Source organism: Calliphora vicina, chromosome 2, assembly GCF_958450345.1.
Source record: "Calliphora vicina chromosome 2, idCalVici1.1, whole genome shotgun sequence".
NCBI classification, from domain to species: domain Eukaryota; kingdom Metazoa; phylum Arthropoda; class Insecta; order Diptera; family Calliphoridae; genus Calliphora; species Calliphora vicina.
In genome coordinates this window covers 93,497,693-93,569,781 of record NC_088781.1, presented here as the reverse complement: position 1 = coordinate 93,569,781, position 72,089 = coordinate 93,497,693, and the positions used below count along the sequence as shown (strand labels likewise).

Genomic DNA, 72,089 nt, shown 5'->3' with positions numbered 1-72,089 from the left:
CACGTTCGGCCAATTTATCCCACAAATGTTCTATGGAATTCATGTCAGGTGATTGCGGAGGTGTCGGGAGAATGTGGGGAACGTGAAGCACTATCCATATTCGGACGTCATGGGCTGTGTGTTTGGGGTCATTGTACTGTTGAAAGTAGCAATGTTCCCAAGCTTTAACTTTAGAGCCCATTGTAGTAGGTTTTCTTTTAAAATATTAAGGTACACTGTTTTGTCCATTGAACCGTCGATGAAAACTAAGTTTCCTACACCAGATGCAGCCATACAACCCCACAACATGACCCCTTATCCACCATGTTTGAAAGTGTTTACTACATTGTACTTTTCCAATTCAGTGTTTGGCCTTCACCAAACTCTTACTCTGTCGTCCGATTGAAAAATACTTACAAACAATCTTACAAAAATAAATCTGAAGATTTCTGGAACGTAATACCACAGAATATACAGAAGTGTCAAATTTGACTTTTAAAAAACGCCAAATCAGATGTTAGGGCAGTTCTCATAAAAAGATATAGCAATATATTTTGTACTACAATATCAGTGATGTGTTAAGCAAAACGCTATATACAACACGAATTTGGTAGACAAAGAAATGTGAACAAAACAAACAAACAAATTTGAAAGACAATTTTTTCGTAGTCTGTGGCACAAATTTTTTTAAAATGGAAAATTATAAAAATGTGTGTATTGTTTACGTGTAAATTTAAATGAAACAAAATTCTTGGTTGTTTTTTACATTTGCAAAATAAAACTCCACATGTACAATGGCAATTAAAAGTGAAATATTACAAAAATAAATGATTGCATCAAACTAAATCGGAAGGAAATTGAATTATTGCCACAGAAAATTAAGACTAAAACAAAATGAAAAGGGCAGTTACTAAAAATGAAACAAATATAGAGCTATATTATTTTCTGTCTCGTGACGCCTCTGTATACTTTGTGGTAATACTATTCTTAGATAATATTTTTTAATCGGCCGACAGAGTAAGAGTTTGGAGAAGGCCAAACACTGAATTGGAAAATAACAATGTAGTAAACACTGTCAAACATGGTGGATAAGGGGTCATGTTGTGGGGTTGTATGGCTGCATATGGTGTAGGAAACTTAGTTTTCATCGACGGTTCAATTGACAAAACAGTGTACCTTAATATTTTAAAAGAAAACCTACTACAATGCGCTCTAAAGTTAAAGCTTGGGAACGTTTCTATTTTCAACAGTACAATGACCCCAAACACACTGCCCATGACGTCCGAATATGAATAGTGCATCATGTTCCCCACATTCTCCCGACTGCTCCGCAATCACCTGACATGAATTCCATAGAACATTTGTGGGATAAATTGGCCGAACGTGTAGGAAAGCACCATATTATTAGTAAGACTCAACTTAAAGAAGTCGTGTTACAAAAATGGCAAAATATTGGAGCTGACGTCACCAAAAATTGGTCGATTCAATGCCAAGACGATTAAAAGAAGTCATTAAAAAGATAGGCTACTCCACAAAATATTAAACTATTAAAAAAAAACTATTTTCCTATTAAAAATTTGAAACTGTGTGAATATTTTTGTCCCCCTTAAAATCGAACTTCGAAACATTAGATAATTATTTTTCTGAAATGTGCCACCATATGTTTAGTTTTTCCATATATTTCCATAAGTTATATGTAAATAAATATTTTTGTTGAAATCCGTACGAATGTTGGGGCCTTCGTTTAAAAAATATGGACGATTAAATATAAATCTGTATGCTGTGTGAATATTTAAGTCCGGCACTGTATATACCTCCAACTACATCTATAGAGAGCCGTTATATACTATAACGGTATACTACACATACAACCACAATGACAACTGCCGCCATGCCGTCATTGCCAAATACATATAGCTCTGCCAGCAGCAACGCCATGCCATAGACGCAATCAGCACCTGCAGTCGATAATTTTAATATGTATTTGTCACCAAATATTTCCGTTGGGCCACCATCTTGTCAATCATTTTCTACACAGCCCCAGCCAGCAATGAATAATTTTTATAACCAAGGTTTGTTACAAAATAATTCGGGTGCTATGATGTATCCACACAAGCTTCAAGATTTGCCAGAATTTAGTGGGGCAGCGGTAGATTGTCCAATTAATTATTCAAATTTTGAAAATAATCAGCGCCTGCAAAAAAGCCTCAAAAGTGATGCTTGCGACTTAGTTAAGTCATTGTTAATTCACCCAAACAATGTTGGTGCTGTCATCGAACAGCTTCGTACTAGATTTGGTAGACCAGAACAGCTGATTCAAAGCCAGTTGCGACAAATAAGAGAAATCTATATATATAAAACAACAAAATTTAAATCGTATTCTTTACTTATCAAAAAATAAAAAACACAAGTTTGGTACTTTTTGGAAATTCGAAACCTTAAGGGATAAAAATTGTGTTTATTTTTGGTACTTTTTCATAAAATATGTTTTTCTATAATTTGACATAGACATACGAATATTTTATTATGAGCTCCCACCACGTTACAGAAATTTATTTGAATAAAATTGTACCACCTCAATGGGGATAAAAAAGGTACCAAAAAGGGGATAAAATCGGGAAAATACATTATATTTGAAATTATTAAGCCAATTTTGATAATTTTTTTAACGTTGGTTCCTGGATTCATACAAAAATTAACTAACAGGGTGTTATTTGGAACTCGAGTACCAAGGTGTATATTTGGCCAAATCTGGGTAAACAGTTTGTACACTTTTTTTAAAACATATTTATTCTTGGGCACATTATTATTATTATTATTATTATTATTATTATTATTATTATTATTATTATTATTATTATTATTATTATTATTATTATTATTATTATTATTATTATTATTATTATTATTATTATTATTATTATTATTATTATTATTATTATTATTATTATTATTATTATTATTATTATTATTATTATTATTATTATTATTATTATTATTATTATTATTATTATTATTATTATTATTATTATTATTATTATTATTATTATTATTATTATTATTATTATTATTATTATTATTATTATTATTATTATTATTATTATTATTATTATTATTATTATTATTATTATTATTATTATTATTATTATTATTATTATTATTATTATTATTATTATTATTATTATTATTATTATTATTATTATTATTATTATTATTATTATTATTATTATTATTATTATTATTATTATTATTATTATTATTATTATTATTATTATTATTATTATTATTATTATTATTATTATTATTATTATTATTATTATTATTATTATTATTATTATTATTATTATTATTATTATTATTATTATTATTATTATTATTATTATTATTATTATTATTATTATTATTATTATTATTATTATTATTATTATTATTATTATTATTATTATTATTATTATTATTATTATTATTATTATTATTATTATTATTATTATTATTATTATTATTATTATTATTATTATTATTATTATTATTATTATTATTATTATTATTATTATTATTATTATTATTATTATTATTATTATTATTATTATTATTATTATTATTATTATTATTATTATTATTATTATTATTATTATTATTATTATTATTATTATTATTATTATTATTATTATTATTATTATTATTATTATTATTATTATTATTATTATTATTATTATTATTATTATTATTATTATTATTATTATTATTATTATTATTATTATTATTATTATTATTATTATTATTATTATTATTATTATTATTATTATTATTATTATTATTATTATTATTATTATTATTATTATTATTATTATTATTATTATTATTATTATTATTATTATTATTATTATTATTATTATTATTATTATTATTATTATTATTATTATTATTATTATTATTATTATTATTATTATTATTATTATTATTATTATTATTATTATTATTATTATTATTATTATTATTATTATTATTATTATTATTATTATTATTATTATTATTATTATTATTATTATTATTATTATTATTATTATTATTATTATTATTATTATTATTATTATTATTATTATTATTATTATTATTATTATTATTATTATTATTATTATTATTATTATTATTATTATTATTATTATTATTATTATTATTATTATTATTATTATTATTATTATTATTATTATTATTATTATTATTATTATTATTATTATTATTATTATTATTATTATTATTATTATTATTATTATTATTATTATTATTATTATTATTATTATTATTATTATTATTATTATTATTATTATTATTATTATTATTATTATTATTATTATTATTATTATTATTATTATTATTATTATTATTATTATTATTATTATTATTATTATTATTATTATTATTATTATTATTATTATTATTATTATTATTATTATTATTATTATTATTATTATTATTATTATTATTATTATTATTATTATTATTATTATTATTATTATTATTATTATTATTATTATTATTATTATTATTATTATTATTATTATTATTATTATTATTATTATTATTATTATTATTATTATTATTATTATTATTATTATTATTATTATTATTATTATTATTATTATTATTATTATTATTATTATTATTATTATTATTATTATTATTATTATTATTATTATTATTATTATTATTATTATTATTATTATTATTATTATTATTATTATTATTATTATTATTATTATTATTATTATTATTATTATTATTATTATTATTATTATTATTATTATTATTATTATTATTATTATTATTATTATTATTATTATTATTATTATTATTATTATTATTATTATTATTATTATTATTATTATTATTATTATTATTATTATTATTATTATTATTATTATTATTATTATTATTATTATTATTATTATTATTATTATTATTATTATTATTATTATTATTATTATTATTATTATTATTATTATTATTATTATTATTATTATTATTATTATTATTATTATTATTATTATTATTATTATTATTATTATTATTATTATTATTATTATTATTATTATTATTATTATTATTATTATTATTATTATTATTATTATTATTATTATTATTATTATTATTATTATTATTATTATTATTATTATTATTATTATTATTATTATTATTATTATTATTATTATTATTATTATTATTATTATTATTATTATTATTATTATTATTATTATTATTATTATTATTATTATTATTATTATTATTATTATTATTATTATTATTATTATTATTATTATTATTATTATTATTATTATTATTATTATTATTATTATTATTATTATTATTATTATTATTATTATTATTATTATTATTATTATTATTATTATTATTATTATTATTATTATTATTATTATTATTATTATTATTATTATTATTATTATTATTATTATTATTATTATTATTATTATTATTATTATTATTATTATTATTATTATTATTATTATTATTATTATTATTATTATTATTATTATTATTATTATTATTATTATTATTATTATTATTATTATTATTATTATTATTATTATTATTATTATTATTATTATTATTATTATTATTATTATTATTATTATTATTATTATTATTATTATTATTATTATTATTATTATTATTATTATTATTATTATTATTATTATTATTATTATTATTATTATTATTATTATTATTATTATTATTATTATTATTATTATTATTATTATTATTATTATTATTATTATTATTATTATTATTATTATTATTATTATTATTATTATTATTATTATTATTATTATTATTATTATTATTATTATTATTATTATTATTATTATTATTATTATTATTATTATTATTATTATTATTATTATTATTATTATTATTATTATTATTATTATTATTATTATTATTATTATTATTATTATTATTATTATTATTATTATTATTATTATTATTATTATTATTATTATTATTATTATTATTATTATTATTATTATTATTATTATTATTATTATTATTATTATTATTATTATTATTATTATTATTATTATTATTATTATTATTATTATTATTATTATTATTATTATTATTATTATTATTATTATTATTATTATTATTATTATTATTATTATTATTATTATTATTATTATTATTATTATTATTATTATTATTATTATTATTATTATTATTATTATTATTATTATTATTATTATTATTATTATTATTATTATTATTATTATTATTATTATTATTATTATTATTATTATTATTATTATTATTATTATTATTATTATTATTATTATTATTATTATTATTATTATTATTATTATTATTATTATTATTATTATTATTATTATTATTATTATTATTATTATTATTATTATTATTATTATTATTATTATTATTATTATTATTATTATTATTATTATTATTATTATTATTATTATTATTATTATTATTATTATTATTATTATTATTATTATTATTATTATTATTATTATTATTATTATTATTATTATTATTATTATTATTATTATTATTATTATTATTATTATTATTATTATTATTATTATTATTATTATTATTATTATTATTATTATTATTATTATTATTATTATTATTATTATTATTATTATTATTATTATTATTATTATTATTATTATTATTATTATTATTATTATTATTATTATTATTATTATTATTATTATTATTATTATTATTATTATTATTATTATTATTATTATTATTATTATTATTATTATTATTATTATTATTATTATTATTATTATTATTATTATTATTATTATTATTATTATTATTATTATTATTATTATTATTATTATTATTATTATTATTATTATTATTATTATTATTATTATTATTATTATTATTATTATTATTATTATTATTATTATTATTATTATTATTATTATTATTATTATTATTATTATTATTATTATTATTATTATTATTATTATTATTATTATTATTATTATTATTATTATTATTATTATTATTATTATTATTATTATTATTATTATTATTATTATTATTATTATTATTATTATTATTATTATTATTATTATTATTATTATTATTATTATTATTATTATTATTATTATTATTATTATTATTATTATTATTATTATTATTATTATTATTATTATTATTATTATTATTATTATTATTATTATTATTATTATTATTATTATTATTATTATTATTATTATTATTATTATTATTATTATTATTATTATTATTATTATTATTATTATTATTATTATTATTATTATTATTATTATTATTATTATTATTATTATTATTATTAACGAGGCCTCAAGCACTACGACCCGTAGGATCTTTTGTGCAGCCTTAGAGTTTCATCATGTCAGATTTAGGCTGTGTATAAAGACAATTATCCTATTAGATGAGAGATCAATTACATCCACTGGGGCCATAAAGGCCCTTCCGAACCATCTTGTTCTGCGTATTGCCAGCATTGGGCAGTCGCATAGAATATGTTCAGAAGTTTCAGCTTGAATATATCATCTTCGGTCTTAATCCCCACGTTTTACCAAAAAGTCGCTGGCAGGCATATATTGCCCTAGTAGCTCTTTTGATAGTGTTGGATAAGTGCGAATTCCAATTGAGAGAACTATCAAGTGTGACCCCAAGATATTTCACCTCCTTAGAAAACCCTATAGATGAGCCATTCAGTGTAGGCTCTATGAGTCTGATAACTCTTCGTCTTGTAAATGGTACAAGAATTGTCTTAGATGGGTTGATGGTTAACCCCCTATCCAAGCACCACTTGGTGGTAATATTTAGAGCAGTCTGCATCCTATCCGATATCGTTACGTCATCCCACCCAATAACTGAAATTACTAAGTCGTCGGCGTAGCCATATGTACGGAAACCTAAGTTGTTAAGTTCCTCCAGTAGTTCATCTATAACCAGAGTCCATAATAGAGGCGATAGTACACCACCTTGTGGACATCCCCTGGTTGCCCGTATGGTTTTCGATGACCCTCCTAAGTCCAACTTAATAACCCTTGATGACAGCATCTCCAAAATCCATTTCCTTATAATTTGCGGAACCCCTTTTCTATACAGTGCTAAATCGCAGTTGCACTGAAAGGCAATGATCCTGGAAAGTGAGTATCCAGGAGAAGTTTACAGGTCACTCAGTGTACGTACCGGAGACTCAGTGTACGTACCATCTGGACGTTTCAGCATACAAAGACCATTGGTATGATCCCGAGATAAGGTCTTTTGTAGCCGAATGGTTTCCGGGAGATTATCAATTTTCTCGCAGTAGCTACGCCACGTTGATCTTTTTGATCTCCTGATTTCTGTATTGTATTCACTGAGAGCCGTTTTGTAGGTGATCCAGTCACCTGTGCGTTTGGCTCTGTTGAATAGACGTCTTGCCTTAGCCTTTAGTTTATCAAGACCATTGTGCCACCAGGGTACATCCCTTTTCGGCCTCCTTGACTTTAACTGAGAACTAGATTCGAAAGCAATACGAATGTTCGAACTTAATTCACTAGCCTCAAAATCAATATCCGTCTTACTAAACATTGAGTTCCTATTAGAATTCTCAGTGTTACCTAAGTGAAAGCGAAATAGTTCCCAGTTCGTATTTTTGGGATTACGAAATTTCGCTTCGTACGTCAAAGATCTTTCAATATCGAACATTATATATTGATGATCGGACATAGAAACATCATCAGAGACGTGCCAGTTCCTTATGGCATATGATAGGTTATTACTAGATAATGTGAGATCCAAAACCTCCTGTCTAATACTATTCCTAAAGGTGGGTTCATCGCCCTTGTTTGCTATATATATATTGTAATTGCAAATGAATTCTAATAATGACTCACCCCGTTTGTTGATATCACTGCTTCCCCAAACCGTATGATGAGCATTGTCATCGCAGCAAATAATCCATCCCAGATTTCTATTTTGGCAATACTCTACCAGTTTAGAGACCTCTGATGAAGGCGCTATTGTATCATCACCTGGCAAGTTGGCAGAGGCAATGACCACTTCGTGTTCGCCTGCTATCGATGGAATGTTTGCCCGTATCGCCACCAGATCCCCATGTAGGAATTCTGAAATAGTTAAAAACGTTAGATCCTTCCTGACAAGCATTGCCGCTCTGGGCCTTGTCGCATTTGAATCATAAATGAGCTTACCATGATCACAATGGAATCCCTTAATTACCCCTGAGTTGATCCATGGTTCCTGGATAAAGCTTATATCCAGAAGTTCATTGGTGAACTTACGGCATAGCAAATTAGACGCTGCCTTGGCGTGGTGTAAGTTCACCTGTAGGCACTTCAAGTGCCTCTTGGCTTTTTGTTTGCTAGCGGTCGGAAACATTAGTGTTTCCTGGACCGCGCTGCCATCTTTCTGCCGCGGTTTGTGCTGTTAAGAGCTGCTTCCTCTGCAGAGGCACTGGCGCCCTTTCGTGGTCTGTTTCCAGAGCTTCTCTTCGCTGAGTTGAATTTTGGCTTAGTCACAGAAGAAGTTATACCTTTCCTCGAACTGGTTGGTTCATCAGAGGACCTTTTGTGGGCAATATTGTCCTTTAGGTCATGACGAACCACTCCCGTTGAGTAGGGTACATCCTTCTTCAGCGTAGCAGGCTTGGTGATTGTACCAGAACAAGAAGGTTGGTCTAATTGCATTTTTGGGCACTTAATGTCCTTTACGCTAGACGCTAGCTGACTTGTTCTTTCACTCACTTTTGCCTTCATGGGTAAATCTTTCGCCACGTGCTGGCGATTAGTAGGCCTCAAGTGCACTGTACCATACCCATAGCCAATGTTGTATTCCTTTGCCTTTAGTTTGGAGGCTGATTTAGGGTCAATTGCAAATGTGATTTCAGCAATACTGCCCTTGCTGACCCGATTCAAGACCTTCCAATATTCTACCGTTAGGTCATCATTCTGGCCTTCGATAAGTGATAGAATTCTGTTGGTGGGTATATCAGGAGCTTCGGGAAAATATCCAACAAATTTCTCCGTCCGTGGAACATCATCCTCTGATACAACCTTTAGTACCGCTTCCTTCCAAGGTTTCAGTGTGGGAACATGATTCTTGATCCACTGTGCTGAATCGTTTCCCTTGCAGTTAAACACAAGCCAGCCTGGTTTAAACGTGCAGCCTGCAAATTGTGGTTTTATCGAGCCTTTTTTCAGCTCCACAATTTTGTCCAGGACTGCTGCTTGTATGAGCTTAAGCTTGTCATCAGACCAAATTGTTATCGGAAAATCTGATGGAATCACCCCTAACCGTACAATTTGAGCTACATCCTTGTACGAAGGTAGAGTAGAATTGGGCGTGTCTATGCTATTGGTAGCAGGTATACCATCTGCAGTAGCACTAGCTACTCTTTTAGGGGGGTTAGGTTTCTCAGGAGTGGACCCGTCTGACCTGCCTCTTTTCCTGGGGATTTTAAGGTCACGCAGCTCGCTACGAACCTCTTTCATCGGCTTTAGGCACAATATTCTAGCCTCCTCGATGTTCATGCCTTGCTCCACATAAAGCTTTAGACGTTTGCGTGCAGCCCCACATAGTTTTGGTCTATCGTTGACGCCTTTTGTCTGTTGCACCGTGGCAACTGTATTGGATGATGTAGAGGGTTGCGTGTTAGGCGTTAACTCCAATAACGCATCTTCTTCATCCGTTGGGATGGTTACCACAGTAGATTCGGGACATAAGTCCCCCAACACTAAGGTATCATCCAATTCTTCGATCTTCGAGTTAGGCACGGTAGAGCCTTCAACAGATTCAGTAAGGTCCATAGCGACCTGTTCTGATTTGGTTTCTTTAGTATTCATGTTTAATTGCTTGTCCATCTGTAATTAAAGATATATATTATTAATGGGGAGAACAAAGAACATCATGCAACAGAGCCCCTTGTCGCAGATGGGCATAAAATACAACCGGACAATGCCCTTGTCCGGAGGCCACCGTTTGAAGACACACTAACGTAGTGCCATTCATTCCATGGACACGGTGCGGATAACATCCGGAATTACGGGTTTTTATCGAGCGTCCGCTCTAGATCCGCCATGTTCAGCTATAACAACAGAGACACCTCATGTAGGGTGCGGTTCTACACCGCGCATGGACGGTCATTGGATACCGAACATTAACACATTAACACAGATTTTAATATTTTCAGACATGCATAAACAATTTTGGCAAAATGGAATATTTTTAAATTTCAAACTTGAGGGGTGTTCAAGGAAGAAAGGGAAATTGGTACTTTTCTCCTAATGGTACTTTTTTAACATTTTAAAATAATTCAGTTATCGACATTAAAGTTAGCTGCTATGTATCTGAGTGAAGTTAGTGTTAGGAATAGGGGATAATATTTAGGTACCAAAATGTGTGAACTCTAATGGTACTTTTTTGAAATTTCTATAACAATGGACTTAGAAACCTGAAATTAAACATATATGGTCCTAAGTGAGTGAGAATTCTAGGGGGAGACTTTTTGGTACTTTTTCTTTATTGGAATGGTACTTTTTGTAATTTCTTCACCAATGAACCTAGAAACATGAAATAAAGCTCATATTGAGTTCAGTTCTAGTTCAGTTCGGACGTGTTTATTTTTACTCCGAGTTAACTCGTTATTTTAATGTATCTATCGGAAAATAAATATAAATATCACCTGTTTATTATTTATACGAAAGGACGCTTTTTTTAATAATATTGTTAAATAAAAAAATCAAAACAACAACTAAAAGACAAATAAGTAAAAAAAATTCTTTATATTTTTTGAACCTTTTTTGTGCATTGACTATTAAATAAAGATCAAGAGTGTTAACGAAAGTAATTACAAATACTCTTAAATGAGTCTCTTCAACGAAAACAGTGAGCGAAGGTTAAGTGTAAACGGCAGAAATGCATACGTTACAGTTAATGTAGACGAAAAAAATATAAACAAAACAAACAGAAGAATAGATGACAACTTGTTTTTAACCGCCAAACCTGTTAACCGCGCTCGTTCTTGTTCCCCCGCATTGTCAACAACTAATGATTGTCAAACAAAAGAAAATTCAACTCAATCAGAAAATAAAAATATTTTATCTATGCCTGAAAGTATGCTAGCTATATCAGCTTCAGATACGAAATCCACCATACTAACTACAAATAAAATTAACCCATTAAGCGGCGCTGTACCCAAGATTAGTCAACCATTAAATAATGATAATAAATCCCAAATACAGGTTGAAATAGATCGGTATATTACAGTATTAAAACGGGCACGAAGTCCCAAGTCCTCGAAAGCGGCACCCTTGGCCAAATTATATAAGGATAGTGAACCTCATAGACTAAACAATGAAAATCGTTTTTCTATTCTGGAATGTGAAACTAATGAACCAGTAAATAAAATCCATTCTACAAAACCACCCCCCATTTACTTGAGAGAAAATAATTCGAATCCACTGGTTCAGAGCCTGATCTCATTAATATTATTAATAAATCCCAAATACAGGTTGAAATAGATCGGTATATTACAGTATTAAAACGGGCACGAAGTCCCAAGTCCTCGAAAGCGGCACCCTTGGCCAAATTATATAAGGATAGTGAACCTCATAGACTAAACAATGAAAATCGTTTTTCTATTCTGGAATGTGAAACTAATGAACCAGTAAATAAAATCCATTCTACAAAACCACCCCCCATTTACTTGAGAGAAAATAATTCGAATCCACTGGTTCAGAGCCTGATCTCATTAATAGGAGAGAACTCTTTTTACGTAATCCCAATCAAGAAAGGCACGATTCATGAAACTAAAATACAGGTCAATAGTGAAAACGATTATAGAAAGGTTGTAACATATTTTGAAACTCAAAAGAAAAGTTTTTACACTTATCAGCTGAAAGGAAGCAAGGGTCTACAAGTTGTAATAAAGGGTATTGACTGTAATGTTGAACCACTCGAAATAAAGCAAAGCTTAGAAGATAAAGGCTATAAGACAAAAAATGTGATAAATATTAGAAATCGCGAAAAAATACCCCAACCACTCTTCCGTGTTGAACTTGAACCCGGTGACATAAACCTGAAAAAAATGAAACACATCCCATATATAACTTGAAGTACTTATTGCATCGTAAAATTACGGTAGAAGAACCACACAAACGATTTGGCCCCGTTCAATGTATGAATTGCCAAGAATATGGACACCCCAAGGCATATTGCAAATTGCCACCAGTATGTGTCATTTGCGGGGAGTTGCATAACACATCCCAATGTAACAAATCTAAAGATGATCCTAAAATAAAAAAATGCAGCAATTGCGGAGGTAACCACACAGCAAACTACAGGGGTTGTCCTGTCTACTCAATTGTTAAAAAATCACAAAGCCAGAAACCAAAGATTTTCCCCGCTCAGCCATTAAATAACATCAATTTGAACTACCCCCCGTTGCAACAGACATATGACAACAAAGTAACATATGCAAATGTACTTAGAAACAACCAAACTCAGCCGCAAGTCCGTCAACTCCAAAACGAAAATATGAACCCAGAGGTAAGAGAGCAAACGCCAATTTTCAATTTTACCCGACTAGAATCTACAATAGAAACTCTTGTGCAATCGGTAAATAACTTTACAAACTCAATGAGTAACATGATGTAAGAAATGCTTAAGATGCAATCAATGTTATTGCAGGCTGTGCTTAACATACCATGAACTGCCTAAGAATATGTTTTTGGAATGCAAACGGCATACGCCAACACAAAAACGAACTCGAATATTTTTTAAGAAACCAACAAATTGATGTAATGCTGGTTTCTGAAACTCATTTGACGTCCAGAAGTTCCTTTCGAATAAATGGATATGTAATATATGACACCAAAGATCCCAGAGGTAGAGCATGCGGAGGCTCGGCAATAAAAGCTCGAATAAAACACTACTTAATGTGTGATTTTTGAGAAGATTATCTTCAAGCTACTACAATCTGTCTTGAAGATTTTCATCGAAACTTAGTGATTTCATCGATATACTCACCCCCAAGATTCTCAATTACAGAAAGTCAATATAATAGATTTTTTAAATCACTAGGCCCCCGTTTCCTGGCTGCTGGCGATTATAATGCTAAGCACACATTCTGGGGATCACGACTGATTACCCCTAAAGGTCGTGTTTTGTTCGACTCAATTTCTAAAATGGGTTTGCATGTGCTTTCGAGCGGCCAACCTACTTACTGGCCTACTGACCCACGAAAAATACCGGATGTTATTGATTTTAGCGTGATGAAAAATATCCCTAGAGAAATGATTCAAATTGAATCCTCGCTGGAACTATCTTCAGATCACTCACCCACTATTATTACTTTATTGAGCCCCCTAGAAATTGTATCCCCGACTGGTAATTTAGCGATGGCAGGCACAAGAATAAATTGGCTCAAATATAAAAAATACCTCAGTACACATTGCTCGGAAAACATACCGCTAAGAACACCAGAAAACATCGATCACTCTCTTATCAATTTCGATAAAAATCTCAGAATGGCTGCTCAACATGCTACCCAAACACCCCGACAACTCAGATATAATAGAATTAATTCTGCAGATGTCGAACGGCTCTTAAATGAAAAAAGAAGATTTCGAAGAGAGTGGCAATTGCACAGATCCCCCCAACTAAAATCGAAGCTTAAATATTGTATAAAAAGACTTAAAAAGCTCTTGGAATTTCGAAAAATGGAATCATTGAATAAATATTTAGAAAGCCTGGACGCAACCCCGCAATCGGATTACTCATTATGGCGAGCAACAAAAAATCTTAAAAGACCCGTTATATGTAAGTCCCCCTTGCGAAATTCAAGTGGTGGTTGGGCAAGAAATGATACTGAAAAAGGGAATCTGTTTGTTAATCATTTAAAAAAAGTATTTACACCGAACACATCAAACGAAGCAATTGAGTTGCCACCTGTTGCACCCTATTTTGGAGCAGCCGTACCCCTACGTTTTGAGATTCGAGAGATCGAAAATGCTATTGCTGATTTAAATCCCAAGAAAGCGCCTGGTATGGATAAGATAAGCAACAAGATGCTTATGGAGCTACCCCGGATAGCAATAAAAATAATTCTTTTTATTTTTAATGCTATATTACGACTTGAATATTATCCTCCAGAATGGAAGGTTTCACTGGTTACCATGATACCCAAGCCGGGAAAAGATCACACAAAAGTAGAATCATACAGACCCATCAGCCTATTGTCTAATATATCAAAGCTATTTGAGAAGATACTTATGAACAAGTTGTACCCGATGTTAACTGAAAACAATTGTATTCCGAATCATCAATTTGGATTTAGAAGAAAACACAGTACTATCGAACAAACCCATAGACTTGTAAATATGGTGAGAAAAGCGTTTGAAGAAAAGAAATACTGTTCTGCACTCTTCATCGACATCTCTCAAGCGTTTGATAAGGTATGGCATGCTGGATTAATATACAAATTGAGTCAAAATTTACCGGCAAACACACATAAGCTGTTGGAAACCTATTTAACTGGTCGAACATTTAAGGTTAAAGAGGGAAACTTTTTAAGTACTGCACAACCCATTGAAGCTGGAGTCCCCCAAGGCAGTATCCTGGGACCTTTTTTATATTTGATGTATTCGTCTGACATGCCAACTATCAATCGGACTCATACATCGACATTTGCTGATGATACTGCTATTCTAAGCATTCATGAAAACCCTCAAGAAGCGTCTCGTTACTTACAAAACCACATATTTGAATTAGAAAAATGGTTAAAACAATGGAAAATTAAAGTCAACGAGCAAAAATGTACACACATTACATTTACATTGCGTAGAGAATCATGCCCCCCTATTCATATCAATAACCAAACAATAATTCAACAATCGGAAGTGAAATACCTCGGAATACATCTCGATCGTCGCCTTACATGGAAAAGTCATATAGATGCAAAGTTGACTCAAATGAAATTGAAATCAATTCAAATTAATTGGCTTATTGGCAGAAACTCCACGCTTAGTTTAGATTGTAAACTTCTACTGTATAACATGATCATAAAACCGATATGGTGTTATTGCATACAGTTATGGGGCACGGCCTCAGCGTCAAATGTAGAAAAGATCCAAAGACGCCAAAACAAGTTTCTAAGAATGATCACAGTTGCCCCCTGGTATATCAAAAACGCGAATATACACAAAGATCTAAACGTGATCATTGTAAAAACTGAAATCTCGAAAAACGTACAAAAATATTTAAAAAAACTTGAAGTTCACCCAAACCCGCTGGCCCGCAACATATTAGATAACCGTGGCCACACTCGATTAAGAAGGAGGGACACAGCAGACCTAATCTAGAAGGAAGAATGCCAATTTAACCAAAACAACCATGAACACAAAATTTTTTCGTCCGGCACTGGCTGGACTAATTAAATAATTAGATATAAGATTTGAACCACTTATTGTTAGTTCATTAAATAATGAAGATACAATAAATAAATGATGAAAAAAAAAAAATATGGAACCGAGTGAGTGGGAAACCACAAGTGTGGGCTTTTTGGTACTTTTTTTTAATTTTCTTTAACAATGGACTTAGAGACATGAAATTAAGCATATAGGTCCTAAGTGAGTGAGAATTCTAGGGGGAGACTTTTTGGTACTTCTTCTTTATTCGAATGGTAATTTTTGTAATTTCTTCACCAATGAACCTAAAGCCATGAAATTAAACTTATATGGACCCGAGTGGGTGGGAAACCACAAGTGGGGGATTTTTGGTACTTTTTATATATTCTAATGGTACTTTTTTGAATTTCCTATAATAATGGACCTAGAGTTTCCAAAAAATCGAAGAATTTCAAAACCGCGGTTTCGGTTTTAAAAAATTAAAAACCGATCGGTTTCGGTTTTGTGATAATTTATTAAATATTAAGTATTATAGAAACAAAATTAGTTGATAATATAGGAAATGATATACAAATATAAAATTCAAACTTGACGGTTATGGTTTAGTGAATGCGAATTTAAAAGTGATATCAATGGTAACTATTTCCTTATTGCAATGGTACTTTTTGAATATTTTATAATAATAAACCTAAAAATTTAAAATTAGGAACAAATTTTGCATTTTCTATAATAATGGACCCAGAAATATGAAATTAGACATTTACAATTAGATTCACAAAGTGAGACTTGATAGTACTATGTCTTTCTTCTAATTGGGGTGGCGAAGCGCACCGGGTCAGCTAGTTCCACATATTTCGGAAAATAATTTATCAAAATTAATACCCTTTGCTACAAAGGTAAGAAATTTTACTGTTTTTCTTCAGTCCGTAGAAGGTCACCAACATATTGCCAACCCGACGTTATTAGATGAATTAATTTTAAAGCTGCCAATGAGCAAAAAATTAGATTGGGCTAGAGTTGCTGCTACTATCAAACCATATCCTACTCTTCTTAATTTTAGTGATTTTATGGATGAGATGGCCATCCTAATTTGTTCAATACAGGACGCCGACAACAAGGAACCAAAACGTCGCGTCCTACTTCACACTACGGAAAGGCAGCCACAATGTTCTTTATGCAAAGGTCAACATAAACTTTATGATTGTCGCAGTTTCCTAGACTCAACTGTTAACAAACGTTGGTCAGACGTTAAGAAGATTCGTACCTGTTTTTCATGCCTTAATGTTGGCCATTCAACCCGCGATTGTCGTCGTAAAAAAATGTGTTTACAAGATGGTTGTCAACGAAAACACCACAAATTGCTCCATGAAGTTGCCAACGTTGCAGTACCACCTGTCATCCCTAATGAAGTGAGTGAGCCACAACAAAGCGTACTCAGCTGTACTAGAGCTGCAGGCAGCAGTACTTGGAACCCGATTAATGCAAACAATTTTAGATGGTCACGGATTTACACCTGAAAAATGTGTTTTATGGAGTGATTCCAAAACAGTTTTAAAATGGATTGGTAGTAGTCATCGTCGATACAAACCATATGTAGCACATCGTATTGCTGAAATTTTGGCATCCACCGAAACTGATAGCTGGAAGTGGGTTTCAACCCATGATAACGTAGCTGACGATGCAACGAGAACGTATAACAATGTTGACTTTTCCTCCTCTACACGTTGGCTTACTGGGCCGGAGTTCCTTTTGCGTAACGAAAATGAATGGTTAAGCAATTATACAGCTGATGTTTCAAATAATGAAGACGAGGAAGAGTTTCGCCCTAAAATCTCTTTATTGGTTGTAGGTAATACGTTTATAAATTTTAATCGTTATTCATCTTTCTGTAGAGTAAAGAGAACAACCGCATGGGCCTTACGTTTTATAAATCGATGTCGTAAAAAAGAGAGCGATGTACAATATTATGGTTTAACAGCTAGTGAATTGAGTCAGCTGAGCAATTGCTATGTTTACAGTGTATTAAAAATAATCAACCCCTTCCTAAAAACAGTAATTTAGTGCAGTTAACGCCTTATATGGACGAAAATGGTCTGCTGCGTCTATATGGTAGAATTGATGCAGCCAGCTTTTTGCCTTATAGTTCAAGTGATATTACCATATGATCATGCCTATACAAATCTCGTAGTTCATCACTATCACTGCCAAATGAAACATCAAAATCACGAGGCTACAATATGTGAACTATGTAAAAAGTACTGGATTCCTCAAGTTAGACGACTACTTCGGAAAGTTATTTCAAATTGCATGTTATGCAGGTACAGTAAGGCTACTCCTCGTATACCAATTATGGGTCCACTTCCTATTGATCGACTCGAGCCAAACGTCAGACCATTTAAATACACAGGTATCTATTGTATCTATTGGCAGGCGTTCTGAAAAAATATGGGTAGCACTTTTTACTTGCCTTACAATTCGAGCAATACATTTGGAAGTAGCCCATGACTTGTCAACCGACTCCTGCATTATTGCTATGAGAAATTTTATGAATCGCAGGGGTGTTCCAGTACGATTGCGTTCTGACAACGGAAAAAATTTCATTGGTGCTAACGAAGAGGCTAAACGCCACAGATTATTACAGATATGAATCAGCTGTTATTAAAAACAGGGCAACCAAAAACAAATAATAAATAAATGTCAAAATGGTGGTGATATGAAAAATCAAAAAAAAAATTCAAATATTATTGTCAACAAATTTAATATTAAATTCTGAAAAAAATGTTTGTTAAAAATAAAACGAATTTAAAACGCAAATTCCATAAGAAAGAATTTGCAACAGCATCAAGCCAATGAGGTAATAACAGAACATTTTTAATAAAAATATTAAAAGTAACAATAGTAATTTCCGCAGGAAAGAACTTCAGGGAACAGCAACATCCAACAAATTTCGCTAACAAACCTGTTACAACAAAAATAAGATGAAACCGCTGTGCTCAATTTTTTCAAACTGCTTTAAAACTTTTATCAATTAGGATAGCAACGTAAATTTATATTTTTAATAATAGTTTAGCTGAATTAATTTATTTTCTAAATAAATTGTAGAAAATGTAAATATGTATATATTTTGGGGCATATGGGACAGGGATGCTTTGTCTCAGCATCACCCATTGGATGTTGGGTTTTTTTGTACCGCTTTAGTCCTCTTTCTCTAGTCACAAGCAAACCGCAGATATTGCAGCATTTAATCGGTTGGGTTTTGCCTTCGTGTTTGTTCATTTGTATTTTGGCACTACAAGTAATAGATTTTAAAACTAATTTTTAGATGAACCGCTTGTATGTGATGTTTTAAGAAGTAAGAACTTACATAACTAGAAAATTTGTGAATAAGTAATCTGTAAATGACTTGTCACATATATTAGAACAATGCTTCCGGACAACATCATTAGACCGATGTGCCAGGATATTTTTTGCTAATTTTAGGAACAAGCTTAAGTTTTCTTTATATTGATTCAACAGGTTTTTCTTTCATTATACATACATATGTAGTTGGTTGATCGTCAACCAAGTTTTCTTGCACTAAATGCTGTTCAATAATATCGCAGACAATTTCATTCTATCTGAGTTTTAATTTATTAATTGTTGTTTACAATTTTGTTAATATTTTTTTATTTACAAAAATGATTAAAATATGTCTACTTAAATTTTTTATTTTTGTTTTCAGTTTTTTACAGTCATATATATGGTCTCTCACACTCATTGCTTACATTGAAAATTATATTTTTGTTCTCGCTATGTAAATCACGACCAAAATAAAGTTTTTTTAAACGTCAAAATAACCATACGGTTCAAAATTACTTATATGACACCTATCATTAGTTGCATATCTGTATAATCTGTGCTAAACGCTTTACAGAAGTTTTTGAAGCAATGGTTCAGTGCGTTAAAAAAGTGCTCCGAAAAACATTAAAAGACGTTTCACCTACAGAACATGTTTTGCAGTCCCTTTTAATAGAAGCAGAGAACATTGTCAATTCACGCCCATTAACGCACTTGCCAATAAGCCCAGACGAAGATGAACCCCTCACACCAAATCACTTCCTTGTTGGTTATGGAAATGTGGCTCAAACTCCACCAGCTGATGAGGCAGATAGTAAGCTCTGTGGTCTTAGAAAACAGTCGCGTGTTGCAAGGAGTCTTCGTGATAGATTTTGGAAACGCTGGGTACTCGAGTATTTGCCAACATTAACGAGAAGAGTTAAATGGTGTGAAAGAACAACTCCATTAAATGATGGTGACATGGTATTTATATGTGATCCAAATCTTCCCAGGAGTCAATGGCGACGTGGTATAGTAATTCGTGTGTTTGCTGGTGCTGATGGTGTGGTGCGTCGAGCTGATGTAAAAACTGCAACCGGCGTTCTACAAAGAGCTGTATCCAAGTTAGCCATTCTAGACTTAGATGTTGGTGAAGCTGATCGCTCCACGGGGGTGGGGGTGTTACGGATCGCCCTGTAATGTTTCACAATAGTGCCATCACTGTCCCAATAATTGTGCCATCCTTGTTTTAAATCATCTGTTTGTAAACCGCGTATTTGCATTCCTTTTCCTTCTTGTTTTCGTATACCCTTTGTTGCGAGTTAAAAATTATAAATGTTTAATGTCGTTTTAAAAGCTATAGAAGAAAGAGGTGCAAAACTGCGGTGGGTAAATTGTCTTTATATTGTAGTTTTTATTGTCTTTATTTGTGAAATTAACCGTTACTTTTTTTTATAGAAATAAACCTAAATATTCAAAACAATATTTTTGTTCAAAGTAAACCTCTTTTATTTCTGTCAGCAACAAACTTTAAAATAAAAACCTGATTTTTATTAATTTGCAACCATAGTCAAAATTAAAGTATGTTTTAAATTGAACCGACTTTAACTGTGTGTATGATTATGGGCCATGGAGTTTGACATTCGAAACAATTAGAGAGTTGTTTCGAATGTCAAACTTCATTTAAAAAAATTTATGAACAACTCTCTAATTGTTTCGAATGTCAAATTCCATATCGATGGAAAGGTCATATCTTGTTTTTTCCAATATCGGGTTTTTTGCATATTCTGGTAGACAAAACTCAAATAGACCTCCCTTAAAAAATTCAGTTTCCTATGTTGACGAATAACAGATTTACAATAATTATAAAAAAGCCCTAATTCATTTAAAATATCGTTTAAAAGAAAAACCCCTAACTCATTTAAAGTTGAATGCATATTTTTTGGTTTATAATAAAACAAACAACTTTTCTAAAAATATTTTTTGATAATTTGTTACGGTTCGGTTGGACTGGCGAGGTTGCATGTATTGCATCAGGAAGGTCCCAACCCTCTCACCAGCCGCGAATCCGTACAGTAAACAAAAAAAAATAAACACTAAACTACACAAAACTGACACTACACTCACTATTCCACATGAAGAATGTCCAGTGACAGATGTTGGTCCCTATGTTGCCCATCCAACCATGTCGTAGGCGCATCCGCTTTCCTTTTATCTACGACCCAAAATCCGCTAGACCACTTCTCCACTTACCTTTCCATCATTGCCTGTACCTTGCTAATTTAAGAAACCAAGAATTATAAATTTACTACATATTTTTTTTTTATTAATAATTTTCAAGAATATATAAAATAAACATGTAAACAATAAACACAAATATTTTATTTAACATCACCTCTTCAAATTTTCTTTTAGCCGTTACTTTTCTTTTTGTATGTTTCTCTTTACTGTCATCTATTTTATAAATGTTATTATTTATCTTTTCTTTTATCCTAGGGCTCAAATATTTTGCTTTATTTTTGAAGTTTTCGCGAATTTACTATTTTTATCTACATATAAAGGAGCTCCCTGAATTGTAGTACTATTGACTGCCATTGCACAGTGATCTTTAACATTTTCGCGGTCTATTTCGGCTCTAGATATTTAATAATTTTCGTATTATCTTTCTTTTCAGTTTTAACAGACCCCGAGGTGAAGCCGCGTGAGCTAGTAGGGTGGTGGAATCCAGAGGCCAACATCAGGTTCGTAACAGAATATGACGCCCAATCTGAAAATAGATAGAAGTAATTAGTGTAGACGACCAAAACACTAGGCAATATACAACTAGAATATTTAACATAGCACTACGTACAATTTCCCAGATATGCTGATAAAATGAATGGTCGCAGCCGTTTTTGTTTATAGATTCAAAAAGTCAGTTGTGTGATAAAATTTAAATTTTATTACAATACTGGGTCAATTGCGCGACTTAATCATGACGATGATATGGTATAATCTTAGGAAATGGAATACAATTCATTCTAAACGTTTACCATACTTCGTGTTTTGTTTTATTAATTTTTAGTTCAGTTTGAAGTTTTTTTTTTTGTGGAGCAGTTGCAATGGTCATATCGACAGCCGCATTGGTTATAAAACTGGTGGTCAGTTGTGTCGATGGAAATTGTTTACTGGCCTCTGGTGATTACAGATGGAAGGTAATACTAGAGCACAGATAAAACTGTTTATTAATAATGAATCCTTTTTTTTTAATTTATTGATTTAGTGAAACATTTACATACATAGCTCAGATATTGAGAATCAAATAGTATTAACCGTCAAACCGTCGCCATTCAATAATCCTTAGTTTTTATAGCAAATTTGAAATTAATTCATATACATATTTATTAAAACTTATTGTTTTGTTTATTTGTATTAAGTTAAGTTAAATATTTTATAGTTTTTATCTTTATCTGTTGTATTTATTTTACTATTTTTTTTTTTTTAATAATTAATGATTTTTATATCTAATATATTTATTTTTTTTATTTAATTATTTTTATTATTTTAATTTTATGTCCATTTTTTTGTATTAGGTATTTGTGTATTTATTTCTTATATATTATAATTTTGTCATTAGCCAATATTATTTATTTTTACTTTTATTTTAGTTTATGCCATTCAAGTAAATCTAAGTAGATTTGAATAATCAAACAAACAAGAAATAGGAAAAGGTCCATGCCAAATACAAATTTAAATAATTCCACAATAACTAAACCTAAACATAGAAGATTTGATAAGAATAGATCACAAATGGCTGAGAACGAAAATTTTAGAGATTTATCTGGTACTATTAATGTTATATCCAATCAACCCAATAATGCATCCATTGTAAATAATGCACCGGGTCCTTTGACAAGTGTCCCAAATGTTGCCATAGGTCCTGAGGTTAGGGAATTAGTAGTGGACGAAACCTTAATAGTGCAGCGAGCATTAGAGGAACAGGTCAAGAAGATGGTGCAGGATGAGATTAGTGAGATTAGAAAATCTGTGGGAGAACTTTCAAAAGTCGTGAGGGATATGTCAACTAGGACCCATAACTCTGTTGATTCTCAACAAACAAATAATAATGTAAATGGTCCTGGAAATTCCCATAGAAATGTTTTTCCAGTAGAACCAAGATTCAACTTTCAAAGCGGTCCTATCGGTTTTTGGAATAGTGTAACTTATCTTCGTCAATTAGGAAACAATGAAAATATTTTGCCAACGGGGAACATTCACAATGGGAGCAGTAATGTAAACGCTGATCCAATGGTGGGTAATAGGGCTACTCCAGGCAGTCATACAGCATCTGAAAACAATAATAGTAATACAGAGAAAATTAATATACGAGTTGACAAATGGGGAATTGTATACAATGGCAACAATTTCCATTTGAGTATTGAAGATTTTATTTTTCCGATTGAACATCTTCAGGCGCATTATAACATTAGTTGGGACGAAATCTTAAGAGATTTCCATTTACTAGTTACTGGTCCTGCAAAGGATTGGTACTGGCTACTTATCCGTACACATGGAGTGATGAAATGGCCGACTTTGCGCTGTGAATTATATAATCAATATCGGACAAACACTTCTAATCTGGAAATAATAAGAGATTTGGTGGAACGGAAGCAACAGCCAAATGAATCTCTGGAAGTATTTTTTCATGCAATGTGTAAATTGAGAGCTCGTCTTGTACAGCCTATTCCCGAATTTGACATGATCAAAATAATGAAAAGAAATGTCAAGGAAAGTGTGGCAAGGATTGTTTATCCAATTTCCGTCTCATCAGTGGAACAATTGCGCGTCGAGTGCTTAGAAGCAGAAAGAAATTTTCCTAAAAAATAAATTCGCAACAATATTCAACAGCAAAGGCCCATAAGAAGCGAAAACGAAGGAACTTTTGAAAATTTTACGGATATTGAACCGAATATCGAAGAAGTCGCAGCTATACAAATAACACGGCAAGGACAATTTTTGAAGTGCTGGAACTGCAAAATGACAGGACACGGTTTCCGCGATTGCAATTCGGCTGTTATCGGTGTGGGAAACCGAATGTAATTGCACCTAAATGTCCTGATTGTCAACAGGGAAACCGGATGAGGGACTTGGGAATGAGCGGGGACCCTCGTCCACCAAAAAACCCTGAAGCGGAATGCCCATATGGCCAGATATAAAAACAACAAAAATTAGTACAATTTTAGATAGTAACGATTTCGAAAAATATTTATTATGCAAAAGTAAGATCAAGGATCTTCGGGCAAAACTACGTACAAAAACCAGTAACGAAACGCATCAAGAGAATTAGGGAACTGTATAAGATCAAGCGAGAAAGAAAGAATTGTATAATTGAATCATTGAGTAGAGCAGGAAACGGAAGTGAAGACAATATAATTTATTTAAATGTAGTAATTGAGAATAAGGAAATGACAGGCCTTTTAGATAGTGGAGCATCTGTTAGTGTCCTAGGGAAGAATTGTAGAGAGATAGTAGAGGAGTTAAATTTAGAAATTACACCTGTATTCTATGGTGTTAAGACCGCTAGTGGTCAGCACTACAGGGTATTGGGTAAATTCAATGCATCCATACAGTACAAAGGACAGAAGCATAATATCCTCCTGTACCTTTGTCCAGACTTGGAGCAATCTTTATATTTAGGCATTGATTTTTGGCGGATGTTTAATTTGGCTCCTGAAGTGATTAGTGTGGAGGAAGTTGAGGTCAATAAGATTATCGAGGATTTTGTAGATTTTGAAAAGGAGAATAAATTAGGTCATGACTTAACGGAAGATCAAAAACAGAGATTAGACAACGTAATAGGAAAATTTGATACGTTTGAATCGAAAGGTTTGGGTCAAACTACCTTGGAAAGGCACAAAATCAAATTAGTTGAGGGGTCAGAGCCAGTAAAGGATAGATATTATCCTATTTCTTCGGCCGTACAAGAAATCACGTACAAAGAAATAGACAACATGCTGAAATTGAAAGTAATAGAGCTTAGTGAGAGCCCGTGGAATAACATGATTACAATAGTTAGGAAGCCTTGGAAGAACAGATTGTGTCTTGATGCGAGAAAGCTAAATAGTTTAACGATAAAAGATGCATATCCTCTGCAGAATATTGATGGGACTCATAGCCGAAACTTATTTTATAAGTAGCGTCGATCTCAAATATGCATTTTGGCAGATCGAGTTGGACCCAGAAAGCAGGCCTTATACCGCATTTACAGTTGCTGGAAGGCCGCTTTATCAATTTAGGGTAATGCCATTTGGCCTTTGTAATGCGGCTCAGCGCTTGTGTTGGCTAATGGATAGAGTTATCCCACAAGAGCTTAAAGACAGTTTTGTTCAGGGAATTAAAATATTTAGGTTTTATCATAGGAAATGGCATTTTGAGAACGGACCCAGATAAAGTCAAATCAATAACGGAAATGAAAATACCACGATCGATAAGGGAAGTTCGTAGTTTCTTGGGTACCGCTGGCTGGTACCGCCGCTTTATAAAAAACTTTTTTGACACATTAAAAAAGGCCAACAAATTTGTAATGACTCCAGAGGCAGTCAAAGCTTTTGATAATCTCAAGAGAGCATTGACATCTGCACCTGTACTTCGACATGCCGACTTTACAAAAAGATTTTTCATACAATGCGACGCATGTGATTATGGAATCGGTGCAGTGCTTTACCAAATACATGGAGAAAAAGAGCATCCTATTGCATTTTTTTCCCAGAAGCTCAACGGTTGTCAGCGAAATTACACAGTTACAGAGAAGGCTCTTTGATTTCCAAATAAAGCACAGAAAAGGCTCCGAGAACATAGTAGCAGATATGCTATCAAGGCTGCCCAATATTGATGAGATTGACATAACTGATCTGCTAGGATTTGAAACCACCGAATTTGAAAGCCATGAATACAAAGAGTTAGCATCTCATATAGAAAAAAATGCCAAAATGTTGCCTGATCTAAAGGTTGAAAATGGGCTAGTATACAAGAAGACTTATGATCAGAATGAGGAAGAGTCGCAGTGGAAACTATGGATTCCAGCGACAATTACTAAAGCTATTATAGAAAATGCCCATTCAACACTAATAACAGCTCACGGAGGAGTTACAAAAACATTGGAAAGATTGAAAAGATATTTCTACTGGCCGAAAATGACGCTAAAAGTGAAAAATTTTATAGCTAATTGCCAAATATGCAAGGAAACTTAACCTAACAATATAAACATGAGACCGAAGATAGGACAGCAAGTAGTAACTGAAAGACCTTTTCAAAAACTATATATAGATTTCATGGGAAAATATCCCAGGTCTAAAAAGGGCAATTGCTATATCTTTATAGTTATGGATCATTTTACTAAATTTATATTTTTAAAAGCAATGAAAGAAGCCACAACCGCAAATGTCAGTAACTTCCTTGTCACTGAGATATTTCATAAATTTGGAGTCCCTGAAGTTTTGCACAGCGACAGTGGAAGCCAATTTATTGCTAAAAGTTTTGAAAACCTGATGAATCTGTACAATATTCAACATCTTAAAACTGCTGTATATTCACCGCAAAGCAATGCAAGCGAACGGGTGAACCAATCGGTTTTATCGGCGATACGAGACATGTATTTGTCCGAGATTGAATGTGCCCTAAGAACTTCGGTACATACTGCCACAGGTGTTACGCCATTTTTCGCTTTATTATTTGGGTATCACATGTTTAGCAATGGGGCGGATTACAAATTAAGTGAACGTTAATGATAGAATGCAATTGATTAGGGAAAATATGAAGCAAAAGATGGCTAAGGCCTATGAGAGAAGGGCCGAGAGATATAACAGGGGTGCGAGAATTGTAAGGTTTATCCCAGTACAAGAGGTATATCGACGTAACAATATTTTGAGCAATTTTGGAAAGAACATAAATGCAAAATTCTGTAGGAAATTCTTAAAATGTAGAGTGGTAAAGGATATCGGAAATAACATGTATGAACTGGAGACACTCCAGGGAAAATCACTGGGTGTATACCATTCAAAAGACATCAAAATATAGCCTAAATACAGAATAGTGCAATAACTAAATTGGGTCATGATAATCTTTATAACTTCTAGTACTACTGTGAATATTACCTAATTATAGGGTTGCCAGACGAGCTTGATTTGGCTTGATTGTCAAGATTTTTCAATGCTTGTCAAGAATCAAGAAAAAATTTCATTTGTCAAGCTAAAAAGGAAAAAATTGTTATGAAAATTGTAGAACTTTTCAGCAGTACATATTTACTTACATTAATTCTCAATGTATCGACAAACTGCCTGTTACTAAATGTCGACATAAAATTATAAGGCCGCTAAACTGTCCGTTAACAATTTTGGTTTTCTCAATATACAGAAAAAACATTGTTTTCAGATGGCAATACCAAATACATGTGGCAAAATATATAGATTTACAGTCTTATGCAAAAAAAACCTTATGCCCAGTTTTTGACTTGTTATTTAAATACGTATTTAGTTAATTTTAACTTAAAATTAAGTTGTATTTAAATACAGTTTGAGTTTTTCAGTGCTACATAATTTGTCTTATTTAAATAAGATAAAAGTATGGTAGCACTACTAAATATCAAAAATTTATCGATAGTTTTGCTTAAAACAGCTGTTCAACCAAAACAAAAATTGATACATTTTGCCCAATAAGAAATAAAAGTTTATTAAACAATAAAATTATTGGTAGGAAAATGCACAAAAGAAGCTCCAATTGCCCCGCATCGGAATTGTAGTTTTTGCAAGACGCTTTTTTTAGCAAGACGCTGTTGTTTGTTTTTTTTTTTTACTACAATAGAGTGAAAAAAAACCAAACAACAAAAGTCAGCTGTCAAAAACATATGGTAGTTTATGAAACTTAAATAGAATTTAAATGACCAACGTCGGCCATTTAAGTATCACTTAAAAAAGCACTGAGAAACTCATTTTCGCATTTAAATAGAACTTAAATATAATTCATATTTAAATACGAAGTCAAAAACTGGCTCTTATTGTTTTAAAACCCATTTATAAAAGTATTGTATGCAAAAACGTTTATTAAAGGCATAATTAACTAATGTACTGATTTTTGTCTAAGCTGGCAATGCTTCTCATTTATTTCCCCTTTTTCGTTGTTAGTGTTGCTTTCAATTAGGATAAAATATTCGTTAATTTTCTTTTTTTCATTGATTGTTTTTAGTAATAATAAATTTTTGAAGATAACAACTAATTTATTATAGAAAAAATGTATATCTGATTCTAGTAAATTTATATTAAGCTAAAATGTATTAATGTACAAACTTTTTTATATAGTTTATTTCAATTATTATTAAAAGTATTCGAATGACGAATATTCTGTAATAAAATAAACATCATTGTTATATAATTTATTTTATTAATTTATTTTTATTGACATTTTGTTAAATTTTAACAAAATTTAATGAATTTCTATGTGGAAACACACAGTTATAATTCCGGAGTGGGTATATTAGATTGTGTAGACCTTCTTCGACAATGTTTACACATTGTATTACTATATAGCGTTGCAGGTTAAAAGTAAATGACAAAAATGCCAATCAAATTCACTTGTGAACCTCATGTAGTTCATTGCCGGAGGAATATCAAACAAAATCATATACTATTAAAATGGAACTTATTCGCCAGCGGAATGGAAATTGAGTTTAGCAATTGCAACAGTATCGTCTGTTATTCCAAATTTATCTTTAAAATCCTCTTTTTTAAGATAATAAGTAAAAAGAGTTCCTTAAAATAGGTTTCAAGTAGGGTTGAACCATTATTAAATTTCATATACAGTCAGCGTCTAAAGAAAGTGTACAACTTGTTTTTACATTTAAAACATTTTATTTACATATTAAAAAACAATTTTTTCTCCAGTTCTAGTATATTTAACGAAACATTTAATTGTTCTCTTGCAATATATAAACAAAAAACTAAACTATTTCAACTGCAACAAAAACAGTAACAACAAAACCAAAAATACTCAATTTTTAACGCGTCAGAAAAAAGTGTACACATTTAGAATTGCAATAAGATTTTTCTAGCTACATAAAAAAATATATTGTTATTCTTTATTTTTGCCTAGATTATAATTTTTTGTGGATCTTGCTGTTAGTCTCATGAGATTTTAAGATAGTAGCTTTTCTTGTTTGATCGCGAGAACTTTAAAACCAAAATGGGAAAACAAACTGCAATTGAAACAAGAAAGTAAGTCATCAAATTTAAAAATGAAGGCAAATCGTCACGTGAAATCTCCTCTATAATAGGAAGAAGCCATAATACTGTAAAAAAAAATTATAGACAAACAAAAAAATTTAGAATTTTAGAAGATCAGCAACGTGCCGGAACACCAAAACGCCTTAACAACCTTGAAATACGATCGATTGTGAGAGCAGTGAAGAAAGTATTCACACTAAGTGCAGTAAAATTATGCGAAGAATTAACAGATTCGTCTGGAGTGAGAGTTAGTAACAGTGGAGTTCCGAGAGAATAACCCCACATTTCCAAACGAAATAAAGAGCGACTTCGAGAATTCGCAAACAGGTATAAAAACCAAGAAAATTGTTTTGGAATAATGTGCTGTTTACGGACGAAAGCAAGTTTGAGATTTTCCGAAGTAAAAAAAGGAGTAAAATTTGGAGAAGCAAAAATCAAGAGTTCGACCAAAAAATGTACTATCCACCGTAAAGCATGGTGGTGGTTAGGTGATGGTGTGGGGGTGTATGGCGGCAAGTGGCATGGGAAAACTCATATTTATTGATAGTTTGATGAGCAAAACCGATTACCTAAACATTCTTATAGAAAATATGGAACCCATCATTAGAAAATTAAATCTAGACCGAATCTGGATCTTCCAACAGGACAACGATCCGAAGCATACTTCTTAACTTGTTAAAGAATGGTTGTTGTATCATACACCGAAACAACTGGAACACCCCCCACAGTCACCGAACATTAATCCCATTGAACATCTGTGGGAGAATTTTTACAGACAGATCAGAAAATGAAATATTACCAGCAATGACTCTCTATACGAAATCCAGCAGGAAGAGTGGTTCAAAATCCCAACATAGGTGACATCAAAATTGGTAGAAACAATGCCAAGGAGGCTTGAAACTGTTTTAAAACCCAAAAGATGTCAAATAAAATACTAAACACGTTTTTTTTTCTAATTTCCCTAAACTGTACACTTTCTTTTGACGCGTTAAAAATAGAGTATTTTTGGTTTTGTTGTTACCGTTTTTGTTGCAGTTGAACTAGTTTAGTTTTTTGTTTATATATTGCAAGAGAACAATTCAATGTTTTGTTAAATATACTAGAAGTGGAGAAAAAATAGTTTTTTAATATGTAAATAAAATGTTTTAAATGTAAAAACAAGTTTTACACTTTCTTTAGACGCTGACTGTATTTAACAATGGTTTACTACAAGTGTTTTAAGCTAATTTTCGTTTTTGGATATACTTTTATCGAATTTAGCTTAACAACGGTTAGTAAGCATGTTGTAAGTTTTTTGCATAAGACTGTCATTGTTTAAATTAAATTATTAAATTACTATTAAATTGATATAGTAGGTAGATTTGTATTTTATCCGAAGGAAGAGAAAATTTAAACGATTTTTCTCTGCGATTCTGAGTTCAAGTCCAAAGGAAACAATGTATTCGTGAAAACTGAATGTATGTTAAAGTTAGTTTTCGGTACTTGTTTTTTATGTTCTAGTTTTGTTGTTTTGTAACAACTAAAGGTCTTTATTATCAGCTATACGAAACAAATATTAAGTTCACTAATAGAGAAAACTTCAAGCGGTGAAGTATTAAGTGAACGTTACCAAATTGAAAGCTTAAATATTTAATTGTTATATTATCAAATTGCAAATTGAAAAGTGTAGTGAAACATTTGAATTGGTTTTATTATCTACATTTTATGATTTGTGACTAGAAAAGAAGAGCAGAAAGTAAGTTTTGATATAAAGAAGATACAAAAGTGTTTCAATTCTAATTAATGTGGAAAGTTTTATAGAAATCCCTTTTTGCCCAGAGGAAAATTATATGATATATTGCTTAATTAATAGTTTTGAACTGCAGCTGAGGGGGGAAATTACAACACACTTAAGGATTTTTGGAAATTGGAACGGGAGTCACCGAAGGACTAACGTAAGCGATTTCATGTCGAAGAAAATTTAAAAAAAAGGTAGCAAATATATTTTTTTTATTATTAATAGTGCCTGGGTTAAAGTGGCATCGAGTGAAATTACAAGTTTGTGTATGGCAACAATATCCAAGAAAGCTTTGTAAAGTTCCTCCAGAAAAGCTCACAAATAAGTCTAGGGTAAAAAGGGTAGCAAATTTCCAAACCCATATTAAAAGTTCCTAAATATTAAAAAATTTCCAAACCCATATTAAAAGTTCCTGAATATTAAAAAAACTAAAGACCCAATAGGAAATTTAAGAAAAATAACTGTCAGTAGTGTTTAAGTTAGGAATTAGTTTTAAGTATATTTAAATAACGTTTATTTTAATTTAAGTTTTTTTTGTTAGTGAAATCTTATCATTGTGAGAGGGATCGTTAGATGTAATTTTAAATACGAAAGAAAAATAGAAAAAATTATCTATTATTGTTTATAAGTACCTCAGAGAGCTCTTTTAGGGAAAGTTATTTTAGTTGCAACGTATCGGTCAGGCAGAAGATTTTGAGAGGCCTGCTTTTGTTAATATCTGTACGATCCTATCGTAAGTTTAGGTGTCTATATTTTATGTTTAGGTATGTATTTATTTAGAATAATTTAATTTAAAAATGCTAAGAAAATATATAATAAGTATTATAATTTTTTAGTGTTTATTTTGTTTTTGAGTAGGGTAATTTTAGTTTCAAATATGTTTTAATAAATTACATAAAAATAATGAATAAAATTGAGTAGATAATTTATTGGGGTTATTGAATGATAGGACGTGATGGACGGATTATGGGGTCCGTAAGATAATGGTATTGGATATAATACGGCCATGGTAGGGATTGGGCGATTGGAGAATGTCATCTTTCTCCCTATTTATGTATGTTTCACTCTGTGTATGTTGAGTAGTTATTTGATTTGTGTTGAATTTTATGTTATTTTGTGGCGGACCTCGGCCATCAAAGGGTTGAGAATCACCCCCCGAGGTGAAGCCGCGTGAGCTAGTAGGGTGGTGGAATCCAGAGGCCAACATCAGGTTCGTAACAAATTTCACTTCACTTTCTGATATTATTGAGTTTTTTCTTTCTACCACAAAGTATACAGAGGCGTCATATTTGACAGTTCAAAAACACTAAAATCAGTTTTTTTTGAAATTGTTTCGATAGAAAGAGAAAACAAATTTGCGGTTTAATACCACTGTCTGTATTAAACCGCGTTAAAACAAACAACAATATAAATAAGCACAAAACCAAACCAGTTGAAATTAGACAAATATATTTTTTTGCCGTGTCGCCTCTGTATACTTTGTGCTTCTACTGTAAAGTAACTAAAAGTTGAGATACGACCTCTCTATCAAGGTATATTAATTATAAGGTAGTGTCATCGGCGAATTCAGAATACCGAGCGAATTGGTTATATTTTTTTATATGTAGTTCAAGGCGTATTTAACAAGGTGACAGCAGTGGCGAATTGAAATAAATACAGGCGAATTCACTTATTTTTTATATATAGAATTTGACACACGGGCGTACGGGCGAATATTTTTTATATGTGGAGTTTGACATTTGTGCGTGCTATTTCTGTAATCAGCTGTGCTGCCGATGGCACCTTATTAAATACACCTTGATGTAGTTTGACATTGTGCCTGCATTTGAAGGCGAATTGGCTGTCAGGGAAAATGTCAAAAACAGCTCACAAATAAATCAAAGCGAATTATTGTTAAACAAAAAATGTTTATAAATTTGAATCTATTTGTAATTTAATTTGATGTTTTTAATAGGGTTCTATAAGTCGATTGTTCGAACAATCGAAAAAGTCGAAAGGTCGAAAAGTCGACTTTTTGTTTCAGCTATAGATCCCTAGCAAGCTGCATTTAATAAGGTGCCATCGGCAGCACAGCTGATTATAGAAATAGCACGCACAAATGTCAAACTACATATATAAAAAATATTCGTCAAACTCTATATCAAGGCGAATTTAACAAGGTGACAGCAGTGGCGAATTGAAATAAATACAGGCGAATTCACTTATTTTTTATATATAGAGTTTGACATACGGACGTACGGGCGAATATTTTTTATATATGCAGTTTGACATTTGTGCGAGCTATTTCTATAATCAGCTGTGCTGCCGATGGCACCTTATTAAATGCACCTTGCTCTATATCAAGGCGAATTTATACAAGGTGGAGTCAGTGAAACAGCTGATAATTTTTTTTTTCGCTTTTTGGTTCTAACAACTGTCAAAGCTTGTTTTTATATTTAAATATCTACATATTCTAAGCTTATTAACAAAATATTTATTGTTTACATAAATAAGTAAAGCCCGCACTATTCAATTATCTACACTATATTAAGTTTAAATACTTATTTGTTAAATTTTTCATTTTGTTTTTTTGACATTTGTTAAGACCAATCGTTGTTTTTGTAGAACTGACACCACCTTGTATAAATTCGCCTTCTCTATATATAAAAAATAAGTGAATTCTCCTGTATTTATTTCAATTTGCCACTGCTGTCACCTTGTTAAATACGCCTTGATATAGAGTTTGACATAATGGCGTTCCGGCGAATATTTTTTATATATGTAGTTTGACATTATCGCGTGCTAGTTCTGTAATCAGCTGTTCTCGTGAGGTCACCTTAGTAGATTCGCCTTGCCTTGATCCCTAGCAAGGCGTATTTAACAAGGTGACAGCAGTGGCGAATTGAAATAAATACAGGCGAATTCACTTATTTTTTATATATAGAGTTTGACATACGGGCGTACGGGCGAATATTTTTTATATATGTAGTTTGACATTTGTACGTGCTATTTCTATAATCAGCTGTGCTGCCGATGGCACCTTATTGAATGCACCTTGATCCCTAGTTTTTAAATGATGATGTGGCGAATTCAGGCAAATTCGAGCGAATTAATTAATTTTTTATGGCCATAATTTTATAAAACGCAACGCCTCCATTTTCTTTGCGTTGCATTAAATTGCAGTTTGCAAATCACCGCGTTCAAGCAAGTGACTGCTAGCGTTGTAACATCTGATTCTTACGTTATTGTGATTGCAGTTGTTTGAAATTGTATATTTTATACAACGCAACGATTACTTTTTTTGTCACTTTGACTGTCAAATTTAACGCTTCAATTTTCTTGGCGTTAATTTAAAAAGTGGTCAAATATTCTTAAAAAAAATAACAAATATTTAAACATTTTTAAATATAATTGTTTCTGAAATAAACATACTTATGTAACTACTTTAGGTTTGGACTAGCATCAAATGTCTGCCCAGTACCGCAATTCTATAAGTTTTTATATATTCCTACCGATGTCGTTAAGTAACGAAAAATATCGGTTGCTCTAACGAATTTAATATTCACTAATTGAAGTTAACGATTTCTCTCGGTAATACATATTAACGACGAATATAGTTAAAAATATAAATTTCATTATTTTTAAAATAAAAAAAAAAATTTTATTTATTAAAATGTTCACTGTATTTTCATGTTGGTAGATAAAATTGTACTCGTGTAAATAAATAATCGCATTTATATTTAAATATTCGCGAAACCTACTGAAAACAGAAGAACAAGAGTTTTTTTTCTAAAAATCAAAGTAACCCAGTGTAATCCATATGTCTATGCCACCACAAGTGATCATTGATTCAGAATTTAGATATTTGTTGTTGTAAGGACCGTCGAAAAATTCGGATGAATTTCCTTCTAAGAAAACGGTCTTAAAAACGATTTTTTAGCTTTTATATAAGTTTATACTTGTATCACATCGCTAAATAAATTGCTCACTAGGAAATTTGAATATAGGGATAAACATTATACACTCCAGAAATGTGTTAAATAAGGATATTATGCCCCATATAAAAGTTGCTCTTAAAATTCGAATACTATTTTTTAAAAGCAAATGATAATTAACGCAAGTTAATTTGTATATTTAAAACTCAAATCAGTCTGTATCTAACGAACACAAAAAGGTTGACCAATCGTACTTTCAAAGAACGGCTTATTTTAAATATTTATGTTACAAAACTAACTTCTTAACAATTATCGTTATGGCTTAACTAGAACATTTTATTTGTTGTTAACCTGACAAATGTCATTATTTACCGACTATTTTTAACGAAAATAATCCGTATAATTCAATTCGGAGTATCTCTGAAAGATAAGTATTGTTAACTTATGAATTTTGATAACTTAACAATAAATTTTGTCGTTAAAAAGTTATTGAATTCCGGTACTGAGCTTCCACAAGTATCGTTCTCTACCCCAGCAGAAAACTTCACTTTTATGTTTTTAATATTTATTTTGTTATATTTTTGTGTCTTCTTTGGACAAATATTTTATGGATTCAAAAGTTAATAAACGCCATACAGCTGTTTGGCTTACAGCATTGCCAACACGATATAAGTACATCTTTTTGTATGTTTTTATTTTAAATTTTAGTATCAACTTATACAATGGCAACCAAGGCTACGTAGAGATTTGACAATAGAAGTGACATCGTAATATTTCGGCGTTGACTAAACGCAATGCCGTTTATTTTATATTTTTTGTTACGCGTTCACAACAGCGTTGGTGAAGCGTTTAACGCAAGTGATTTACAAAATTAGGGCCTATATATCGATGGCTTAATATAGAGAGCAAGGTATTAGGGTTCTATAAGTCGATTGTTCGATTGTTCGAACAATCGACTTTTTGCTGAAAAAAGTCGAACAATCGATTATGTTATCTCAAAAGTCGAAAAGTCGATAAAAGTCGAAAATAGTCGATAAAAGTCGAAAAAAGTCGAATAGTCGATAAAAGTCGAAAATAGTCGATAAATGTCGAATAGTCGATAAAAGTCAACTTTTTAGATTGTTAAAAAAATTTAATTGCAACATTATACTTAAACTATTGCAATTTGGTACACTTGCATTTTTTGTAGTGTATGCTAATATAAATAATAAATAAATGTTTATAAATTAAAGTTTTTTTCTACGCAACATTCTTCTATTATCGCCTTGATTCATTTTTATTGCTAAACATTACAAAAGGCGCATCAATAAATGTAGAAACTATGTATTTTTTACAAGAAATGGTAAAAAGTTGAAAATAGTCGGAAAGTCGAAAATAGTCTAATAAAGTCGAAAATAGTCTAAAAAAGTCGAAAAGTCGATTTAACTAAAAAGTCGAAAGTTCGAAAAGTCGACTTTTATAAATTACCAAAAGTCGAAAGTTCGAAAAGTCGACTTTTTAAAAAACGAAAAAAGTCGAAAGTTCGAAAAGTCGACTTTTTAAAAAGCGGAAAAAGTCGAAATGTCGAAAAGTCGACTTTTTGTTTCAGCTATAGAACCCCAGCAAAAAAAGTGAGGAAGAAGATGCAGAATTTTCACAACAAATAGCATGCTTGATGTATTTCCAATTTTGGTGAAAAAGCTATGAATTTTACATTAGCTTGTCATTGGAGGGATGTTGTTCATTTTTGACAACTTTTTACTTAATAAATTCGATGCTTTCGATGCGATTAAATTTCGATTTTAAGGTGTTATTTTAATGTAGGTAGTGGATACCTATATTTTTTGGCATCTTGGATGGAAATATAAATAATAGAAAAAAAGTGATGTAATTGAGCATTTATGAATTGATTTTAATGTAGTTATAAAATTTATGAAACAATGGTTGATTAATTTTAATGATTAAAAAATGTAAAAATTGTTTGTATACCAATTTTTACAGGTTTTAATAAATTTTATAAAATTCAAAAAATGTAGGAAACAATTACATCAACGAAATATTTATAATTCAGTGTCAAATACCCATATTTAAAATCACATCTTCAGAGGTAGAAAAGATTCATTTGCAACTTTAGATGTGATTAAAATGTCATATGTAAAGATGCACTTCCATTATTTTTTGCTGGGACCTTACAAGGTATATTAATTATAAGGTAGTGTTATCAGAACAGCTGATCGTTTTTTTGCTACTATGTTCATTTTTCGCCGTAGTGCAGTATAAATGTCAAACTTTGTTTACATTTTGTAAATGTCAAAGATTGTTTTGCTGTTAAATTCGTTTATGTTTTAAAAACAATAATAATACTACACGAGATTAGTTTTATTTTTAAAAACATCAAATTAAATTACAAACAGATCAAATTTATAAACATTTTTTTGTTTAACAAAAATTCGCTTTGATTTATTTGTGAGCTGTTTTTGACATTTTTCCCTGACAGCCAATTCGCCTTCAAATGCAGGCACAATGTCAAACACAAGGTGCATTTAATAAGGTGCCATCGACCACAATGACCACAAATGTCAAACTACATATATAAAAAATATTCGCCCGTACGCCCGTATGTCAAACTCTATATATAAAAAATAAGTGAATTCGCCTGTATTTATTTCAATTCGCCACTGCTGTCACCTTGTTAAATACGCCTTGGTCAAACTACATATAAAAAAAATATAACCAATTCGCTCGGTATTCTGAATTCGCCGATGACACTATCTTATCAAGGCGTATTTAACAAGGTGACAGCAGTGGCGAATTGAAATAAATACAGGCGAATTCATGCATTTTTTATATATAGAGTTTGACATACGGACGTACGGGCGAATATTTTTTATATATGTAGTTTGACATTTGTACGTGCTATTTCTATAATCAGCTGTGCTGCCGATGGCACCTTATTAAATGCACCTTGCTACCTTATAATTCAAGGTGCATTTAATAAGGTGCCATCGGCAGCACAGCTGATTATAGAAATAGCACGTACAAATGTCAAACTACATATATAAAAAATATTCGCCCGTACGTCCGTATGTCAAACTCTATATATAAAAAATGCATGAATTCGCCTGTATTTATTTCAATTCGCCACTGCTGTCACCTTGTTAAATACGCCTTGTTATAATTAATATACCAAGGTGCATTTAATAAGGTGCCATCGGCAGCACAGCTGATTATAGAAATAGCACGCACAAATGTCAAACTACATATATAAAAAATATTCGCCCGTACGTCCGTATGTCAAACTCTATATATAAAAAATAAGTGAATTCGCCTGTATTTATTTCAATTCGCCACTGCTGTCACCTTGTTAAATACGCCTTGTAATATACCTTGATTTGAACTAAAATTGAAATTAAGTCTGGCAGCTCAATTAATTTTATTAATTACATAACCTCGGAAAAAAGATAAGGCGACGTCCGATCCGTCTTTTGTGAATCTGCTGGTAGTTGCTCTACAAAAAACAGTTTTGATTGGAAAAAGAAATATAAAATGAATAGGTGCACACAACAGCTGCTGGGATTAATTAAATCCAACAAGCCAGCTTTTACACGATCACATTTCACGTATTATCCTGATAAAAATGTAACACCAGCGGGATCACAAGCTGTTCAAAAAATGAACATGTTTCAAGCAATTAACAATGCTATGGATATTGCTTTGGAACAGGACCAGAGTGCATTGCTATTTGGTGAGGACGTAGGATTTGGTGGTGTTTTTCGTTGCTCGATAAATCTACGCGATAAATATGGAAAAGATCGTGTATTCAATACACCTCTCTGTGAGCAGGGTATTGCTGGTTTTGCAATTGGAGTTGCTAACGTAGGGGCTACTGCGATAGCAGAAATTCAATTTGCAGATTACATTTTTCCAGCATTTGATCAAATCGTAAACGAAGCTGCTAAATATCGGTATCGTAGTGGCGGCATCTTTGATTGTGGATCATTAACATTCCGCGTACCTTGTGGTGCTGTTGGCCATGGTGCACTATACCACAGTCAAAGTCCTGAAGCGTACTTTGCCCACACGCCCGGCTTAAAAGTAGTAGTACCTCGTGGGCCAATAAAAGCCAAGGGTTTGCTGCTAGCTTGCATTAAAGATCCTAATCCATGTATAGTGTTTGAACCAAAAACTTTATATCGCGCAGCAGTTGAAGATGTACCTGTAGACAACTATACATCTGAAATCGGAAAGGCTGATATTCTTCGAAAGGGTAAAGATGTGACACTAATTGGTTGGGGAACGCAAGTTCACGTTCTACTCGAGGTAACAATATATTGAATTCTACGTTATTACAACATACCATTTTTAAAATTATACAATCTAAAAACTTTTTAGGTAGCTGAGATGGCAAAAAAAGAATTAAAAGTGGACTGCGAAGTAATTGATTTAGTTTCAATTCTTCCTTGGGACCGAGATGCTGTTGCAAAGGTAATTTAACCTTTAACTTATGATGTGAAAATTTTTGACATAGTCACAGATGTGGTGTAAATTTTACACCTTATAATTTTTGCAAAAAAATTTACTTTAAAAAACATTTTTTCGATAATATTTGCTTTTCAAAAATAAGATACAACAATTTTAATTTAATAAAATTAAAGAAAGAAAGCAAAATGTTATTTGAAACAAAAATCCAGGCACTTTATTTCGCAAGCCTTTTTGATAAAACTTTAAAAAAATGAAGAGAGGGTGTAAAATTTACCACCACCTCATAAGTTAAAGGTTAAAAATAAAAAACTAAATTTTGTCACAAAAAATCGTAGGGGAACTCTAAGCAAGTTTGATTTCGAAACCTAGGTATAAAATGGATTTTGACCAGAGTATGAAAACAAACAAAATAATTCGCAAACGTTTGCAAAATGTACAAATCAAAATTTTTATATTGTATTGTACATGAGCAAAAACAAAACAAAAACTTTTCAAGTGACAAAGAGAGAAAACGAAACGATTAGCTTTTCACTCATCTGCATTATTTAATTTACCGTTACAATCGTACATTTGAGTACAAAACAGATAGAGAAACGTATTTTTTATTCGTTTTGTTTTTTTTGTACTGTGTTCTATATTATAATGAGTAAATCAATTACCAAACGTTTGTTAAACGTTTTTTTATCAGAATGTTTCAATATTGTTCTTACTCTTTTCTTTTCTAGTTGCGTACGTTTATATTAATGTACAAAACATAATGGGACAATCATTCTCATTGTAAGTGTTTGGTTTTTGTTTTACTCACTGAAAAGAACAAAACAAAACGATATCAAACGTTTCGATTTGTTTATTTCCGTACTCTGATTTTGACCTCACCGAAATTCAAATGAATTTTATTAATTTTTATTTCTTGAGTTACATAAAGTTTTTTTTTTTTATTTATTATTATTTATTTTCAACAACCTAGCCTATTGGCCATAACCGGTTATAAATTTCTACGTAAAAACTTAAAGTTTTCAATTATAAATGATTAAACAGGGCAACAAAATCAAACAAAAAATTTAGAGGCTTTTTAAACCACTACACAATTTTGATGTATTGTGGTTCCAGTAGTACAAATATGGTCCAAATTTTAAATTCTATGTATAGTTTTTTTTTAAATTTTTAAGTAAAATTATAATTTTTGTTATATGTTTCTCCACATAATTAATGATAACTCAAAAAGTGTTAGTCCGATGTTATTAAAATAAATTTAGAAAAATGAATTCGCTTCTTTTCACAAAATTGTATGTGCTTACAAGCGTGTACTTTGAGTGGAAATGTAACCACATACAATTTTGCAAAAATGAGCGAATTCACTTGGTGAGAAAAAGAAATTTGTTCATTTTGCCTCCAATAAAATTGCATACTCCGGCACTACATCCAGCCCCAAAATGGAAAATGTTGTAAAATTGTTGGTAAACCACCGTAAAACACATTTTTATTGCTAGTTTTCATTATTTCAAGGTTTTGTTCAATGACGGAAGTAAATGCCGAATTCCATTATAAAATCACAAAAGCCACTGTTAAGCATGTAGTAGGTAGGCTCTGCTATGGTTTGGAGCTGCATGTCGAGTGCCGGAGTAGCAATTTGCATTTTATTGAAGGCTAAATGGACAAATTTGTCTATCTTAATATTTTGAATCAAAATCGCAAAACAAACAACAAAATCGCAAACAACTTTCACATCAGGTGTTGCAAAGCTCTGGTTGATCCATAACAGTCTCAAACATATAGAAACGCCTGCACAGAGCACAGACTTTAATGTAATTAACCATTTTAGGGATAAATTAGCTAGGAGAGTACATCAAAACAAGTTAGTTCAGCTAGAAGAGTCCTTACTGGAAGCATGGAACTCAACAGAGTGTGCCAAAACTTGGTAAAATCGATTATTAAGCATTTAAGGATATGAAACTAAAAAAAAACAAAAAACTTACAGTTTCAATTATGAAAATTTAAATTTTTGTTATATTTTAGACATACATATACACTGTTGGAAAAAATAATAGGGACGACCCTTACTTTCGCAAACAGGTGCAAACAGTTTCTTTATATTAAGTGTTGTTTTTTGGGTTTCGCTATGTAACTGTTCCTAAAATAACGGAATTTCATTATTTGTTTACTTTTTCTCTTTTGCGCTTTTATTTTATATTTATTTGCAAAAAAAATCAGTGAAGTTGTAATTTCAATTGGAAAAAATAATAGGGACGCACTACAAAAAATTACCATTAGTCAATAAAAAATAATATTTTTAACATAAACATATTAAAAATCCGTAAAGCAAAGTTTATGTGATTAATTTAACTATATTGGTGTCGTGTTTATGATTTATGTCTCGGTAAATAAATTTGAAAATGGGTCGTGGTGTTCATTGTACTGAAACTGAAAAAAATGTTATTCTTAAATTGAATTCGGACGGGTTATCAATTAGAAAAATTGCACAGATAATGAAGTGTTCCAAAACTAAAGTATTCAATGCCATTCATTCCAAAAAAAGTCAGGAAACTAGAGGTAGAAAACGTAAAACGTCAGCGCGTTTTGACCAACGTTTAGTTCGACTTTCCAAAATTAACCCCTTTATGTCATCAAGTAGCCTTCAAAATGATTTGTGTGCTTCAGTGACAAGTCGAACAATAAGAAATAGGCTGCAGGAAGTCGGATTAATGGGACGCAGTCCGAGAAAAGTACCACTGTTGAGCAAGAAAAGCATACAAAAAAGGTTGGAATTTGCCAGGCGACACCTGTGCCGTAAAAACTGGAACAACGTGCTATGGTCAGTCGAAACAAAAGTCAATTTATTTGGATCTGACGGAAAATCATTTGTACGTCGTCCTGCAAATGCTGAATTTGATCCTAAATATACCAAAAAAACCGTCAAACACGGTGGTGGTTCTATAATGCTATGGGGATGTTTTTCGGGCTCTGGTGTTGGTCCAATAGTTTGGATTCAGGGAAAAATGAATTCTGCTGACTATATAGACATTCTCCAGAATAAAATGCTTCCATTTGCTGAGGATGAAATGCCACTAAAATGGGAATTCATGCAGGATAATGATCCCAAGCATTCCGCTAGAAGCGTCAAAACGTGGTTTCAGCAGAATGAGGTGCCTGTAATGGAGTGGCCGTCTCAATCACCGGACTTAAAGCCCATTGAGCATCTCTAGGGAGTCCTCAAAAATAAAATTGGTAGCTTTAAATCAAAAAATAAACAAGAGTTGTGGGAAAAAATTCAAGAAACCTGGTACTCAATTCCGCCCGATGTATGTGCGAATCTTGTGGGATCTATGAATCGCCGTTGTCAGGAGGTTATAAAAATGAAAGGATCTTCAACCAAGTATCGAAAAAGTATTTGGAAATGATGGTAATGTTAACAAAAAATAAATATTTTATACGAAACATTAAGTGTCCCTATTATTTTTTCCAGGCCTTTTTTTAAAAAAAAATATTTTTTGGCAGAACTAGTTCCTTATTTTTGCTTATTTGTGCTTAATAAGTTAAAATATTTGAAGTTATTTAATTTTATGTATATACTTTTTAATATTTATGGAATAGTAAATAAAAAAGTAAGAATATATTGAAAAATTAGAGTGTCCCTATTATTTTTTCCAACACTGTAGATATGTGGAGTGCTAATAGAAGCGTGGTGCATTATTTCGATGTTTAGAGCACATTTACTTCAGACCTTTACTTCGGATTTTTGTAAAGGTCAAACATTCTAACTTTATGAATAAAAATTCCCCGGGAGTTTTTTTCCCTTTTCTCATTTTTCTTATTCAAATTCAATGGGAATAATAGCCCGGGAAACAAACTCCCGCAGAATTTTTTATTCATAATTAGTCCCGGTCCACACTGTGAAACATTTGCTGCAAAACATTTGAGTTTGTTGATGAAAGGGGAAAGAGGAATGAAAAAGTGAACTTTGTTTCATGTACATGAAGTTTTTGTTGAGTATGTCATCCACATTTATTCGTTCGTATTCGTACTGTACAGAAATGTCAAAAACTGAAAAGCAAAAACTTCACTGTGTGGACACGAATGCAGTTTCAAAAGAGAATTTAAAAATGTTTTGCAGCAAATGTTTCACAGTGTGGACCGGGACTTAGGCTGTATAAAAATAAAATACAAAAAAAGAACTAAGTTAAATATTTTCCTTACAAAGTTTTTCGTCAGAAAAAAGTCCAGAATTATTATCCTTTTTTACAATATTTACCTGTTAACGCAAATTTTACACAAACATTGCAGTGATACATTACCTAAAACATATTTTTGAATTTCCGAATGGACTAAATCTATTTTAGACCCATGATTTCTAGGACAAAGTAGCTTAGAATTCTGCGTAGAATTTTCCCCCTACAAGGTTTTACTTTTTTGTCTGGAAGATTTTTCTGGTTCTACTACTAGTAATTTGAAAATATTAGATCGGACAGTAAATTTTACTATCAGGTTTGTCTTCAATGAGCGACGTCGCACAGTGGTATGAGAAAAAAAAAAAGATGGAAATAAATCTGTAATTTCTAAACCCTTAGTCCGATTTGAATGAAATTTCTCATTCGCAAAGAGGAAGTGTAGTCGAGTTTAAGTTTTGAACTTGGACCTCATGATTCCACCAGGAGCTGGGCCAGGGGTCCCCAAAGTAGGACACCTCGGGTATGTTCAATTTTAAAAATGATCCGATTTCAAAAAAATTACACATATACAATCTTCTTGCCGAGCACTACATACAACTTCATCGTAGGTATCAATTATCTCTTATAGCTTAGGAGATATTCGCATTTGAAAATTAAATTTTCAACATTTTTACCCACCCTAATCCAGTTTTTTGATGACCGCGGTTCCAAATATTTATCGATTTTCTCCATTTTTCTTTTTAGGATTAACAACAGATGTATATATCAAATTAAGAAAGAATTGTTTAAAAATAATTCAATTTAAAAAATTTTAAAAAGGCGATTTTTTGCTATGTTTTGGGAAAAAAGTACTTTTATTCTTTTTAAGTTATCTAAAAAATTTAGAAGGAATTTGTACTGTTTGAAAAGCTAACTTTATATCAAATATTAACAATTCAACATATTACAAAATTTAAAATGATTCTGATTATTTAAACATTTCGTCAAAATATCAGCAACATTCGACTCGCTAGGAACGTATTTTAATTCAATTTCTTTCGCTTTATACTTCTCCTTGATGTAATGGTAGCGTATGTCAATATGTTTACTCTTTTTCATATTCATATGGCTTTTTGTTAAAAATTGGGCTCCTTGATTATCGCAATATAGAACAGTAGGATTCTTTAATAAATTTTGAAATCCCATTTCATTTCGGTAAAAACTGATTTCTTTCGCAGCCTGACACATCGCAATGTATTCTGCTTCCATTGAACTCAAAGCTACAATTGGCCCACCTACGAAAAATAGAACAAAACCGCTATATGATTTCTGATCAATTACATTTGATCCCCAATCTGCGTCGGAGTAACATAATAGTTCATTTCCTTCTTTGGAATAATTTATAGAAAATTCTTTGTATTTTAAATAACGTAATACATGCTTTGCAGCAACAAAGTGTTCTTTGTGCGGATGAGAACTGAACTGTGCCAAACTAGAAACTGTATGTGCTATATCAGGTCTTGAAATTGTTGACAAATACATTAAACTTCCGATTATTGATTGATACTGCTTTATCTCGACCATTTCATTACAATTTTCATCTTCACATTTTATCAAAATTGTCCCAGGAACAAATGGTGTCTTAGCTGGCTTGCAATCTTGCATATTCCATTGCTTTAAAAGTTCTTTCACAAAACTCTTTTGGTGTACTTCAATATTTCCTCTTGGATCATTTCGAACAATTTCTATTCCCAGGTAATAGTCTACAATTTCAACGTGTTCTTTCAATTTTTCTAATATGGTATCCATGGAATTACTGTAATTACAAGCTAATAAAATGTCATCAACATAGAGAGCAATAATATTTATTTCATTTTTGTTTCGATTAATAAAGACACAACTATCTGTTTTGCATTGTACAAACCCAATTTTTAATAAAATTTCATTGATTTTATGGTTCCACTCTCTTCCAGCTTGTTTAAGTCCATATAATGATCTCTTCAATTTGCATACAAAATTTTCTTCACAATTTTTAATAAACATTTCTGGCGTATAACAGGGGCATAAGTTTCACAATAATCTTCATTATACCTTTGAAAACATCCCTGAGCTACTAATCGGGCTTTGTATTTTTCGATTGTTCCATCTGCGAAACGCTTTTTGTGAAAATCCATTTGCACCCAATAACATTTTTATCTGGAGGTTTCTCAACTAACTCCCATGTATTATTTTTAATTAATGATGAATATTCCTTATTCATTGCTTCTTGCCATTTTTTAGATTCACTGCTATTTATTGCTTGCTTTACTGTTTTTGGATCGAAATTATAATCATTTACCACATTCAATTCATTATCAATTTTATAAATTTTTCTAGGTCTGCCAGGTTTTCCATTTCTTTCTTTACTAGGTCCACCTCTCTTTCTTTTGCCATTTAAATTTTCATTTCTTTCATTTCTTTCATATGTTTCATCATTATCCAATTCTTCATCATCAAATCCGAAAAATTCTGATTCTTCACTTGAAGAATACATTTTAACATCATCAATACTTCTGTACTCGTTTGTATTTTGATTTTTGTTATCACTTACTAAGTCTTCTGTATCACAATTCTCAATATTATTTTCTAGATTTGTATTTTGATGATTTACGATATTTGTACAATCCAATAAATCAGAACAATTCTCTTCAGTACCAATAGAATTTTTCTCAAAATCATTTTCAAAAAATTGTACATCTCTTGAAATGATAATCTTATTTGTATTCAGATCAATCAATCTAAAACCTTTTGTGTTTGTTTGATATCCAATAAACGTACAAACTTTACCTTTTGGATCCAATTTTGACCGCCCTGGTTTCTTTTCTAGAACTACAGCTTTACATCCAAAAGTTTTGAAGTAGGATACACAATGTTTTCTTCCAGTCCACCGCTCATATGGAGTTATATTTTCCAAAACTTTAGTAGGTGATCTGTTCTTTATATAAACGCTGGTGTTAATGGCCTCTGCCCACAATTGTTTAGGTAACTTTGATTCTTCCAACATACATCTGGTCATTTCCATTAATGTTCTGTTAGCTCTTTCAGAAATTCCATTTTGTTGAGGTGTGTAGCTAACCGTTGTTTCATGAACTATACCTCGTTCTTTCAAAAAATTATTAAAATTTGAATTTATGTACTCACGTCCATTATCACTTCTTATTCTCTTTAACTTGTTACCAGTTTGTTGCTCTGCCATATTTAAATATTCTTTAAACGCATTAAAAGCATCGGATTAGTTTTTCAAAACATATACTGTAATATAGCGAGAAAAATCATCAATGAATGTAATAAAATGTAAGGCACCTCCATAAGATTTAATTCTCATAGGTCCACACAAGTCGGTATGAACTAACTCAAGCAAATTATTAGATGCTGTTGTGCTTTAAAAGGCTTTGATGACATTTTACACATTGAGCATGTAACACAATTAAATTCATTAACGTTACCTTTTAAATCACGAACCATCTCTTTACTTGCTAATTTCTTTAAATCACAAAAATTAAGGTGACCAAAACGTCTGTGCCAAAGGGAATTATTACAATTTTCCGCTTTATTAATTGAATGATTCTCTAATGTTGATTTGGTTTTATAAATTCCATTAAACATTCTTAATTTAAACTGAAATTCGTTTTTCTTGAAGACTTCAACATACTGATTTTGAAATTTAATAGTATATCCTTTTTCAGCCATCTTACCAATAGACAAGAAATTTGATTTCATATTAGGAATATATAAAACATTTTTCAAATCATAGCATTTATTGTTAAATTTAACTTTAACTTCACCAATTCCCTTGACATTAAATTTATCACCAGACGCTAATACCACCTCACTATTATATTCTTTCATACCTGATATAATATAATTCTTTTTGTCGACATACATGTGATGATGCTCCACTATCCAAGAGCCAGTCATTTAAATCATCATTATTAATACAAGAATTGATTATAAACATTGCACTTTCTTGATTACCAACAGTATTATTCTTGACATGACATTGAGAACGTAAGTGTCCTTTCTTAGCGCATCCAAAACATTTCAAATTTTTAAATTTTGTTTGTTTATTTGGATTTACACCTTTATTGTTGAAATTTTTATTTCTGTTCTTGATTGCAAACACTTGATCCTTACTCTCATGACAATTCTCACTTCTACGTTGTTCTTCTTCAAATATTTTATTTTTTAATTGTTCCAAACTTGGTAATGAATCGCGACTTTCAATTGCAATAACAAAATTTTCTAATTCAGGAGGCAAACTACACAATAAAAATATTGAAAATAATTCACTAGGAATATTTATATCAGCATTCTTCAAATCATCTGCTATTGAACAAAATCTGTTTATTTGAACACTATATTTTTCATCAGATGAAAACTTGAATCGCACAAATTTCTTGAATAAATGAACCTTTCTTGCAGGATCCTTTGCTCTGTAAATGTTTTCCAATTTACACCAAGCTTCTTTTGCACTTCTACAGTCTTTAAGATGAATCAGTTCAGTTGTCCTCACCGCCAAAGTTATAGATGCCAACGCCTTATTGTCTTTAACATTCCATGCAGATTTTTCTTGAACGGTTGCTGTTTCACTTATAGAAGTTTCAATCACATCCCAATAATCTTGCGTTATCAATAAACTTCGCATTTGTATTGACCAAGATGTATAATTTTCAGCATTCCATTTATCGATTTGAAAACTTGAGTTCGACATTCTTGTATTTCTTAGTTATCTTTGATATATTTATTCGCAACAGGATACATAGCTTATATTCTTTATAGCAATTCTGGGCCCATAACCAATGTTAAAATATAAGTCTTAAATATTTTAATATTATATAAAAAACTTATTTATTCAGCTTGAAATATTTTTTCGAACTAACAAATATTTTCTCCAATTGATAAATATATAAAAAACTAATATGATCAAGAATTTACATTGAACATAAAGTATAAATTGTACAAGGTATTTCTAACAACATGTCTACCTTATGTTTTTTACGTGGCAAATAAATTATAGAAAACTTAACAACTCTCTTAGAATTAACCTAGATCTGTTATTTACATACATTCATAAAAATGTTGTTATGTAGGCAACATACTTTTTTATGAATTTCCATTTAAAATGGAAAAATAAAAACAAATTTTGAAATTTATCAAGTATTCCGCAATTTCCAAAAAAGTCTTTAAAAATCCCAAAAATGGGATCGGAACCCTTTACAAAATAATTAAGAACATATTGGGAATTTTTGCCCTAAAGTTGTATATGTAGTTATAATTTTTTTTCATTTAAAATATTTGATGTAAAGTTAGCTTTTCAAACAGTACAAATTCATTATACATCCTATTAGAATTTTTTTAGATAACTTAAAAAGAATAATGTACTTTTTTCCCAAAAAAATATTTTTAAACAATTCTTTCTTTATTTGATATATACATCTGTTGTTAATCATCAAAGAAAAATGGAGAAAATCGGGAAATATTTGGAACCGCGGTCATCAAAAAACTGGGGTAGGGTGGGTAAAAATGTTGAAAATTTAATTTTCAAATGCGAATATCTCCTAAGCTATAAGAGATAATTAATAGCTATGAATAAGTTGTGCTATATGTGTAATTTTTTTGAAATCGGAACACAAACGAAGAAATAGGATAATTTTTAAAATTGAACATATCCGAGGTGTCCTACTTTGGGCACCCCAGCTCCTGGTGTGCTCATGAGGTTCAAGTTCAAAACTTAAACTCGACTACACTTCCTCTTTGCGAGTGTGAAATTTCATTCAAATCGGACTAAGGGTTTAGAAGTTATAGATTTATTTCCCTCTTTTTTTCTATACCATACCACTGTGCGTCGTAAACATGTCTCTGAAAGTATTTTGGGTTGCTAATTTAACCAAGTTTTCGTAACTTACCTTACTTCTATCGTATTATTAAAAGTGGTATACCAAATCGTTTGTGCAAAAATTTTATTTTCTCTCGATCTACTAGAAACAAACATACTGATACATAAAATTACATACTCTTTATTTGAAAGGTCTTTCGTTGTAAGAGTTCCAAGATCTTGGAACTGTCTTCCGCATGAGTTACGTATATTTTCTTTTCATTAAATTTCATTAATTTGTAAATGGGTGGGGAGCCCTTAAAAATCAAATGTCGTTCGTTGGTAATTGCATCTGTTGAGAACGGCTGGACCGATTTGGAAATTTTTTTTGTGAAATGTTCGTCATAGTCCAACAAAGGTTTTTACGGAAAATTGACGACACCCACTTTTTTCGATATATCTAAAATCGCAGAACGCCTGGACGGATTTGGGTAATTTTTTGTTTAAATGCTCGAAATAGTGCACAAAAGTGTTTTACAGAAATAAAAATTGTACACGCCCACTTATCACTTATCTGCAAATGTGTAACCAAAGGCAGTGACTTGGCTGAGTTAGTGCGGAGAATTCCAACGATGAAGTCAATCAACTTCAAATGGGCTGCTATGTTAGCAGTAACGAAGCAATTTGGGTCATTTTTCATTTGCCATTCATGAAAGACATCCAACTGTTGTTCATTTAGCCGTACATCTGGAAAATGGCCAAAAAGTGTACTTTACTGTGGAGAATGTATTACAACGAGTTGATCGAACGCCATCTACAACATTGACCAGATGTTTAGAAATGTGCCGAAATAATGAATTAGCCCGAACGCTGCTATACTCCGAAATGCCAAGATATTACTTGGAATCATTCGACAAAGAAATTTCAACGGCGGAAACAAGGAAACCCAGTTCCAAGTTTCCCACATTTATTTTTATACGACGATTTAGGTCTCATTTACACAGTCCATCCAATAAACGATTAGTGTTTATATTTGCGTTTGCTATTAGTCAACGTTCGTGGCCCAACATCATTCCGAGATTTACGAACTATAAATGTTGTAACGTATAGAGCAGGGCACACTTAGAAAGGTGACTGCATCACTACAACAATACAAAAACAACAGGTACTTTGTTTTTGTTAAAAAGTAGGTGAACTGTCAAATTGCCTGTTGTTGTTTTTGCTTTTGGATTTGTTGTATTTTTCGCTACAACAACCACAAGTGAATTGACAATTCAAACTGAATAAAAAAAATAATCAGCTGTTTCATCGCAGTCACCTTTCTAAGTGTGCCCTGGTATAGAGAAGCGTGTCAACGCTTGCAATTGTTAGATAATGACACTCATTGGAAATACTCCCTCGGAGATGCAGTGCTTTCGTGAAATGCTCATCAAATACGTACATCTCAACATATGGGAAGCATTTTGAGATAAACCGACTAATTTGTGAAGTAAGTACAAAGATGCCATGTGTGATGATATTATGCATCAGATGCGTATTAGAACATCAAATCAAAATTTGAAACTGGACGAGAAAATTTTTCAACGAGGCTTTGATATTAATTGAGGACATGTGATTGATGATGTCGAAAAAGATATTATCTGAGTTAGACAGCTCCCAATCGTTCGATGCACGACGCATTTAATCAAGAGTTGGGACGCGAAAAAAAATGATTGCGATGCCTTATGGGAATCAGTTCGAAGAAAAGTTCCACGGTTGAATCGTCAACAAAAATATGCGTACGACAATTTATGAAAGTTGTGAAAGATGGAACTGGAAGGATTTTTTTTTGCACGCTCCCGGTTGAACTGAAAAACTTTTTGATCACGTTGATTTTGGCAACGATACACTCGAAGAATGATATTGCACTTGCTTTATCAGGAATTGCAGATACATTGTTGGAAGGCGGTCGAACTGCTCATTCATCAAGTTGCCATTGAATATGCAAATCAATGAAAATCCAACATGCAACATTTCCAAGAACGTGCTATGTTGCACAGTGGGGGATCAGAGAAAAAAAAGTGGAAATAAATCTGTAACTTCTAAACGAATACACCACGCGAAAAGGAAAGCCTGGAGGGACTTCTGTAGCGGCGTGGAAGGATCCTCTGAGACTAACCGATTACGTAAAATTCTATCAACTTCACTGGTTGTACCAAGCTATATCGAGAAACCCTGAGGTAGATGAACTCTGAACAGTAAAGAAACACTTGAGGTCCTACTAGATACTCATTTTCCAGGTTGGCTCCCAGTCGATGATGAGACTGTGAATAGGGCTGCTGATTCTGTTGCTCCGGGTGATAACTCTGTTCCGATAAATAGGGAAAGAATCCAATGGGTAATCAAAAGCTTCGACCCGTTTAAATCTCCTGGGCCGGATGGCATTATTCCTGCTGATCTTCAAAAGAACGAAAAAATAGTTGTACCATGGCTCATTAGCATATACAGAGCGTGTATTAGATGGACATATATCCCTAAATGGTGGACGAGATGTAGAGTAGTCTTCATTCCTAAAGGTGGTAAGGCGACTCATACTAAACCAAAGGATTATAGGCCAATTAGTCTAGCATCCTTCTTGCTGAAAACCCTAGAAAGGGTGATTGACGTACATATATCTGAGAATGACCATTCCGTCGGAACTAAATTCCAACATGCCTACACCAAAGGCAGATCTGTGGAAACAGCTCCACATTCGCTAGTTGGCTCCATTGAAGAGTCGCTAATACATAAGGAGTATTCACTTGTTGCCTTTCTCGATATTGAAGGAGCTTTTAACAATGTCAGGCCCGATGCCATCCTATCTGCGATGGATGAACTGGGAATTGATCTATGTGTTCGCCGGCTAGTCGAAAAGATACTCGGTCATTTGTGCTACTTTAGGTGGCATAAGTGTTTTAAAAGTGGCCAATCGTGGTGATAATACACCCCCCTGTATTATCACCACTTCTGTGGAATTTGGCTATGAATACCCTGTTGATCAGGATGGACAACAGAAGGATCAAGACAGCCGCATATGCTGCGATGTTGCAGTTTTTATATCTGGTAAATTTCTGGATAAAATATCTAGTTGTATGGAATCAGGGGGGTTACTCTTAATTGCGATGCGAATGAAAAATGGTACAATTGGTACCCTTTATTGCGTTTTCGCATCGCACAAAAAATTAGTTTAAAATGTTTTTATTTACAAGTTTTGACATTTCATTTTGTCATTCTTCGCTATTGTTTATTTTGTGGTGCCAGTATTGCTTCTTTTTGCAAAAGCGTTTGCGTAGACGATACAGAGTACAAAATTGTATTCTTAACGCATTTACCTTTTGCATCGAAATTGCTTTCGCATCGTAATAGAAAGTAAGCCCCCAACATTAAGTACACTGAGTGAGTGGAGTATTTCAAGTGAACTTGGTGTGAACCCACAAAAAACGGAATTGGTTCTCTTCACTAGGAGGTATAAGATCGATGACTTTAGACCACCTAAACTGAATGGAATCAGTCTTGAGATTAGGGATAAAGCGAAGTATCTTGGCATCATTCTATATAAAAGATTTTCCTGGAATTTGAATATTCAAAACAGGATTAACAAGGCTTATGTAGCCATCTACTCCTGTAAGAGGGCAATTGGTTCAAACTGGGGTATTATGCCGAAGGGTATCAATTGGATATTCAAAGCAGTTGTTAAACCCATCTTGTTCTATGGAGTGTTGGTGTGGTGGCACGCCTTGGATAATGCTACTCACCGGAAGGCTGTGGAACGAGTTCTCAGGACTATTGCGATACTGATTACAGGCGCTATAAGCACTACCCCCTCTAAGGCACTTTTTACTATCCTAAACTGGTTACCAGTTGATTTGATGGTGATACAAATGGCTCTCAACTCTGCTGTGAGACTGAATGCTGGTTGTTCGTGGTCTGTCAAAGATCATGGGCACTCTAAGATTTTTCGATAGGCATTTTCATATGAAGATCTCGAATAGGGATTCATGGCAGCGCGGACTCTTACCCCCTGATGATGTCATATGGGTATTTACTGACGGCTCAAAGCGGGGCAATAGGGTCGGTGGTGGTTTCTTTATTGAGAACTATGGGATTAAATCCTATTTCAGGCTACCTAACGTCTGTACGGCTCTTCAGGCGGAAGTTACGGCCATTAAACGTGCATCCAACTGGCTGAGGTTTTATCGAATATCTGGTGATATACACATCTGCTCAAAATAATAGATACACCAAAATTTATTTTTTAAAAACGAAAAAAAATAATGGTATATTGTAAAATTATAAAAAAAATTCAGTCGATTTTTATTTATAGTTAAAAGGAGAGTAAAAAACAAAAACAAAATATTTCATAATTAATAATAAATATTATAAAGTAAATTAAATTTCTTAAATTTCGAAAAATTTGGTGCTCATAATAATAGATACATTTTTAAAAATTCTTATTAAACAAAAGCTAATAAATTTTATCTTAAAAAAATTAGTTTATTATTAAAGTAAAGCTAGTATCCAGTATATCCACCTTTGTTTTGTAAAACTTTCTCCACTCTTCTGGGCATACTGGATATCAAGTTCTGACACTTCTCCAATGGAATCTCGTACCATATTTTTTGCGTTTTCTCCCATAAATCGTCTTTATTTTTGAAAACTTCCTTCGAAAGCCTTATCTTTAATTCACTCCACAAGTTTTCTATTGGGTTTAAATCAGGGGATTGGCTGGGCCAGCTTAAAACAGGTACGTTATTCTCCAAGAACCAGTTTTTAACTAATCTTAAACTATGTTTTGGGTCGTTGTCCTGCTGGAATGTCCATATTAATGGCATATTTTCCGATGCATATGGAAGCATTACGTTTTCCAATATGTCTCTATACCCACTAGCATTCATGGTATCTTCTATTCGGAATATCGGACCAACACCATTCCATGAAAAGCAACCCCAAACCATTATGTTTCCCCCGCCATGTTTTACCGTCTTTTTTGTAAATTTAACGTGGAATTCTTTTCCTTTTGGTCGGCGTACATTTCTTTGGCAGTCGTTTCCAAACAAATTTATTTTTGTTTCGTCGCTCCATAAAATATTTCTCCATTTTTTTTTCGCCTTCACACCCGGACCATTGTAAGTGCTCTTTAGCAAATTCTAATCTTGTCTTGATATTTTTTTGGCGCATTAGTGGCACTTTTCTGGCAATTCTTCCCGGCAATTTAGCTTGTAAAAGACGACGACGAACTGTTTGTGGACTGATTTCGTTACATAGCTCCGCAGAAATAGCTTTCGATGATATGAAAGGGTCTTTTTTAACCATAAGGACGATCCGCCTATCTGTTTCTGGACTGGTTTTCTTTGGTCTACCGCGAGTTTCTCTTTTTTGTTTTTTAGATAAAGCATTTTGGACAAAATGTAAAGATCTTCCTATGCTCTTTGCTATTTCCCGTAATGATTTTCCTTGATTTCTCATCGTTTGAACAATTTTTTTCTCATCTTCGGTACAATGATGATTTCGTCCCATTTTCTTCAAAAGAGTCCTATTTTTTATAAAATTGTTGCTAAAATTTAAATTATACTTACTGTTTCACGTAAATAGGAACAAAAAATTGCACAAAAAAAAAATTGTATATAAACAAATTACAAATTACTGATGTGTATCTATTTTTATGAGCAAATAATTTTTTGTAATTCAAATAAATTCGTTTTTAAAAATCAACATGAAAGCAAATAGTTGCCAGATTTTTGACTGACATGACATTGCCAGATAGAAATTTTAATAATATGATGTATTCTTAACGCTTGCGAGGAAATTTTCAATGTTACCGCCAATTAAATTTTTTCCAATTGGGTGTATCTATTATTTTGAGCAGATGTGTATGTATATTTACTGATAGCAAGGCTGCTGTTAACGGATAAGCGGGTGTCTTTACGACATCTAGGTTAACCGAGGAATGCCGGGTATCCCTTAATGAGATAGCGAGACATTCTAGGATAACGCTTATATGGGTCCCTGGCCACGATGGAAATCAGGGTAATTGTATAGCTGACGAACTGGCCAAAATGGGATGATGATGAGATCGACCCCTTTTCTGGTATCTCCCTTGTTAACTGCAAGTTGGATGTTCAGCGGATACTATATGAATCTGCACAAAGCAGGTGGACCAATGAGTCTTCCTGTGTTATAACGAGGTCTATTTGGCCCGTATATGATGCCAGCAGGACGAATCTACTTATGGAATTTCGTCGTGAGCAAATAAGGCTAATTGTCTCCTTCATTACAGGACACTGTATAATTGGGACACATGCTAGGAGATTGGGCCTACGGTATAATGACTACTGTAGGAGCTGCCATAATGTAGAAGAGGATGAGACGGTGTCACACCTATTCTGCCAATGCACGGCTCTGATAAACCTGAGGGAACGTATCCTCGGAATACCATTCCTATCATGCTTAGATGAGTTATCAAGGATAAGTCTTAGACGAATCTACTCTTTTATCAGAGAAACTGGTTGGTTTAGCATGGAATTATATAATTAATACCAAGATGTTTACCCTTTGGGTATCACAACGGGATCAGTTTTGATTGGACCCAAGTGAGCTGCTTGAAGATTGGCTACCCATGGAATCTAACCTAAACGAATACGCCGGTTTAAATAAATATTCCCGGTGTTGATAAGTTTAAGTTTTGAATTTGGGTTTATAACACCTAGGGGGCGCCGAGCCACGATGCCCCAAAGTAGAGCACCTCGGGTATATCAAAAATTAAAAATGATGCCAAATTTTTGTTTGCGATCCGATTTAAAATATGTTTATATATATGGAATCTACTAGACGAGATCTACAAAACATAGCCATATATTATCTCTTATTGTTTACGAGTTATTCGCATTTGAAAAGTAAAATTTTATGTTTTTTACCTATCTTGGTTTGCCTTTTTGCTAATAACGGATCCAATTCTTTCCAGATTTTCTCAAAGTACCTTACAACAAATTTATTAATAATCGTAAGAAAAAACTGTTTAAAAACCTTTACTGAGTCAAATGTTATGTGTATTCAAACTTAAAAAAAATAAAATCGTTTTTTCGCCATTTTTTTTTTAAAGTACTTACATTAATTTTAAATTATACAGAAAATAAGAAAAAGATAAATATGTAATGTGTTTATATTTTTCTGAAAGAAAAACATCTCTTGAAATATTATAAAAGCAAAATAAAATCAAAATTCGTATTAGTGCGTGGTCCAGAGCCTTCCGAAGTAGACCTATTTTTTATGTAAATTTCAACTTTAGACAACATGTTCTCTAATCGCATAGCTGCTTTCATAAAATTAAGACCTGTTTTGTATGTCCGAATATGTTTTTCAATTGCGCAGGTATTTTATAGCCCCGGACTTGGTGTCTTCAATAGGTCCAAAAATCAAAAAAATTCCAATTTTGGGATTTTTGAAAAGTTTTTTGGGAATCTTTTTCACTTATGGATTTGGATCAAAAGTTTCTATATAAGTGTAAAATTTCATTAAAAACGAATCATAAACAAAACTTTTATTGCATTTTAAAAATTAAAATTTTCAAAAAAAAAATCAGCTACTACTTTTTATTCCCATATTTTTGAAAAACGTCTTCTATATATTTTTTTAATTCTTAAAAATTTTGTATATTTTTGAAGAGAGGGCATAATTTCCTACACGTTGATATATAATATGTATATCTCTTCTTTTCCAATAATTTTGCAGTTTGCACTAATACTTAGTGATAGTGCAAAATTAGTGCAATCATTTTGTTCATATTTAGTGCTGAGTTGAAAATTAGCAGCCTCACTAAACATTAGTGATAGTGAGTTAAAAAATTTTGCACTCAAAATTAAATTAGTTGATTTAAAAAAATGCAATCATCAGTTTATTGCAACTTTTTTTCTGCACTAATTTGAGTTCTACTTCAAATTGTGCACTAAATTTTTAAGTTCAAAATGGTTTAAATTTATTTCTGTGCTCTAATTTAAAACTTAAGACTAATATTTCATTAAAAATAACAAAAACTATTTAAAATTTTTGTTTTTCGAATTTGGATTCAACAATTTCATGACCACTCATTTTTTGAAAGTTTAGTAATAGATGTTTAATGCAGTTTTTTTTATTGCAGGTTAAAATTTTGGACTTATTAATTGTAGTGCAGATTTTTGCACTAAATTTTCGTTTAGTGAGAGTGAAAAAATTATCACTATCAATATTTTTTAGTGCTAGTTAAGAAATAAGCATTATCACAAAAGCTGATAAAAAATAGTGCAAACTAAATTTTTTGCAATTTTATTGAGTGATAGTGCAATGGTGATTTCAATCAACATTTAGTGCACTACCCCCAACTATGATGTATTTGATGAAGGGCAGTGTATATCGCACACCCAGTTCAAAAGCGACACAACTCAAAATTAATTTGTCGGGTTATATAAACCCAAAAAATAAATTTTACGCTTAAACTATTCACAATACACTTGTTTATCTATACAAAAGATATCAGTGTATTCTCTTGTTGTTAACTGTGGCTAACAAAAACACTAATGTCTTTCATTGTGTTTCAATTGGTATATATTTATTTTCGATTTCTGAAAAATAAAAATTTTGAGTTGTGTCACTTTTGAACTGGGTGTGCGAATATGTTGATTATGCATATAATTTTAAAATGTAATATTTCTGTTGCGATGTTTAGAATTTTTAGGGAATGCAGCTTATTAACTGTTTTATAGCAAAATTATTTATTTACTGTTCCATCCAAGGTTACATTGATCATTATTGGAAATAAATAAAAATTATATTTACACAATCATCAATTTATCAACTAATTATTAATTGCATGTCCTTTTAGAGTATGTTGAGTAATTATAATTTGTAAATATTTCTTTCAGTCTGTTAAGAAGACCGGACGAGTTATCGTTTCTCACGAGGCACCTTTAACACAAGGCTTTGGATCAGAAATTGCAGCATATATCCAAGAAAAATGTTTCCTGCATTTAGAAGCTCCAGTTAAGCGTGTAACTGGTTGGGATACACCATTCCCTCACGTTTTCGAACCATTCTATTTGCCAAACAAGTTCCGCTGCTTAACAGCTATAAAAGAGTTAATAAATTATTAGATGACTATAATGAACTCACGTGTTTACCAGCGACAAGGAACACAAATACAAAATGCTGTGCAATTTTTTTTCTAACGTAACCGATGCATTTATTTAGATTTTAATTATAATTATTAAAGAACTATGTACGTATATTTTTATTTGTCATTTTAAGTAATAAAAGTGGTTTTATGTTATTTTAATATGTGTGTGAAGTTAGCTCCGTCAGTTAGCTCCGTTTTTTAACATTACCTATGTTAATGTGTAAACTAACATAGTTCGTACTCAAAGACTGTTAGGTTAACAGAGCTGCATTATTTTCAGCTCATTTAACATTTTATGATATAAAATCAAAATAAAATGGTTTTACCGGTCATTCAGTTTAAATATATAATAACATTTTTTTAAAAAATTAGATAAAAAAAAAATTAAATATTTATTTATAAACTATCGTTGATTTCTTTGCTTTTAGCGTATTTTTATACCAGATACATGAGAGACACATGGACATGAAAAAAAATTAAAAAAATCTAAATTGTGGTAAAACTAGTCATAATAGGGTGGAAAGGCTTGATTTCAGAAATGTACAGTTTATATTCAGAATTTATTTCATATTAATTTAAAAATAGTGAAATTTCACATTTTGTTAAAAGGGAAGATGGAAATTTGGAAAAAATGGTTAAATTTTGGAATTGTGCTCGATCTAGTCCTAATGGGTTGGAAAGCCATTACTTCAGAGAGTTCAGAACTGTTTAGTTTATATTCAGAATTTATTTCAGATCGGAGGGGCACATGTTAATTTGGAAAAGATGGTTAAATTTTGGAATTGTGCTCGATCTAGTCCTAATGGGTTGGAAAGCCATTGCATCAGTGAGTTCAGAACTGTCAACCGTATATTCAGAATTAATTTCAGATCGGAGATATATAATTTTCCATATAGTGAAATTTCACATTTTTTTTAAGGGGGCACATGGAAATTCGGAAAAAATGGTTAAATTTTGGAATTGTGCTCGATCTTGCCCTAATGGGTTGGAAAGCCATTACTTCAGAGAGTTCAGAACTGTTCACCGTATATCCAGAATTTATTTCAGATCGGAGTAATTTGACTTTTCAAATAGTGAAATTTCACATTTTGTTAAAAGGGGCACATTGAAATTTTGAAAAAATGGTTAAATTTTGAAATTGTGCTCGATCTAGTCCTAATGGGTTGGAAAGCCATTACTTCAGAGAGTTCAGAACTGTTCACCGTATATCCAGAATTTATTTCAGATCGGAGTAATTTGACTTTTCAAATAGTGAAATTTCACATTTTGTTAAAAGGGGCACATTGAAATTTTGAAAAAATGGTTCAATTTTGAAATTGTGCTCGATCTAGTCTTAATGGGTTGGAAAGCCATTGCTTCAGAGAGTTCAGAACTGTTTAGCATATATTCAGAATTTATTTCAGATCGGAGATATTAATTTTCCAAATAGTGAAATTTAGAGTTTTGTTAAAAGGGGCACATGGAAATTTTAAAAAAATGGTTAAATTTTGAAATTGTGCTCGATCTAGTCCTAATGGAGTGGAAAGCCGTCACTTCAGAGAGTTCAGAACTGTATAGTTTATATTCAGAATTTATTTCAGATCGGAGTAATTTGTCTTTTAAAATAGTGAAATTTCACATTTTGCTAAAAGTGGCACATTGAAATTTTGAAAAAATGGTTAAATTTTGAAATTGTGCTCGATCTAGTCCTAATGGGTTGGAAAGCCATTACTTCAGAAAGTTCAGAACTGTTTAGTTTATATTCAGAATTTATTTCAGATCTCAAAACTTCAGAGGGCTTGCGGCACGTCTTAACCCCAACCGATTTATCTAAAATTTGTTCAGGATGATTTTTTTTACTAATGTTCACCAAACTGGAGGGTGAGAATGGCCAAAATCCAACTTTTGTTTATTAAGGGCCACCCTAATGTATACCTGCAACCAAATAATTATACAATAAATATCAAAAAAATTATTTCAAGAAAAATAAATAATTTGTTAAAAAATCGCCAAATAAATCGCCAACTAGTCTGTAAATCGCCATGTCGCCAATTGGAAATTTTGGTCGCCAAAGGCAATCAAAAATCGCCACATCTGATAGCCCTGAATGGAGCGGTGTTATAGATTTCATATGGTTACAGGCAAAGTAAATTAATAAAGTAGCGACAGTACTACAACAAATACAACATTTACAAAAACCACAAGCAATTTTGTTTTTGGTTTAAGGTCTGAGCTGTCAAAGTTGCCTGTTGTTGTTTTTGCTTTTGGGCTTGTTGTATTTTTCGCCACAACAACCACAAGTGAATTGACAGTTCAGACTGAATAAAAAAAATAGTCAGCTGTTCTACTTTATTAATTTACTTTGGTTACAGGTAGCGTAGATTTAGTTTAAACTCTTGATGGCAGCTTTTATTTCACTGTCAAGCCAAGTAATCGCACACATTCTTGTTCCATCGCTTTTTTTTACGAATTGTGTTTGTACTTAATAGTTCCCAGCGGGAAAAAGATGCAGTAAAGAGGCTGCAAATGCCTCATTTTGCAGACACAAGGACTTGCAATATCATTTTGCCGCATTGCAAAATCATTTCAATTTTACACGGCGTGTCATTGCTAGCCAAGGCCTTGCATACTCGCTGCTGTTAGAGGGCTGAGAGAAGGCCTACTTATGATGGGCTGTTGGCAGCCAACAAGCTCACTTGTTATTAGAAGGGGATTCATAGGGCTTCTTGAACACCTTCTAAGAGCAGGCAGGGTGGAATGAGTATCGGATCTTTTAGAATGTGTAAGTATGCCTTTTAGAAGGCCTACAAATTGAAGTCCTATCATTTTTTCCCGCTGGGTTGTTGAGACTAATATGGTAACCAACCATAAACTTTTAGTAGCGCTAAAAAGAGTACGAATCAGGGATGGCAAAATTGGTACAATTGTACTTTTTTTTGGTACAATTTGATCTTAAAAAGTACAATGGTACACCAGTGACTCATTTGGTACAATTTGAAAATTTATTTCACAGTTAATCACCCCTATCGCGAATCAATATTCCACATGAAATATTTATTTTCTGTTGAATATGAATATCCATAGAATTTGTAATTCTTAATGACAGAATTTTTCTGCTGTGGCTAAAAAATGTTAGATCGGTGACAAAAATTCGATAATTTAAACTACGATGCTTCATTATGAACTGAATATGTGTTGCTAGAACCAAAAGAATGAATGGATGTAATGGAATCGATCCAAATTTATTCATTACAACTGTTCATTTGTTCATTGTAACTTTAAAAAAATCCCGAAATTCACTGGAATTTAAAAAAAAAAATATTATCGGGAAAAAAATTCCGTGGAGGAGATTTGAGTGCCACCAGCTCTGGCACTCAAATCTTGGGGAAGACCAGAGAGGAGCGTTGCTGGGGAACAAATTGACGAATCCACCTTCTGCACACTAAATGATGATGCCCCCACACGGATTATGGGTATTTGCGCTAGTTCGCCAGATATAACTATAACGAGTCCTGGTCTGATTAACTGCACAACCTGGCGTGCAGTTATTTCTCTAGGTTCAGACCATTTACCCATAATCGTTTGTCTGGACAGACCCAACGATTTCATCGTCTCAGAACGCCGGCTTCAGAGAATTTACCGATCGCATCTTCAATGGTCTACCGATTCCCTCCAACGTACACAAAGCAGAGAGGAAGATTCGCAAAACCGTCACCGCAGCAGCCGCTCGCTTCATACCTGCTGGTAGAATATCCGTAGTGCGACCGCACTTCAAAGCAGAAGCAGCGGGACTCGCAGATGAGCGTGATGACATCCTATGTACCAACCCTGACGACCGTAGGATCGCCCAGCTGAACCGCGATATCAGCAGGTTGGTAAATGAGGACAAGCGAAACAAATAGTTGGATCATTTGAAGAACTGCAACCTAAGTTCTGGAGTTGGCAAGTTGTGGTATACAGTTCGGTCACTCTCCAACCCGACAAAGAAGGATGATAGGGTCGCGATTAAGTTTGCAGACAACACCATATCCGACCCTAAACGGTGAGCGCTCGCTTTTTGCCGACAATTCATTGAGCACCGCGAGAGAGACATGGCGAAAAGAAATATTGTCCGAAAACTACACGATCTTCCAGTCTCGGACAATTGGATCTGATGGGATCCGAGTCGAGTACCTGACAATGGTTTTTAACCTGTCAGTGAGGAGCTTAACTATATCCGATGTCTGGAAAATGGGTCGAGTGATCCCATTGCTAAAACCTGAGTGAGGGTCAATCGTACTGGCCGATTTCCCTCCTGTCACATGTAGCGAAGACACTCGAAGATCTTCTCCCCCCCCAGCTGACCCGTCAACTACCAGCAGCTCGTCACCAGCATGGATTCCGTAAGATGCACAGCACCACCACAGCATTATCCGCCCTAGTCACTCAGATATCACAGGGCTTAAATCAGCAGAGGCCTTGTGAATGGACTATCCTAGTGGCACTTGACCTGTCGAAAGCATTCGACACTGTCAGTCACGCCACACTCTTCCAGGACATCCTGCAGTCCACAATGCCCAACAACACGAATAGATGGATAGTGAATTATCTGAGTGGCAGGCAGTCGTTCGTGGAGTTTAGAGACAATTGCTCAAAACCCCATAGAGTTAAACAAGGAGTCCCTCAGGGCGGGGTCCTGTCGCCATTCCTTTTTAACTTCTACCTCTCTAAACTCCCAGTGCCCCTACAGGGTGTGGAGGTTATTACCTATGCGGACGACTGCACCATCTTGGCGACAGGTCACAACGTTGATGAGCTTTGCGGTTTTTTTCCAATAGTCTTGGGAGCATATGGCTTCCACAAAGCATCTCCATCTTACACGATTTGTTGCAGTGGTTTTCGCATCTTCCCATGTAAGATTGCACTGTCCTAGATCTTGGAGTATAGTGCGTCTCCATGTATTCTTTGGACGACCACGGCTTCTTGAACCTTGAGGGTTCCACTCTAGCTCCATCCTTGTTATACTGTCAGGATTATTTCTGATAGGATGGCCGATCCACCTCCATTTCCTACGTTTTATTTGTGTTAGTATGGGTTCCTCGTTGGTGAGGTTCCAGAGCTCCGTATTGCTGATGTTGTTTGGCCAGAATAATCTGCATATGATTCTGAGGCACTTGTTAATGAATACCTGTAGTTTGGCGTGATGGTGTTCGATGCTAACCAAGTTTCACTTCCGTACAGCAGAGTAGACTTTACACATGCTTTGAATATTTTAAGCTTGGTACGTCTGGATATCTGTGAGTTTCTCCATACTGGTTGTAGTCTTTCTCAGAAGCTTTCTACGTATTCAACTGGTTGGCCTTGTAGCATGATGTTATCGGTGCTAACGTAGTTGATTCTCATAGCGTTGGTTTTCTTGATATTTATCCAACATTGCGTGCTAATATTTCCAAATCATCTATCTTTGCTTGCATGTTGAATAGCAGAGGTGATAGGGGGCATCCTTGTTTTACTCCAGCGTTTGTGTGAAATGATTGACTTATATTTCCGTTGTGAAGAACTTATAGTTCTGCATTCTCGTACATAGCTCTGATGATTCGAGTTATTTTCTGGGGTACTCCTTTTCTTCTCAATGCTTTCCATATGGCAGTCCGTCTGATGGTATCGAAGGCTTTCTTGAAATCTACGAACAGTAGGTACACGGGAGTACGCCATTCTAGAGATTGGTATATTATAATGCGTAGAGTGTTGGCCTGATCTACGCAGCTCCTGTTTGGCCGGAAACCTGCCTGTTCATCACGTAGAATGTTCTCCATTTTAATTTGAAGCCTTCCCTGTATTATGACTGCTAGTATATTGTATATGGTGTTAAGCAGAGTAATTCCTCTCCAGTTGTTGCAATCTTTCAAGTCGCCACTTTTCGGTAACTTAACGAAAATTGGAGGTAGCCTTTCCTCCTCCCAGACTGATGTGATGTGTGGTCGTAGAAGTTCAGCTGTGGTTTCGATGTCAACCCTAAGAATTTCAGCTGGTAAACCATCTTCACCTGCTGCACTGTTATTTCTTAACTTCCCGATGGCCTCCTTAATCTCACTTATACTGGGGGGCTGCTTGATATTCTTAGGATATTTTCTGCATGGCTGTTGTCTTCAATTTCGTTGTCATTAGTAGTTGCATCCGATGTGATGTGATGTTACTAATTTCTTCGAAATGTTATCTCCATCTTTGTGTCTGTGCATCATTGTTTGTTAATAGCGCACCGCTACGATCAGCGACTGGTTGGTTCCTGTTACACTTTCGATTGGTGAGACAGTTTGCCAAAGGTTGTTGCCATAAGATTCAGTCTGTTGTTATTTTACCTTGTGTCAGTTTCGTTAATCAAAAAGATGATTGGTCTACTGTAGTAGGTCCTAGGTGATGGGGCTGCCATCTGTCGTTGACTAGAAACAACGCCCTCTGTGTTTTTTCTCAGTTGGTGTAGTGCTGGGGAACCTTGCTAAACATTGATTCCTACCTTTTTTCCCAGTGGGTGGCGACGACTGCCTGCCCTTTGTGTTATGATGTTTTTCCTCTTTTCCAGGGGGTGGGAGGGTCAGGTGGCTTCTGGGATGGATTTTTTTGGAGGGGGTGAAGCCACTTAATTTTTAAAATTCAAAAAATCCATGGTGAAAATTGTTGTCCTCTACCAGGAATCGAACCTGGGGTGCTTGGTTTTGTAGGCAAGCACATTAACCACTACGCTACGTCGCACAATGGTTGAAGAGTGTCCGAAATTCATTTTTTTCATGTTCGCCGATTTGGATAATTTTTTGGTATTTTGTTGTCAGGTATCTGAGTACAGTAGTTTTGACTTACCTGCCTTTCACTTACGAGCATTTTGCATATAAGTGCACAAAACTTGTGTTTTGTATATTTATTTACCAAACTCCATATAAATTCGTTAATTTAAGTGCATTGTTCATACCTGCACATTTAAGATAAGTGTTGGAAGCTATAACTGGTTTTCATGAAAAAAATTTAATTTAGCTGTCTAATACAAAATTAAATCAAAACAAATAAGAAAAATACGATTTTGGATAAAAAAATATGTTGTACACTTCTTAATAATTTTAAAAGTAGCTAAAATATCAATTTGACGTTATTTTTAGATGGAAAAATCACAAAGCTTCGTGTAAATTATTTGCCGTTAGTTGCTTTTTTGGGCAGTAAACTGTAAATGCACTTACCAGCATCAATGAGCAGGTAAGTGCATTGAGGTTAACTGCATTTTTAACTTACCTCCACAAAATATCGTGCAAAGTTGATTGTGCAGGTAAGTCAAAATTACTGTATTATGATTCTGTAATATTAGGTTGATATATTTATTATTTGTTCGGACAGACACGCTCGAAGTTCATATATGTTCGCTTGTTTAAAATGGCATGCAAATTTACTGTATATTCAATCTTTTGGTACAATCACAGTAAACTTATCAATTGACTTTGTTGTATATTTTCGTAAATGACAATTGTCATAGATGAGATTTGAATTAAAAAAAGTTGGAAAAAGTGCTATATAAAAAATTTCGTAGAACAAAATATAAACAACATCAAAATTTCAATGTTCATCAATTTCAGTGGAATGCATCTTTTTAGCGCTGTGGAGCGCTGTTTAGCGAAAGATGTCAAATTACAGCTTGAAGTCTCAGCTAAAAGTTAAAAGAAAATTCAGCTGCTCCTATCTGCTCCTTTCCAAAAAAAACAGTAAAAACTATAACGTGATAAAGTAAAAAACATGAATTTTCGTTCATGCATGTTGTTGTTGCCATATGGCTGCAACCTTGCATAAGATTCTGATGCATGCTAGCAAAATTGTAGCAGAAGCTATTCTGCCAATAGGTGTATCTCTATCTAAAGGCCCTTATTCAATGATTTCATTTTTATGTTTTACATATTAATTGATTATTTGTATCAGGTATGCTGTCCGAGGAAGCTCAGGAAGCGAGATTCTCGAAGAATTGGACGTGTAGCCACTAATGAAGATGTAATGCATAATCTTTTATTGTCTTCAGACCCATTTATAAATAGATTTCGCTCAAAGCTGCAAATCAAAACATTGGAGTACGATAATGATGTTAAAAAATTATTAAAAGACTATGCTTAAATTACTTATTCATGTTTTTTCTACGAGAGATGGGCGTAAAAGTGGGCGGATCAGGTATATATTTTCAGGAGCCCATTCTACAATTGTAATATTAATTTTTTGTGAAAATTGTGTTGATGCATTAAAAATCAAGGGAAACCTTGATAATAATTGCATAATAATTGTCCGAGTGTTACTTTTCTTTTTTTAAAAAAATCTTGGGGGTCACTTTTGATAGCCTTTTTACCTCCTCAGCGCACGCCACTGCAATCACGCATAAACTGCGAAATAGGAACAAGGTCAAAGTAACCTTGCTGGCAACCTACAAGACGATTGGCCGGTCAGTGGTTAACTATTGTAACGAACAATCGACCTACCACAGGCTATCACCGGTCTGTACACCTAGCTTTGCTTCGGCCTTAGCTCAGGGAAATGGGCATAGGCTGTGATACCTACTAAGGGGAGGTCCAGTCACATGTTAAATTCCTCCTGATCAATTTGCCCACCCTACCTGCTGATGATCAGAATAATTAATCTCAGCCCATAATGTTATGTTACCTAAACCTTTACTCTACATTTCGTCAACAAAATAATCCAACTAGTTATTCATTGTACAATTCACAATATTTATTATTATTTAAATTCATTAAAAGAACACATGAATATTATTCAATCTTAGTTTTAAATTTTATAATTAAAAATATTATTGTTGGGAATACTTCCCATAACAAGAAATTCATAGCATAATTGAAATAAAATAAAAAGATATATGTATGTATGTATGTTAATAATAACAAAATGCAAAAAAAATAAATATACTTATATACGAATGTAAGTATGCAAACTAAGTGAGACATTTCTCACAAACAAAACAATTGTAATGTAATTAATTAATTAATTAATTAATTAATTAATTAATTAAGAGAGCTCATATTGTAAGAACAAGCAAAACAAAATAACATTTATATAATATATTAAGAGATCATTATTAGTTAATGATATCGATGTGCATTCTGTCTTGTTTTTGCAATATGATTTCTCTTAAAAAACTAAATTAATTATGGTTGTTATTTGGAGCTCTTTAACTTACATTATGTTTTTCCCACGATGTCAACAGGCCTGATGATTCTATGGTATTTAGTTAGGTTTGTGTTTTTTCTTTTCTTTAAATTAGTCGTTAGGGTTTTCGATAAGAAGTTTAATTTTGCATTTAGTTAGTAAGTATAAATTTAATAATAGTTTTTAGGTTAAACAATTCATTAATGTTAATATTTAGGGTAATTTAAATTAAATTTACATTTTTTTTTCAAATATTAGTTTTCATAAGATATATGAAAATCATAAGAAATGATTTAGAATAAGTGATTCGGATCTATTTCGAGTTTTGTATTCAATGTGTATAAAGTTAAGATTGTATAGATTTACATATTTACATACCAACTTTTAACACAATGAGTTAGATGTTTAATTTAAGAAAATGGTTAGAATTTAGATAATATTTAATAGTTACTAAATAAGTAGAGTTTAATTAGTTAGAATTTAAGTTTAATAAGTAATAATAATTAGTTTAATTTAGTTTAATTTGTTATATAAATTATGAAGACATAGCAATTATAATTGTTTAGATTTGAATGTTGTAGATGATGCCAAAAGTGGGCTTCTCTTGGAGAGATTAATCCGATTTGGAGTTTTACAAATGGGTGTGAAGTTGTAGTTGGAAGAGCAGATATTTTTTTGTAGATAGGATTTTTATCTTTTGTTTTAAGGCAAGATGATGACAAAATCGTTTGGTCTGCTTGGATTTTGGATCAGACACTAACATGTGGCCTAGCTTCACAAACGAAATTATGTTCCTAAAGGTATTAATAAAAGGTGTTGATACTACGTATTTCATATATTGGAACTGAGTTTAGGACTTACCACTCGTATGGGCATACGACTGCGTAGGAAAATATAGCTCTAAGATGAGGGGAGAACTATAACCCTGCGACCATGTGGTTTAATATGATCCTAGTCCAATTATGTGGGGCTCTCCTGGATATGCAATTGTACTTTATTCCAATTGCATACAAGTTGACCAGGAAATGGCCACAAAATGTGTGACACCAATTATCTTAAATAAATCTACTGCTTCTACAAAATACAGTTCTTTCACCAGATTTCCAATAATTTAGTTTAATTAAGAAATTTATTTTTAAACACTTCACTATATATCTTTATAATCTTTGATATAAAATAAACTTGATTGCTTTAACTCTTGTTTCTTACACCGTCACTATCTCCAATAAAAATGTGAGTTTGAATTTTCAAAAATGTTTTAAAGGCCAGAAAATAAAGAATGTGAGGAATGTTAGGAATGTTTATAAAAAAATGTAGCCGTTATATTAGTTTCAATGTTGATTTACTCTCAATTTTATTACGCATTTTAATATTAAGTGGTAGTATCAACTTATAGGGTATTCAATCGATTAATTATTGGTATGCATAATTTTTGTTTATTAATTATCTGAACAATTGATAACACTGCGGAACAGAGATTTTGGTGCCCGAGATTTGAACTACGTTTTGTACAAGCTGATGAATTCTCATTACTATGTTATACTTGTTTTTTTCCAGTCAGCTCGCGTTTTCGAAATATCGCGGTTTTTATATTTTCATTGAATACCCTATTTTTTGGTGTTTTTCTTAAAAATTTTGGGTAATGCGGCTGAGAATGTGAAATTTTTTTAGCATGAGGCTGGTATACGTAAACATATGCTTCTTTTGACTTTAATAATTCTAATGGATGTTTTGGCATATTTGTCTGATCTTTCAGGAAAGTTGAAATTTGACTCTTTTAGCTTTATCCTTAATAAAATTGTGCATTATGAAAATTTTAAATAAAAATTTAGCACTGAACATTCAAGGCATTATAGCGAACATAGTTTTTAATTAAAATGAAAAATTAGTTAAAAATTTAATGAAATATTTAGATAATCAGGTATGTTCTGTAATCCACGTGATTTCAAATCACATACCGTTTTAAAATCACACATGTGATTTGTGCCTGTTCTGTAAATCACACTGTTATTATATTTTTCGGTGTGATTTTAAATTTTCGAAAGCACAAGAAAACAGCTGATTCGTTTATTTTAAATGTTTTGTTTTGCTAATAATTTTGTAGAAATATTAAAGTGAAAATAAAAAAATGCCTGGAGCTTCTGTTATATCTTTAATGGAATTAAAAAGAATAGAACTACATTTTATAAAAATTTTGCAAAAACTATGGCGCAAGCTCAACCACTATGTCAAAAAGAAAACAAAACAGTAAAGCTGCCACAGTACACAATTGCTTTTGGTTACCACTTGCTTCAACTTTGTTGTATTTTTTTTTCCAATTTGCGCAAAAAACTTAACGCATATTGATAACTTATAATATAATCTAACAAATATTATAAATTTTATGACGAATTCTATAATTAATTTAAAGATATTGAACATATTTTAGACAAACATTAAAAAATTTTAGTCCGGCAAGCTTCCATGTATTTTCGAAAATCATAAAAAGCTGACAACTGAAAACAAACCTGAAACCACAAAAGAAATCACAAAAGCAAATAAACTTATTACAGCAGAAAAGGTGTCTCTAGATTTTTATTAAATTGTAGGTGTTTTTTTAATAAAACAAGTAATTCTATAAGAAAATTAATAAAGGACATATTGTTTAATTTATTTAAATAATTTATTTTAATATTTTCCATTCAATAGCCGCAGAAATAACCAAGTGATTTGAAAACATTTGTGACTTTGTTGAACGTTTTAAAATCACAAAATTATGTGCTCAGAACACCATTTATGTGATTTCAAACCACTTTTATAAAATGTGATTTGCAGAACATACCTGAATATCCCGAAATTTTACATCCAAAAAAAACATTTTTTTTATAAATAAATTTTTAGGTAGTCATTAGTCTTATTTCTTAATACACATTTAAATCTAACTACAGCAATATAAATACTTCATTTGATGTTTTTAAAATATTGCGAATTTTGTATTTACGTGATTGCGTTTTTGGTGAAAATATCTTAAAATTTTTATTAAAAACACTAGTATTTTATAGAAAAAAATTAATTTTTACAAACATATAGATTTATTTCTACATTATATATCCAGGAATTGTCCAAGTTGCGAACTTGAATACCAAAGTAATCAAAATACAATTTGAGAACAGTGTATGTAATTGATTTTCGCTGATATTTTAATATATATTCGCAAATGTAGGAAAACATATTACGATCTTTAACACAGCTTCTCATCTTACTAGCCATAATGAAATAATATAACAAGAGAAAATCTTTAGTTTATGTATAATCTTGCAGGTATAAAAAAATCAAGTTATGAACATTTGTATAATTTTTTAATACGAAAAACTTATGAAAAATATTGTAAAACTTTGAGTTATTTGCCAAATAGTTTGGTATATTTTCAGCGACTTTTCAATATTTTTATATAAATTAGTTTATTGATATGTTTTTATTGTATATAGTGAAAAAAATTTGAACCTTTTTACCATATGTCAAACTTATAAGGATGAAACTGAAAAAAGTAAATTTTCAACATCCTTGCGATATCACCAATATATCCTGAAATTTAGATCAACAAAATTGATGTCAAAGAAAAGATAATTTTGTGTAGAATACCAGTAC

General features: G+C 31.7%; 1 protein-coding gene and 1 long non-coding RNA gene across 2 annotated transcripts in view; both read left to right on the top strand.

Moving 5' to 3' along the window:
- Window positions 1-22,595, top strand: part of LOC135952162 (uncharacterized) — a 34,806-nt gene extending 12,211 nt beyond the window's left edge. The window contains exon 3 of the long non-coding RNA XR_010576019.1: window positions 22,432-22,595. This is a non-coding gene — a long non-coding RNA (uncharacterized LOC135952162). The remainder of the gene's footprint in view (window positions 1-22,431) is intronic.
- Window positions 22,596-39,143: 16,548 nt separating this feature from the next.
- On the top strand, window positions 39,144-59,483 carry BckdhB (Branched chain keto acid dehydrogenase E1 subunit beta). Its single transcript, XM_065501268.1, has 3 exons — window positions 39,144-40,000; window positions 40,073-40,165; window positions 59,074-59,483. The coding sequence occupies exons 1-3, from the start codon at window positions 39,227-39,229 to the stop codon at window positions 59,299-59,301; spliced, it is 1,095 nt and encodes a 364-aa protein (XP_065357340.1). The 5' UTR covers window positions 39,144-39,226; the 3' UTR covers window positions 59,302-59,483.
- The last annotated feature ends 12,606 nt before the right edge of the window (window positions 59,484-72,089 follow it).

Excerpts from the sequence above, each read along its gene's own strand:
- BckdhB (XM_065501268.1), top strand. The coding sequence starts at position 39,227 with ATGAATAGGTGCACACAACAGCTGCTGGGATTAATTAAATCCAACAAG. Across the intron at positions 40,001-40,072 it reads AAGTTCACGTTCTACTCGAG|GTAGCTGAGATGGCAAAAAA; the intron begins GTAACAATATAT and ends AAAACTTTTTAG. Across the intron at positions 40,166-59,073 it reads ACCGAGATGCTGTTGCAAAG|TCTGTTAAGAAGACCGGACG; the intron begins GTAATTTAACCT and ends TATTTCTTTCAG.